The sequence below is a fragment of the Aricia agestis genome, chromosome 2, assembly GCF_905147365.1.
Source record: "Aricia agestis chromosome 2, ilAriAges1.1, whole genome shotgun sequence".
Lineage (NCBI taxonomy): Eukaryota > Metazoa > Arthropoda > Insecta > Lepidoptera > Lycaenidae > Aricia > Aricia agestis.
The window spans coordinates 5,950,376-6,014,395 of NC_056407.1; the positions used below are offsets into that span (position 1 = coordinate 5,950,376).

General features: G+C 34.3%; 2 protein-coding genes across 2 annotated transcripts; both read left to right on the forward strand.

Moving 5' to 3' along the window:
* Positions 1–812: 812 nt before the first annotated feature.
* Positions 813–20,363, forward strand: LOC121736445. Its single transcript, XM_042127643.1, has 10 exons — positions 813–869; positions 1,068–1,142; positions 1,460–1,544; positions 1,611–1,721; positions 2,147–2,193; positions 2,550–2,747; positions 5,160–5,215; positions 5,322–5,353; positions 19,584–19,671; positions 19,837–20,363. The coding sequence occupies exons 1-10, from the start codon at positions 850–852 to the stop codon at positions 20,361–20,363; spliced, it is 1,239 nt and encodes a 412-aa protein (XP_041983577.1). The 5' UTR covers positions 813–849.
* A 303-nt stretch (positions 20,364–20,666) lies between these two features.
* On the forward strand, positions 20,667–25,217 carry LOC121736454. The gene is made up of 11 exons (XM_042127653.1): positions 20,667–20,671; positions 20,755–20,870; positions 20,998–21,358; positions 21,519–21,585; positions 22,398–22,503; positions 22,693–22,797; positions 22,940–23,068; positions 23,894–24,036; positions 24,208–24,288; positions 24,702–24,870; positions 25,108–25,217. Exons 2-11 carry the CDS (start codon positions 20,831–20,833, stop codon positions 25,215–25,217), a joined length of 1,311 nt encoding a protein of 436 aa, XP_041983587.1. The 5' UTR covers positions 20,667–20,671; positions 20,755–20,830.
* The last annotated feature ends 38,803 nt before the right edge of the window (positions 25,218–64,020 follow it).

The window sequence follows — 64,020 nt, forward strand, 5'->3', positions numbered from 1 at the left end:
CATGCCTCACGTTCGCTGTTGATTGCGCTATAACGCATGCCCTTGACGAACAGAAAAAGGCACAGTATGGACAAAGCTATTCAGTACTCGTAACAACCTAATCATTGCGTCAGGTATTGGGTAAATTTTGAGCATTATAACGAGTACAATAAAAGGCTTAATTTTAAGTAAGCAGAAAGAATATACTTTGCTACTTCATTCAATGTTAAAATACATATTATTATTTACAATTTGTTAATACTATACAGAACCACATGCTGGCTGATATGATATTATTCTTTATCGACATGCATTTTCTTGTATGTCGGTTATAAACATGTTATAAACGATTAATTTCAGTAACTTAGACGTGCTTATGCTGAAGTAATATGGCCGGCACTTTCACGGTATTTACCCACCTTAAAAACCATCTTAAAGGGGCTACCTTAAAATTATAATGCTTTAGGGCCGGGACACAAAAACACGATACGACGTCGTGTCGTACCACGACGCGGCGTCTTTACACGACGCGACGTCGTGTCGTGGGAATCCACGACGAGCATCATAAAAAACTACGGCACGACGTCGCGTCGTAGAAATTCACGTAGAAATTCATCGTGAGTTTCTACGACGCGACGTCGTATCGTGTTTTTGTGTCCCGGCTCTGAGTACTTTCGGTGTACAATATTGTGTTGAAAGTAAATTATGTCGATTAGTTAGGTAGGAGCAAAAAGGAAGTCAATAGCTGTATATTTTTTTAAATTAAAAATAATAATCTTTCAATTATGACAGTTAATGAAAGAAACGTTTTGATCTACTCTTTGCGTTTTCCGCAAGATTTTAAGAAATGATTTATTTTTGTAATAGATTATGGGATTGAGTCGTGACAGGTTAGTAAAACAAATATTTAAAATACGTATACCTAATTGAGAACCATCCCTATATTTCTGAACAATAATTTTTAAATAGAGTTCAGAAAAGTATCATATTTTAAGATATACTTTTGTTTCGTTGCAGAACGTTTTTGTTAACAAAATATATAAATTAGAGGTCAACTAAATCATATTATTGTTTTATATAAGTTGCAGTGATAACGGAAAGTCTAACAAAGTCACACAGTGTCCGAAACTGAAGGTGTTCAAAATGATGGAGCAGAAAGATCTGTAAGTTCCACTTTAATTACTAAACGCACGCAGTTTTAAGATATGGCATAGCTTTTATCGCGAGATTTAAGCGCGGCGACCGAATCAAAAAGTTCCGTAACGAAAGAAACCTTACACCCCCTCCGCACGCGGCACAGCGGTGCTGCGCGTTGTCGGACTTCGGCACCATGCCGATAATTACTATAATTGCATAAGTTGATAAAAATGTTATGCAATATTGATAATAGCTTTACCGCGCAGTCCCCGAGAGCCACACGTATTTTTTTTTACTTTTGTTCTCTTTGTCAACCTCGTCCCATTATTGAATAATTTTTCAGCGATCCTGAAAAAATTAGGCTTCTGAAACAGAAGCAAAAAGAGAAGAAGAAGAAATATTCCGAATCCAGATCCAAAATTGCTCAGGTGAGTTTTTTTTAATGAAAACGGGCCAGGAGCATTTATGATAAAAAATTAAGTTTCTTGTTTTAGGATCTCTATGAATCTAGCAGTACAGAGAGATTTCAACAGCCGAAACGAAAGTCGAGCACTGCAGTTCAGGATAAGGAAAGATTTGACTATGGGCGTCAAGATGTTTTTGAGGTAGGTATCTATACTAAGATCACGACGATTTGGGTGACCCCCCCGATATTCTTGAATTTAAAAAATTAATATTTACGGAACATACATAATATTATAAGCAATATAGTATTACTGTGGATATTAATAAAAAAAAAATTGGCAATTTTGAGTAATTTCAGACTTACGAGGGAGAAACTAAAAATGGCTGGCCTTTTTAAAACTTACGTATCACTTAATTATTATTCTTATTTATTTTATTCTAATCGTTACTGTTAATAGTTGAATGTTCAAAATTAACATTATTACGATATTTAAACAATTTTAACGCATTTTTTTTAGTATTGTATAATATAAATAAATGTAATTTATGTAAAATTTACAAAGTAATAAAAAATAAAGGCAATAATCAAATTAAGATTACTTTAAGTACCGTATAAATGTTGCAGGATCGACAAGATAAACTCAAAGAGTCGCCTTCACGTGTATCTTGTGCGTAAGTTTTTTTTTGCAAAATCAAGCAATCAATCAATCACTCAATCAATCGATCAGTATAATTTACTTATATCATTTTCAAATTTGAAGCTCAGATTAGCTTTGACTAATGACTATGGAGAACTACATTTTCTTACTGTCCCTGTCTACCTGTGGAATTATTCTATGCGCGCAAAAAGTTACGCGTAGTAAAATAACTCTGCAAGGTTTTTAAATGAAAATTCAGGATTCTACCTATCTTTGTATCGTCATAATTAAATCATCACACCCATCCTAATTTTGTTATTATTATAGAAATTATATAGGAATAAATTAACTGCCTTGCTGGACTCTAGATAATAAGAAAAATTTTTTCAGATTAAAGAAGCTTCTCGGCTCAGAATACGCTTGTGCCGGGTGTTTTGCCCTCATCTTCCTGGTGACTATAGTGGCTGGTCTGCTGCTGGTGTTCAAAGTGATGTCATCGACTAGTGACATGACAGGAGACGATAGCGTGAAGGTGCATAGTGCCAAAGGGAAGAGGCAGAGCGATGATTACGACATCTTTGGAGGAAGGTAAGTTATAAATGACTAGATGACGCCATATATATATATATATATATATATATATATATATATGGCGCCCGCAACTTCGTCCGCGTGAATGTATGTTATTAAAATCGAGATTTAGAAAATTGAACACCCATCTACGACTATTTTATTTGGATATCGTATGCGACATCAGATTTACACTGTAGGTTGTCTAGCATTGTAGATGATTGTAGTTCTTTCGTCTTGGCAGAAAAAACTCTGCCAGAGAACATGATGAGAGGTTTATTCAAACATACTGCCTTCGGTCGTACATATTCTACCATTTCTACCTATGTGCTCGACCGATGCTAGTAATTTAGATCCGTAAAGTTTGACTTTAAAATGTCCATGGCCGGTAACGAATTGAGATACGCAGTGGTCAATATCCATCCAGTGTTTGGATAATCGTTTACGAATATTAGGAAAAGTTTTAAAGATCGACCTTTGTTAGAATTGGTAATCATTTTGGTTGTTATCGTTGTAAATTTCGAGGAGTTTCTTCAATTCCATTACTTATCAAGTCACTGTTTTTAGGGTTCCGTGCCCAAAGGGTAAAAACGGGAAACTATTACTAAGACTTCGTTGTCTGTCCGTCTGTCTGTCTCCAGGCTGTATCTCAAGAACCGTTATAGCTAGAATTCCGATTTTTCTTCAGATTGTGTATATCTGTTTCCGCTATAACAACAAACACTGAAAACAAAATAAAATCAATATTTAAGGGGTGCTCCCATACAAAAACATGATTTTTTTGGGCTTTTTTGCTCGATATCAATAATGACAACAGGCAGGCGCTTGAAATTTTCACAGAATCCTTAATTATATTTGGACTGTAATAATTAATAATAAAATTAGAATATAATTAAAATTTAAGGGGGGCTCCCATACAAAAACACAACTTTTGGCCTATTTTTTTCTGTATAACGGTACGGAACCCTTCGTGCGCAAGTCCGACTCGCACTTGGCCGATTTTATTGTAAACATGGTATCAAATTTGGGCAATCTATACAACAAAAAAAGAATTTTGAAAATCTGACCACAAACAGCAAAGTAAACATTAACTCCTCCTTTTTTGAAAGTCGGTTAAAAAAAAGTATCTGAGATGTTGACCAGGGATGTAAGATATCATCATGCCAAATTTCACTGAAATCAGTCGAGCGGATTCAGAGATTAGCCTGTACAAACAGACAAACAGACAGAGAAACCAAAATTTAAAAAACAGTTAAAATGTATTCTACTACTCTTCTAATATGCCCCTGACTTGTTTTTTCAAGCTTATTTTCAATGTACAAAAATTTTACCTCTACGATTTTATTATAAGTATAGATATAGATATAGATATTGATAGATTTTATATTTCGTATTGATTATTTTTTATTTTATTTAACGAATTATTTATTATGTTATTATTGACTTATAAGTAATAATATTCTAATTTAAAAGATAACTGAATTGATGCTGATAAAATAAAATTAATGTATAATTAATAAGTTTCACACACCATTTTAATGGTAGAATGAAAGCATCACATAAATAAGATAACACCGTTGTAAATGTACAGCATTCTGTGAATAAATGATTTGAATTGAATTTATAATATTAAGTATGAATGATGAAACTGACATTACCCGCAAGTCGCAACTTCGCACCGCAATGATTTTTCTCCGAACCTCCGTACCGAATCCCATCTAAATCGGCACAGCAGCTTAATCGTAAATAGGTAACACACAGACTAATGTAAATTCATTTTCACCTTATTAAATTTAAAACTAATTGCGAACGAGTATAATTATAGTTTTATATAGAAATAGTGACTGTCATTATTACAGATTTACTTAAGATTTCTTAAACATCGCAGTGTAACGTTTAAGAGGAGTCCACACCGCCCTTTTTTCCATACAAACGTTGTCCCCTGTTTCCTCCCTGGATAATGCTAGTAGAGTTATAATTTTTTTCCTGAATATCTACGGCCACTAATACAATGTCCCTATGTTTTCTTTTTTTCATAATTTTATTATTAAATAAGATATGAACGTTCAAAAACCCAAAAAAATGGGCCAGATTTTCCCCTGTGTTTAAGCATCCAGAAAACAGACTTGTCTAGATTATACAAAAAAATAAAACATAGGAACACAGCTCAAGCCTTTCTTTAATCTTTGATGCAAAAAGTACTTAAATCAGTTAAGTTTTGGAGAAGGAATCAGGGGACAACGAATCGTTGATTTTCTGGATTTTCTGCAGTTGTCTCTATCGCGTTCTGCGGTATAGGCTTGAGGTAAGGGAGACAGCTATAGATATTACACGTACTTTTTTTTCATTTCTCTAGTCCCTAGTGTATCCTCTTAAGAAATCATAAGTAAAATAAGAAAGCCTGATAAATAACAATATCTTGGATTGCAGGAGATACAGAAGAAAAATCTTAGATGATGGCTATCAATTTCCCATTTATTCTGCAGGTATGGATCAAACACATAATACATAGTAATTCTACGATTATAGCATAATATAATTAATAGATTTTGAAGCACATTTTTATTAATACATTTTTCCACTTTATTTCAGCTACGGATAAAAATGAATTTGGTTACACGTCGGTAAGTATTTTTTTTCAATTTCTTTTTATTTTTCTTAGTTTTATCATTTGTATAGTGGATAAGCTACTCTATGCTGCTGTCATTATCAAGTGCGTTGGAAAAAATAATTAGGTATTATTTCACAGACAAAATATGTACGGCAACATTTAAAAACTAATCCTTGCAAATATTTTATTAGTAAAGTGGTTACTATTTTATTATAGTACTTTCATACAATTTATATAATAACATCATCATTGCAACAGCTACAAAAACCGGAAGAATATAAATCATTGGGCGGCCATATTGGTTTTTATGACAGTCGAACGTCTGGGGAGAAATATTTCCCGGCATGTCACGCGCCGACCTGAAACATCGCCCCCGATAGATTTCCGACTAAACAAGATATGTTATTTTGTCACTAAGACGTAAACCCTTTGATTCAGTGTTCGGGGACTTATTTTTATCAATCAAACGCCCCCGACCACTACCATTGGTTCGAGCGAACCTGAATAAATTGAGTAGATTTTCAGTCGAGTTAGGAGTGACTTCATGTCGAGTGTTTATTATCTTGTAAATATTCTATTATATAGCTATTCTTTTACACAGGATGTAAAAAACTAAGTGAAAATACTTTCCGGTGACTATGGGTCCCCCATATAGAGTTCACTGTAAAAGTAGCAGCGCTGAAAGAGCAACTTTTTTAAAATTTTGTATGAGAAAACTCGTCGCACTGAGAAGTTTGTCTATACAAATCTCAAAAATTTTACAGTCTTTCAGCGCTGCTATTTTCACAGTGAACTCTATACAGGGAACCCATACACACCCTAAAGTATTATCACTTAGTTTTGTTACACCTTGTATATTAAAATATAATATAAATATAAATATTAAATAGTATTAGATTCTATTATATAGATATAGTATGCTCATTTGTGGATCATGTGGTAAAAGTTCTTGTAGACAGCTACGATTACTCACAAGTGACAACGTATCGAAGGAATGTGAAACCTATGAGAGCTCTCAAAACTTTGGGAAATCGTGCAGTTACTTCACAGTTGGGTTAATGCAAAATGTGCTCGTACTGAATATAATAATTTTATTTACTACTTGTTTCTAAGTAAAGGCATCTAAGACATCGCTTTTTATGAAAGCAATGAATATCGTTGCACGCTGTTAAACTATTGCAATATTATATGAAAAAAATATTATGTAGCATATGACGAAATTGTTCGAGGTCTTCCAATGTACCAGACAAAGACAGGTAAATCTTTCATCATTATTCGTTGTTGAAAAGGGATACTAATTAGCCCTTTCCAAAAGGTTACTTATTTAATGTTGTGTCGTAAATTTATTAAATTATAGATATCGTTTGAATTTTAAATGAAATACATTCGAGTTTCAATGGTATGTTCATTCCGTCCCTTCTGTTGGAGAGCACTCGAAATCGAGCTTTGCGTACGGTCACTGACAAAAGTATAATTTTAAAATATTTTATAAATTCTTATTTACACATATTTTTATATTAACTGGTACCTTGATAAAATACACTCCTCAACATAGTCTAGGGATATTGTTTTTTTTTATATAAAATATCTAAAAACCTATAGTTTCTATTCAGACGTGTAAATGAAACAGTAGCTCAGGAGTACACATTTTTGTCGTGCGGTGAAAAAGGAGTTGATATTACTTCCTGTCCTAGGTCGCATGTCGATCTTCTCAACCTTCGTTATACGAATTTTAGATCAGGTAGCGTGTTGTGACGCGGGTTTTAAATTTTTTACTAATCCCAAAAAGAATACGACGCAGCTGAAGAAGTTTTCACTTTTTTCGTCATTTATTGAATTTCAATAAAGAATATTCTTCGTCGTGTTCTTATATTACAAACATACAAGATACGCGCTAAACACATAACCCTCCTGGCAGTCGTGTAAAAAGTTGTGTTCGCGAGTGTACGCGCGGTTCCCAGACGACAGTCGCATAACCTATTATTTTTTTCTCTTTATCCCGCGGTATTGTTCTCTCCGTCCCTCCCTCCTCGCCGCTACGCTGATGTATTAGGCGGCTAAATTACGGAGGCAGGACTCGTAAACGAATATTTGTTGCCCGAGTATTGTTGCCCACCAAAGATTTGCTGGCCACAGAAAAGTGTTCAAGTTAGAATTTTATTTTACAAAAAGGTGATTCGATTAAAAGGTATTAAACCAAACGAAGTATAGTTAGTATTAAGATTTATGGACTACGAGCTTTTGCCCGCGGCTTCGCTCGCGTTAAGAAGTATTATTATATACAAATTACAAACTTTCATCCGCTATTTTAACCCCTTGGAGGTGGAATTTATCAAAATCCCTTCTTAGCGGATGCCTACGTCATAACATCTACCTGCATGCCAAATTTCAGCCCGATCCGATGGTTTGGGCTGTGCGTTGATAGATCACTATGTCAATCAGTCAGTCACCTTTGAATTTTATATATATAGATTAGATGACGCCCGCAACTCCGTTGCGCCAAAATTTGTATATCTCGCGGGAACCGTACATTTTTCCGGGATTAAAAGTATCCTATGTCCTTTCCCGAGACTCAAAGTATCTCCATACCAAATTTTAGCGAAATCGGCTCAGTGGTTTGGGCGTGACGAGAAGACAGACACACTTTCGCATTTATAATATTAGTATTGATAGAATTGAACTAGAATCTAGATCATACGAGATCATATTATATTTTTAATAATCATAACTGTATATCAAAATATGTAAAGACTAGCTGTGCCCCGCGGTTTAAGTGAAATATCATAAAATACTATGAAAAGTACCAATAACAGGGTCAAAACGGGACGACACATGGTTCTATAACGGTTTATGGTAGTAATGATAATTAAGATGAAGGTAATTTGCGTTTGTCGGTTAAAATTGTAGCCTATGTGTTATTCTGATGTATAAGCTATATTATGGTCAAGTTTCATTAAAATCCGTTGAGTAGTTTTTGCGTGAAAGAGTAACAAACATCCATACATCCATACATCCACACATCCAAACAAACTTTCGCCTTTATAATATTAGTAGGATGCAGGAATAGATTCCAATAAGACACGGCCTATAAATAGTCGACCCCAGTAAACCACAAATATTAATAAAACATGTTTATAAGCTTTTTCTAAGCTTTTAAGTGGTAGTTGAGTACGCGATATCCAGTTTGCTACATTGAACCTTAAGGCGATAGTGTTAAGGAATGTTGTTTTAATAGGATGCGAATTATTTTCTACCCTCGAAACAATAAATATTAATATACGTTCAAAGGTGTAATGGAAGTCAATTGGCGGATACGCTCTGCATACAGGGTGTTTCTACAAATATGTTTCTGTTATTTTTGGATAGAAATAACAGCGATAAGAATATCGCTGGAAAGATTTTTCTGTTTCTTGATTTTTAGGTTTACATTTTATAGGTGTAGACTTTTGAAAGCGTTAGAAGAATATTATTTTCAAAATTAAGAACTGAATAATCACTTGTACACATAAATGCTAAGTTTCTATTTCGATTACCATAATTTCATTTTTATTTTGAAGGACAATGGCCAGAGAATAAAGTACCATGCACAACTTTTTTCACCTTCTTTTATAAAATTACTAGAAGATGCAATGATTACACATTGCATTTTTTGTTTCATAATCATAGGCTTTCGGGCACCTAAACGATCAATTTTATTGTGCAATATCACGTATTGTGCGATATTATTGACCGTTAATATTGGACATGCCGCGCCTTTGAATCTGTCAAATAAATTGTACAATAAAATATTGTTTAATATTATTGTAGGTTTAGGGGCTGCCGTAGGTACAGTTAGTCTGTGTGTCTAAACACCCTGTAGAGTGTAAGACGCGACACAAATCATCTTCCGGTCTTAAGGCAGTATTATATCCCTGGCAGCCTTCCGTGATTTGTGGGCCCGGCGCGGGATACAGACTACGGACAACTCTTTTTCTCCTGTCATTTTATACACCTCTTTCATGCTGTATTGTTTTTCTATAATAGGGTTTTGACTGCAAATTTTATACTAGACTAGATGACCCCGGCGATCTTCGTATAAGTTTCCTCCTTATACATATAAATCTTCCCTAGCTAGGTAAACAGCATCAAATAGACCGGTAAATTGAGTTCCTACCACTGACCTCCATTATACAAGTACGCTGGACTGATGATACCCTTTGAAATGACAGCTATTTTTTGTGCCTATTTGAAGCGGAATCAGCTCCCCCATTATTAGGGATAGGAACTAAATTTGACGTAAAAATGACGTTTGAAAGTCGCCATCATGTCGCCATATTGGCGCTGATAGCAGTAGTGGGAGTATTTGGAACTAATACTAGTGATGTACACTCTGTACTCTTTTCTATTATCGATGAAATGTTTCCAGATTCAGATAATGTCGACCATTAGGACAAAAATATTAAATTGAATAATACAAACGCTACATATTTGTATTAAAGATTACAGACTTCCTCTCCGTAATTTAGATAGGCGTAATAAATTAACAACGATTTCATACGTGGATAACGTGAAGTAGCAGTACCTATCTATAATCCATTTATTTTTACCAGTTAGCACTACGAAAAACTAAAAACAAAACTGAAGATAGAACATAAGCTTCTAACGAAAACTTTGTTGTATTGTATTTTCTAATTTCATTTCTAATATTATCAAAGTAGTGCTACAGTGTATCCTATTAAAGCTGAACAAAGCTGAATAAGTGTTCTGTGTGATTGGACCCTAACTAATCTCATCATATAGCGGAAAAGTTTGTTTGTTTGAACGCTCTAATATCAGGAACTGCTGGTCCAATTTGAACAATTATTTCAGTGTTAGACAGCCTATATTATATATTTTATCACGCTGAGACTAATAGGAGCTAAGAAATAGAGGAAAATGTGGAAAAAGCGGGGGAATGTATAACGTGAAGGATTATATAGGCTATTTTTTGTGGACCAATTTGTCTGTGTAATTAGATATTTACGTGGGAGAAGCCGCGCGGAAAGTCTAGTAATAATATAAAAGTTCCTTATTTATTTATGGATCTAGCAAGCCAATTTTTATCGATTTACTTTATCTCATTTGATTTTCGCCATTTTGGCGCTGATTGCAGAAGTGCGAGGGAAATTAACTAATTGGATAATGCGATCCATAAATAAATATGGAACGTTAGAATACATTTTTATTGGGGTGGAGTAGGTAAGGTATTTATAAATAATAAAAATATATGTGGGATACTTTAACATTATATTTTATTAGTTACCGTTACACAGTTACAGTCTGTCAAGAAAGAGTAGACGCTGAAATAAATTTTCCAAACATAATCACGATCAGATGGTAGTTTTGCGCCTTGTATTTTCACAGAGAACGTTTGTACACTTCAAATAGTAACGGCAAGCGGTAGTAGCAATTTTCGGACGCCAACCAGGCTTTTTAATTTTTTTCAATCATAATTCCAGTCTTCCTTCGTCAGACGAAAACCTGTCAATTATTTTAAGAGCATAATATGTATTTGATAATAAAAATCGGTTATCGGAGATTTCAATACAATTATTATAGATATCGATAAGTTTTATCGACAGAAAACTCCAGCACTATTGAATTTTATTGTTTATCAAAAATCGGTAAAACAAAGGTAAATATGTGGTGAATACGGTATAATAAGATTAGTGCCACATTTATAAGTGTCTATATTATCAATAAAAGTTTAAAATATCGTAGAAATGAGCTGTTAAAATCACTTACTTGTGAAATGTAACCCCACATCCCTTTTTGTACCGTGTTTTACATAACATACACCCTTTCATAGTTTAACTATGAACTACCGCCACTTATATATATATATATATATATATATATATATATATATATTACTTAATCGCGTAAAACCTTTTAAAACACTTTAAAAACACGAAAACAATTCGAACGATTAAGCCATAGAGAATTAAAATAAATACATGGTTACCAATGGTAACGTCAAATTTAGTTCTCTGTTCTAATAATGGGGGCGCTTATTCCGCTTCAAATGACACAAAAAAAAGTGGGTATCATAGATCCAGCGTACTTGTATAATGGAGATCAGTGGTTCCTACTGTAATGTTATATTGTAAATTATTGTATGGACTGTACACTGTTGACAGATATTGTGTATCCGGGAAAGCAGGAAAAGTTTTCTTGTACCCGTGACGGATATCGACGTTTACGGTGTAATCAAAGCCATGCCATCTATCCGTGTAATCCCATCCCGTAAGACAAAAAAACCCACAATATGGGATATATTGTGGGTTTTTTTGTCTTATGGTTTGCTACAACAAAGAGCGGTCCAGCACAATGAGAGCCCGCGGGCGATTTCAGATTAAAAATGCGCATCAACAAATGAGAAAAATACTTGCCTTTTTACGAACACACAGACATTTTTAGTTATCCTTTAGTTTGGAAAAAAGGCGGGTGATTTTTTTATTATTCCTTTTTGTGGCGTAAACTGCAGCTGTGAAATGCTGTTAATGGCCAACTGAAATGATTTCGCAGTTCCATCACTGAGTGGTTTTTTATTCAAGTACTTGGTATGAAGATTACAAGCCACGGGAGTCATAGTTATAAGACTTTGTTGTACAAAATTCATAATTTGCCTACTTTTTATTTAATTTTGGCTTGGCGGGTGCCTTAATTAGAATTGGCTTGTCTTTACCGTGATATAGATTATGGGTAATATCAGCGTCTACAGTAAAAACAAAATATTAGATATATGTCAAACTCAATAAATAATATAAAATACAACATCTCTTCGTAAAAAAATACATTATAAATATAAAACAATATTCACTCCTCTCATTCAATTTGCTCATGTATGAGACACATAAACGTGAGTTGGAGTCGTTTGTTGTTTTCGTGATTTCTTATATTTTAAAAACTCTAGACTGTCATTACAATACAGTATACACAAAAGGGTTGGCGGAGTATAAAAAAATGTTAGTCCATTCATCGCAGACCTCAGACGGGGCACAACAGGACAATCTTTCATTATGCTCTAAGAGCTGGTGCATTTTATGCGGCAGTCTTGTTGTGTTCCCCTATCGGATTTGTTATCGAGACCCTAATGGACTGTTACGTCATATTTTTATGTATCCTAATGAACCTTAGCTTTTACAATAATATATATTATACTATACTACCCTTACTTATTCCGAAGAAGCATTTTAAAGAAATTGTAACTCATTAGAACAATAACATAAATTAATTATTACACTTACAAAAAACAAACAACTAGTCCATGAATACGAATTTAGAATATTACAAGACAAAATTATTATTTTTTAATTCATATATTTGTGTTTTTGTATCACATATTATAATAATGGCATAATTTGTTTTCGATAGCAATAATAATAATAATTATACATTTTTTAAATATACTTTGTATCTTATATCATCAACATTCTATTTTTCAGTGTAGGTACTCGTACCTATTTCTTTTTAGGGTTTCGTAGTCAACAAGGAACCCTTATAGTTTCGGTCTGTCCGTCCGTCTGTCTATCCGCGGTTTTACTCAGAGACTAGCCTACAAAGCTCGAATTCGGCATAAATGCAGATATTTATGATGCCGACAAAATAGTATATATTATGTTAAAAAAAATATTTTTTTTTATGGTACCTCCCCTACACATCAAGTGGGGATGATTTTTTCTCGCGTCCACCACACATTGTGGGGTGTCGTTGGATAGATATAAAAAAAAATATATTATGAGTATTCATAATATATCATTTTCTGATTTAGGGATCCATTTGTGAAATATGAAGTTTCAAAGCGGAAAAATTGTCAGAGTCCAGTGTCCCCCCTTTCTAACAGCTAAACGGTTGCTTCTGGAAATCTGAAAAAAATCACGAGAGTAGGAAATATGCTGAATTTAAAAGGAAAATTATCACGGCTAAGAAGACTTCATTAGTTATTGAGTAATAGTCGATCAACTAAAAAAAATATATTCGGTGAAGTATAAAGGAACTTTTCGTTCAAATTCCTTTGAACGTAACTGAGATGATGTTGTTAGTAGTGTAAAACACGTTATAAATGTATATTCATTGACTGTACAAAATTTATTTAAAACTAGCGGTACTACGAATTACGGAATAATTATTGCGCGTGGCCCGACACGCACTTGGCCGGTTTAATTTAAATAACCATTCTCTTTCCAAGTCAGTAAGTTCTAAAAGGTACTCGCATGGTTCTTTCTTTTAGTTTCAATAACTTTTTTTTAATCAGATAATTTCAGTAAGCAATCTATAACTTTTTTAATGTCTTTTTATTTTGAAAGACGAATACTAAATATGTGACGGTATAAAATAAACAAACCTTTCCATTCTTTTTAAGTATAAAATCTTATCATTTATATCATTTAAAAAAACACACTTTTATTTTAAGTACATTATGCAAACTTAAAAACATCTCCGCCTCTTGCACTACAACATTACGAAGGAATAAAAAAAACTACATTTTCGGACGCTCCAGACAAAATATTGTAGACAAATATACCTGTTGATAGTCGTAAAGTATTCTTTTTAGTGCTACCGTTTTGTGAATATTAAAAATGTATTAGAAAAAGTCGTCCTGGCTCCTGCTGATACGAGCGTAATGACTCCACTGCGGTATTTACTCGTTACAACTGGTATTCAAATGTAATACAAGATATTGTTAAAAATATATTTTATTGAAGTTGTATGAAATAATTTATTCACTTTTGGGCCAAAACTGAAGTCATATTGCAACGTTGCGATACATAATTTCAATAAATGTTTAAAATATCTCAATACAGCGAGCAACAAGTCTGTCAATTTAATGTGCATCTTTCTGCCGCCTTAGTAAGTTATTTTATCCCGTTTTCCGAGTAAACGTACATTATAATATGAAATGTGAGGACGCAGTGCGTTTTGAAGCCTGAAAAACGCGAACTAGTAGACGGTAGATCGCTAGTGTTAATAAGTCCCTGATTGTAAAATTCGTCTGATGCGGCTTCTTTGTGCTGTGTGATGGATCACCGACCAATACATGCACTTACGAACGTATACCTTTGTCAATGATCGTTGATTGTACCAGTTATCCAGCATGGCCCAAATTTAACAGGGGCCTTTTCTTTACGTGTGGCAAACGCCACGTTTCGCGTCGTCTAGTAATTTAAACGTTACAATTACGCATATCGAGTTATTTACCGCGTTAGTTAGTTGAAGCAATTAGTTCTCTCGACGTAACTCGGCCCGTACCGGGGGTGCGAATGCCGATATTATAGAGTAAGTATAGTGTAAATACACATGGTTTTAACGCAAATGCGTTAAAACCATAGAATGTTAAAACATCAGTGATATGGCAAAATTAACTCAGTATTCGTACCGTCCGTTGCAAGGCTAATTACATTTTTTGAGTTGGAACCGTCAGGTCAAAGATACGTCTGAACTCTGAACACACCAAAGTATTCTCGTGGAACATAATATAGGCACGTATATAATATTCACGTACATAATATAGGCACGTATTTATTTATTATCTACTAATACTACATTGAAAGCAAAATAGGTAGGTACTGTGTAAATCATGAAATGAGCACGGCTAGCGTCATTAGTCATTGCACTGATGAATGATGATGCACTCTCGTTTTTATTGCGACTAATAGAAAATTATGACTATGTGTATATTATGACTATGACTATGATAAATTTTCTGTAAATGGATAGTTTTGTCAGTCTGCAATGAAGTGACAGAGGAACTCGTCAAACAGGACCTAATATTATGATAGAGTCATGTGTAAGTTAGTCTTGTTAGTCTTTGTTGTTTTGCAATGATGTGAAAAGGAAAATAATAATATAGGTAGTTGTGAATAGTTTGAGTCGAAATTTTAAAATAAACTATTGTGTAAGCTAAGCCAACGTTGTGAACAGCCCTAATATTGAGTATCAACTAGAAGCCTGAAGCAGGTGGTTTGGTAACAACGCTCTTAAACGATTCATTATAAATTAATAATTTATGATTGAAAAACACTAAGCCTTCCCCAATTTCCCGTGTCGGAGTTTATTCGGAAAATGATTATATTATATTTTTCTAGTTTTTACACTTGCGGATATAATATTATACTAAGGGTGGGTTGCACCAACTTACTTTAACTTTAACTATAACTACAATGCAAAATGTGAAATCTTTGGTTAAGTAAAAAATTGATGCCATATTCAAACATAACCATATAGCTCGACAAGGCTTTAAATGCCCGTGGCGAAAAAGGGAACTAACGCTGCTATCATACAAAAACGCCATTTTGACAGCTCCCCTTTACCAGCAGCGCCCCCGCCCACGTTCATTTAAAGCCTCATCGGACCAGAAATTTCATCTGTCAAATTCTGTGGTTAAAGTTAAGGATAAAGTTTGACCATAACCTGTAACTATAACCACGCCTCTGGTGCAACCCACCCTAAGAGTTTTCCACATTTTTTTTGTAGTAGGTGCATAATCTCAATCTCAAAATAAAGATAAATTATTCTATATGCAGTATTTGAATAACAATATTATGTAGTGCTTTGTCATTATCCATAAAGTCCAATCTTGGATGGAGATAATATCGGCCATAGACCAATACCAGCTACAGCTAGCCTCTTTCACGCGTGCAATATTCGTATCCGGTTCAGAAAAAACAATTAATAAAGAGTACTAGCTATTTGACCAAGCTTTGCTCGGTATTCGATAAAACACGAATTAAATGACATTTTCTAAAAATGATTCTTAGCTAAATCGATTTATCACCCCCGAAACCCCCTATAAACAAAATTTCATGAAAATCGTTGGAGCCAATTCCGAGATTCCAATTATATATAGTTATACAAGAATTGCTCGTTTAAAGATATAAGATTTGTATAAATGCTTTCGATTTTTCTTAATTAAATATCCTACAAGGAAAATTCATAAAGTTTTCAAGTTTTTTCATTGCAGGATATATCGGTTTAATTTTATTGCTAAAGTTGGTCGCGGGGCGCATGTGTTTCCAAATGAGAGGCGTTTTATTTTATAGAATAAAGTCGTTTTATGTAGATTTTGTTGTAAATACTAATTATGGTAGCATAAAATTTACTTTCAAACACAATAAAAACGATTTATTGTATTTAAAGGACGGAATATATTATACATGCAAACAGTGTTTTTTTAAATATATTTAGCAAGTGTATTTATCTACTATTTAGTTTGTGTTATACAAGTTAGTACGTGCATGTTGTTAAAATTTAATTGAAAGGATATATTATTTCCAACTGTAAACCTAAAGATAAATTATATTTATTTTGATTGTAACTCAGTGTTAAATAATTACACAAATAAAGTTGTTAGGTGTCGCATTAGAGCAGCTATCTCGCTCTAACGTTATTGATGTGAACGGGAGGGGGAGTGATTGAAGCTGACGCGTTCTTCGTCACATGTTAATAACGATTGCTTAATTTCTACTCACTTAAGGCCAAGTCGCTTCGAGAATATATTTAAATAGAATAGTAAGAGAGTCTCTCGGATATATTAATTGGGGATTAAAAGTAGTATACAGTGTGTTGTGATCCATTGTCTACAAAACTATCATACAAAATTTATTTTAAATCCGTTCCGTAGTTTTAAACATGATCTGCACTCACAAACTAACCCGTTTAATATAACATTAGTATAATTAATAATGTGTTTATTACAAAAATGTTGTAACGCTAAGTATAATATATTTTTAAACTACATAAAGTGTTCATAATTGAGCTAATAACTGAACAGCGAAAATGGAATCAAGTTTGCATACGGTACCAGTAACTTATTGCAAACTATAATATAAGTTACTACCATAACTGACACCTTTTTTGGATCGTTATAGTAGTAATTAGATGCTAAGTTTGATTAGTTGAATTCTAAAAAATATTTTAAAGCTATTTCAAGGTCGTCTCGAATTCGAAACAGTGTGCTCCCCCTTAACGCGTCGTAATATCCGAATGTTCATATATTTTAAGACTCAAGTTTCGGGACTAAATAATTGTTTAATTTAATATCGTCGTATCGATTTACAATTCGTTTATAATTTATTGTGGGTTTAGTAATTTATGTGGTTTTCATATTAAATTATACGCAATCGTAGTACGCTTTCTTAGCGCGTAAGCGTAGCGCCATATGTGCTCGTTATTCGAACTTTCTTAGCGAAATATTGTTTTAATCAAATCTATTCGAAAAGATTTGTCGGTCGACTTCCAGTTAAGTGTTGAAGTTCAGTTCCTTATGTGTATTTTCATATTATTTAGCCTGATAGGTTATGGCCTGAAAATTGTGATATAGCACGGTTTGTCTGAATGTGAAAAGAGCAAACATTTACATAAAAAGTTATGTGCCTAATTTAGTATAGCATATTTTAGAAAAAAAAGCTATAATTCGTCTTTGCAAATTTTTTAAACGTTCCTAAAAATTCAGACACTGAAACGTGAAATAATGACAGACAAGTAGAGAAACCTGGGCATTTTTTTCATTCATAATATTACTATGAATTTTTATATGAAGATAAAAATCTGCCAAGTGCGAGTTGGACTCGCGCACGAAGGGTTCCATATCACAATAGGGCAAAAATAGGCAAAAAATTGTGTTTTTTGTATGGGAGCCCCCCGTAATTATTATTTGATTTATTTAAATATTATAAATTATTAAATTACAAATAAAACTGAGCGTTCGTGAATATTTCAAGTGCCTATGTATTGCCGTTATTGATATCGAGCAAAAAAATGCAAAAATATCACGTTTAATGTAGTATGGGAATTGGGAGCCCCCCTTAAATATTTAATTTATTTTGTTTTAGTATTTGTTGTTATAGCGGCATGGCAACAGATATACGCAATCTGTCAAAATTTCAGAAGTCTAGCTATAGCGGATCTTGAGTTACAGCCTGGAGACACACAATATACAGATGGACAGACGGACGGACAGACATAGAAATGTTAGTAATAGGGTCTCGTTTTTACCCTTTGGGTACGGAACCCTAAAAAGTAGAATGTAAATAAGTTACTTCTTCAAATCGTTTAATATCAATAAAGAGTCCCTTGATAATAATAGGTACCTATTCATTTCGTACATGATAAAAGAGGTTTCATAATAACCTTTACAGTTACACACCTATGACAATGCATTTCCCTCGTTAGGTGAGGCAAGTCTTGGCAAGGTTACGAATATCAACTCGTGGTGAGAAATGATCAATAGTGGGTATCTTTGTATTTACCTACAATAATATGGGACAAAATAAAAGCGATATTGTAGCCTGTAGGTATATAATTCTTGTCTAATATCATTTGAAAGATATTTTAATATTTAAATATTGAAATGTTTGGTACATCTATAACTACAGTAAATTAGGTGGAAAGGATCAAAAGCTTTTTAGGGCCTTCGGGAAAATCTCGAGTTTTCTCCACTTTTTCATGAAGACCATAGAAAGAGCAAGTTTACAGGCGCGGTCCGAAGGGGGGGGGGGGTCACAGGGGATATGACCCACCCCAAAATCTAAGCTCAAATTGAAAAATCTCAAAATGTTGCCAAATTAATAAAAGGAAATTTCTAGCTATGGTATATTAACTTTATGGTCCGACCTGAGACAGCTGTCAATTCAGAACCGCCCGAGGGCGCAGATAAAAAAATATATATTAGTGTAAGTGAGTGACCCCCCCCCCCCTCCCCATTTCAGGCTGCGATCGCACCTGCAAGTTTATGCATAAAAACGAATTGGAGAAAATTATGACATTCTAAAATGGCTCAGAATACACAATAACGTTAAGTATTAAACGGCTTCTTAACGACGCCAGAATGTTCTATTAATATTAGGGTCTTAAGTAGCTATAACTTAAGGTCCTAGGGGTTCATATTGTATAACCCTTCACTATAAATATGTCCAGGGTTATTTAAAAGTGAGCAGGTGGGCACTAGGTGCAGAATTATTACATGCCCCTAATGGGCTGCCTTAATTTTCTTTCTAGCTTTTATTTCTGAGTAAATTGTTTTTAAGCGGTGTTTTTGTTCTTTACGGTTTTGGAGGTTAATAAAGATATTTTATGCTTATTCAAATTCTGCAAGCTTTTGGTAATAAGACGCTCCATCCAACTGCTATTTGCACCTGGTAATTATAAATTGCAAATGAAACTAAATTATTTAATAAAATATGTTATTGATAAACATTCCGTTATTTTATTAATTATGCTTTTAGGACTTATCCGAACAGTCTTCTTATGATGACATAACCAATATAATGAATGGCGCTGAAATTATGGATTCTGATAATGAAAAACTTCGAGGTAATTACGGAATAATATTTTAAGTAAAATCGTATTGATTGACATAATATCTAGTTACTTGTAAATGAATTGCGATATTTTCCTAAGAAATTAATATTTTAAATATGTCTCATAATAGATAATTTCTATTTGTATTAACGAATCACTTCTACTAATAATTTTCAGATTTTTATAAAAAACTAATTGAAACAGATGCGGAGATTAAAAGAGTTAAACAAAATCTTCAAATAAATATCAGAAAATATGATAAACAGGAATTAGAGCGAATTAAACGGTCCTTAAAGAAAACACAATCTGGTCCTATGAAACAAAGACATCAGGGAAATAAACGTTTAAATATAAGAAGTAACAGGCAAAGTAATAGTACTGATGACGGTTATGGTATTGTAATTCAAGAACAAGAAGTTATTGTATACGGACCCAAAAAATCTGGAAAAAATAACCACAGAAAGTTTTATAAAAAGCATTACAAGCACTCGGTTTGTAATCATAAACAAAAGATTGCCAGACAAAATAACATGTCCAAAAACAACTTTAAAATCTTAAAAGAAGAGAAAAATCACTTTAATAATACAGAGATAATTACTACCAAATATGATAGAGATAATATTGTAAATGCTGTACAAAAAGACGTAGATATGATTTATTTACCTTCTTTTGAAAGCTTGCATATTCTTTCAAACATCACGTAAGACTACTTTGTGAGTTATAGTATGAGGTGTCTTAAATTTTATAACTGCCGGTAATTAATTGCTATTATTTTTAACAGATCAAATAAAGGTGAAAATATTTCACAAAATTCTAAAAATCTTAACCATCTTAGAAAAAATATTTATACTGGAATTGATAAATATGAGGACAAACTACCAAAAGAACTATCGAGAAAAGGAAGATCCTTGATGTTTTTCCAAGAAGAAGATTACTTTACGAAGACGGATAGTGCTGAAGTTCATAAAAATCATTATAATCATACAAATAAAACTGATTATCTTGAACACAAGTAAGCTATTCCAAGAAAAGCTTAACATGTAAATACAACAAAAAAAAACACAGTAAACTAATAGTCATGAACTTTTTTGATAGATCCAGATCAAAAAGGGGATTTCAATATTATGCGACTGGTAGTAATTCTGTCACAACATCGAACTTGAATACTGTGATGAATTTAACTCTATCTGACAAATCTTCTGCTACACTTGGTAAATTTTAATATTATGCATACTTAATTGAATGTTTACAAAGTGATGATTTATTAGTTTCACCACAAACATTTAAAAAATAATAAGTGTATCTTTTTAAACTTCATTATTCTTAACCAATTATCAGGTATATCGACAGTAGACAATTTCAAAGAAAACTCAAAAAAGGAAATGGTCAACAACACTAATAAAATTAGCAGATATATTGGAGGTCATAGTACTAACTTTACAACTAAATCCCTAACAAATAGAGCAGAAGTAAAACGTGAAGCTGATAATAAATTAGTTTTCTGGGATAGAGTTTACGACGATAAAAATAGTGCAAAAAACTCTTTGGACGGCAAAAAAACAAGCGGTGGATGCATCAAAAAAAGAAAGATGCAGAAATCTAAAGATTGGTTTAAAGCGCAAATACATAATCTCATAGGGAGAAGAAAGAAGCCTAACAAAATAAAGAAGAATTATTCCAATAACGGCTTAAGTACAAAGTTCGTCACTAATAAATAGTGTTCCTTAAAAGTTCGTTAAAATAAATAATGTAAGCGAACTCTATGTTACATTTCATTGGTCGTGGTCGTTTGAGGGTATCAATTTTACTTCTGCATGTCTGATTATTTTCTTTTAATTATAAAAAGCCTACTTTTTCAGAGTAATAAATTTGGAAGAATCTCTTCAAAACATACCTAACTGGCGCAAAATAAGGACGCTTAAACATGTAAGAGTTATAAGGTTTATCATAAGACCTAATTAATGTTACACACAAATATAAGCTAAATAAATGAATTTGAATTTATAGCCTCACCCGTTTAGTCAAATTTAATTACAAATTGAAGAAAAACTAAATTTATACTAATATTATAAATCCGAAAGTGTGTCGGTCTGTCTGTTTGTCTATCTATCTGTCTATCAGTCTATCTGTTACTTCTTCACGCCTAACCACTGAACCAATTTTGCTGTTTGGCATGGACATACTTTTAGTCCCGTGAAAGGACATAGGTAGGGTACTTTTTATTCCGGAAAAACGTACGGTTCCCGCTCAATAAACGATATTGACACAACGGAGTTGCGGGCATCATCTAGTATTTAATTATTTATTTTTTTTAAATAAGGGGGCAAACGAGCAAACGGGTCACCTGATGGAAAGCAACTTCCGTCGCCCATGGACACTCGCAGCATCAGAAGAGCTGCAGGTGCGTTGCCGGCCTTTTTAAGAGAGAATAGGGTAATAGGGGAGGGTAGGGATGGGAAGGGAAGGGAAGGGAATAGGTGAGGGTAGGGAAGGGAATAGGGTAGGGGATTGGGCCTCCGGTAAACTCACTCACTAGGCGAAACACAGCGTAAGCGCTGTTTCACGCCGGTTTTCTGTGGGAACGTGGTATTTCTCCGGTCGAGCCGGCCCATTCGTGCCGAAGTATGGCTCTCCCACGTATATTCCACATATATATTATATGAAATAATTAAGTATATAAAATTATATTTTTATTTACGAAGCTTCATTCCTAATATCTTTATTGCTTTCTTTTGTAGGACAACGATAAAGACATGGACAATATTTTCAAAAAACTGAATGCCAAAATGGAAACGGTATGTAGAGAAGCAGCATACGCTATTCAAAACACAAAGAACATAAAAGGTATGTAAAAGCTTTGCAGTTAAAACATACAGTTGAATCATGATAAAAAATTGAATTGAGGTGAGAGAGTGTTTGAAACGGAATGTAATACCACGCAAGAAATTCCTATTACTAAGCAATGAATCTTCATGGTACAAAGCAAAGAATTCTCATAATATCACCAAGCGACGAATCTGTATTGTTTTTCAGTTCGAGAGAGTAAAGCTGATATTGCTACATCGACTTTGATGCAACGTCTCGTCAGGATGATGAGAGACTTAGTTGATATGCAAGTCCAAGAAAAAACTTGTGTCGGTTAGTTTACAAATAATAAAAATAATAAAGAAGTAAAAAAACCTTTATAATATAAGAAGAAGAAAAATTGGTATAATAATAATTAAAGCAAAAGTGTGAAAATAATTAATTATATGAAATTGTGGAGATTGTGATTTTCTAGAACTGCCACCTGATCTGCGCCAGTTCCTGGAATGGTTGGTTCCACCAGTAGAGGCAAACCCTCAAGCTGATGATTTGAACCCTGACATATCTGACTATGTTGCTATAAAGAAGGAATTCGATGGATTTGGTAAGGGCATTAGCCGCATTACATAATTTATCCATACTAATGTAATGTTATAAATACGAAAGTGTGTCTATCTGTCGGCCCGTCTGTCTGTCTGTCTGTTACCTCTTCACGCCCAAACCGTTGAACCAATTCTGCTGCAATTTGGTATGTACTTACTTTGAGTTCCGGGATACTCTTTATCCCAGAAAAATTTACGGTTTTTGCGCGATATATTTTGGTGCAATGGAGTTGCGGGCTTCATCTAATTGATCTAGTGAAAAATATAACAAAGTTCTTTATTAAGCTATCATGCGCTAAAATCATTAGAATTTATATAATAAATATGTAGGGCGGGTTATTTGAAATTCACGTTTCTAGAATAAGTAATTTTTAAAGAAAGCGTCATTAAAAAAAAAACTGAAAAATATATTATTAACTATACATGTATAGAACATACATCTTTTGGGTCTTTCGCTGATTCACACCACTGTATATTAACTAGTGACTTTTTTAGTTAGAAACACAATACAGATAATTTTATTCGATAAAAAAAATCAGAAACAACGTTGATTTGAAAAATATTTTGAGTTTTATATGACATACAGGGACCCAATCAAAAAATAATTTTGACAGTTGGTTTACTGTTAAAATTTTATAGGTTACCTATTCATTGGATACATGTTTACTTATAATATTTTTCGGTTCAATATTAACGAGAAATACGGTATGCGCGCACAACGCCTGGCGCCACGTCGCATCAGTGTCCATCATACAGCGCTAAACACTTGCACGGCGGGATAACAGACTTCTTACAAGATAATTTGTCATGCATTATGTTATGTTCAGATAAGTCAGACGATGTCACAGACCAACCCCTGTCGTTTGCGGAAGATACTGAGGCAGAAGTGGATAAGATCCAGTGTATGGAAACAATACGCGCCGTGCAAGACTTGGTAGATCAGTATGAAGGGTTGTCTAGTGACGACAAGGTATACCTATCTAAATAATTGTTATCTTTTTTAAAAGGAGAAGCATTATTCCAAATTCAAAGCGTTATGATATTTGGTTAATTTTACTTATCCGCATATTCTTTTGGCTTGTTTCACGAAGTGTTTAATATTAGCTAATGTTTTTATTAATTGTGTGAAATTTTGTTTAAGTATAAACTTTCTGGAGTAAAAGATTATCTTCAACGCCAACTACAATACTTGAACAAGCTGGTTGGTGATATCGGTACGGAGGTAAATGATGTTTTTAAAGTTCCATTGCTCATTATAATAGTAGTCCACTGCAGCTGTCAATCATCCATGGTTATCCCCTAAGTAATGACAGTATTTATTGCCGCACTCAGAGACACGTATTAATTAATTAACTATAATTAAATTAAGATTTTGACATAAGCCCCATATATCATCTGTCAAACTCTTCATTAAAATTGAAGCTTAATCATCATTCATCATCAGCCTCTGAGCGCAGCCTTTAGAGATACTATTTTTGTCTGTACGTTGAAAAAATTACTTGACAGATAAAATATAGCAACTGCATAAGGTGTATGCTGAGAATTTTTTTAAATACTTACTTTTATTAGTAAAGGAATGTAATATTATTTACCAGTAACGATATTATTTGTATAATTTTCTTATATCTATTTCAGATTAACTATCAGGAGGCCGATGATCGTGTTAAAAGGGAAACATATAAAAACATCAGAAAGTTGGACAAAATAACGAGCAATAGCAGACTTGGCTACTTCATGCAAAGACTAAAAATAAAACATAATAAAGCTACTACGCAAGCAATAAACAATAATGTAACAGTAAAAGGTACTTTCGATAGTAATTTATCAATACGCTTACTGCTATTATTACTTAGCGCAATATTTAGATATTTTCGTAATGTCATAATCAATTATTTGTATGTCAAGTAACAAGTTAAATAATTCTAAATTAAATGAACCCTTGAGATCTACAGCTGAGGTCGAGCCGCCCGTCCTTTGAGTTGATGGACTCTCCCACATTTAAAATGTAGTGCTAGAATTTAACATTTTTATATTTTCGCAGATAAAGAAATAATTAGTTACACAGGCCATAAACTAAAGAATATAAATGATGTCTACAACAGAGCACTAGGTGAGGCTAAAAAGCTGACTACAGAAAACGTCTATAAATAATAACATAAGGAAAGGAAAACACATATTTATTTAGAAACATTTTATTTACTAATAAAAGTGATTATAATGATTAGTATTTAGTCTATAGCCCGGTAGTCAAATACGTTGAAATTGAGACAATAAGCATATCTGTATTTGTCTCTTTTATTTCCAAGCGAATGTATTTCTATCTGGTTTTTATCAAGTACCATTTACATCGAGATACCTAAATAATATGTTTTGTGCGTGAGTAGGCGTATCGAAAGTAGTAATACTATTGGCGTAATTTGTTCGTATTCGGTGACCGGGCTATAGTGTTTATTATTCGTTTCTGCTGTCTGTAAATAAAGTACACGGTACAATATTTTAAAGCATGATATTTAATAAATGTTAATTTTTACGAAAAGTATGTTTAATTTTACGAAAAGTTTTTTCACTCTGGTAAAATGTAACAATTTGGGGCAAAGCGTTGCAGACTTATAATAAATGATAAACGAAGATTAACTGCTACACTAAGCGACGAATATTAATTACTTAACTGTAATAATTAAATGAAAATTTTGACATAAGCCCCATACATTATCTGTCAAACTCTTCATTAAATTGATCTTTATATGTCTCTGAGTGCGACCGTTAGATAGAACTTAATAGTTCAAGCTGCTGTGTGTCTAAAGGTGGATTTCGGATCTTTGCCGCAAGCGACCGCGACCGAGAATTTTCAAACAAAATGCCACTTTATGATATAGGTATAGATTTCATTTTACTACGCCACTAGCTTTTACGCCGCCGCGCCGCCGGCGGCAGCATGGGTCGCCACAAAATGTCAGTAGAAAATGATACCTTTAGTGTATGTCATAGAGTAGCATTTTATTTGAATTTTTATCGGTCCCGATCGCTCGAGGCAAAGATCCGAAAGTCACCTTTAAGGTGACTTTCGGATCTTTGCCGCGCCATTTAACAAAATATATAAGTAACAATTACATGACGTATTACTTATTAGTTATTTCGTTTTTATTATTCGTAGGTTATTATACTACGCATTCACAGAATAGAACTTCGCCTACAAGTCAGCAAAACTAACCATTCTCAGCTCTACGAGAATTCAGCGCACGTAAACTTCTCGCGGAAGGGAAATAGCTATTCTTTATTATTCAGAAATCTTTTACGGTTCAGCTGGCCGCTTATTTCAGTTGCAGAAACATGTTTAATTAACAAACAATATCAAAAATGAACAAGCCAGACAGAAGTTATTAGTTGCGAGTGCATTTTATGATCGGAATTACAGACGCTTGCTCGTTTGTAGCTTGTAGCATTAAACTCAACAACTGTATTGTTATTTCGGTCAAGATCAAGTTTTTGTCATGATCTTGAATGGGGTTATTTCTTATTGCATGTTATTCACGACCTCTACGAAAGAAATGAGGAAATTTTGAGATCTGCAAATATTAAAATACTATATTACTCAGCTTAGTATAATATAATATTATACTTTAAATGATTATTTTTTGACCTATCGGTTTATACATACTAGGTTTTTTGAGTTCATTATATTATATTCAACAGTGTTGTTGATTGCTTAACTGTAGAATGTTATCCAAATTAGAGGAACTAGTGCAGATAAACAGTAAAAAAAAAACATCGTAGTGGAGGTAAAATATGTATTTTAAATCTTTTTCACTAATCACTGAGATAATCATTTCTATGTACGACTAACCCATAGAAATTCATAATATAAATTTTAAGAAAAAAACTTTTTTTTATTATTTTCCCAGAATTTCCTCCCTTTCGCTTAAAATGTATGTATTATTAATGTTAGCAGTTTCGGCCGGAGTGCCTGCGCCATCGTAAGCGTACGTGCACGCTCATTACTGTATACAGAGTGATGCCTTTTCATTATATTCGTTTTGATTTCTATATTTATCTAGATCTAATCAAAGCTGAGTATGGGTGAAATTCAAAAGGTCTCTTTCACTACTCAATAACAAAATGGCTCTTAGTTTTTGGTCAGGTTTCAATGTTGTGACTACAGTAAGGTAAAAATTAAATGTCGTAGATAGTCGCTAATTACAAATATTTTCAGTGAAAATACATTTTTCATCTTTTTAAGTAAGACGTATAATATTATTGTTTATTTATTTTCTTTGAAACGTTTACGAAACGCGAAAAGCGGTTATAATATATAAATTATTTGTTGTAGGCACTTATATCAAAAATAATTATTTCTGGATTAAAGGAATTTTGCATGATATAAGTATTCATAAATTATTATTTTTCCTTAGTACAGTTATGATGGTAAAATACAAATTAATTAAAATTATATAGAAAAATATTAAATGATAAACGTGCTTAATTTTATGCGATAAAAATAAAGCGATTTGTGAGCTGACTACAGTTTAAAATGAAAGCTCATTTCAAGAACACTCTGTACAAAGGGCCAGACGACGCGGTATCGAAAGTAAACTGCGACCAGTCAACAAAACACAGCTACAGTAGAGTGCTGTGTTTTGTATAAAGATATTTAACTGGAGAAAAAAAAAACAAGAAAAACGGCAATAATATGGTCCATTTTAAAGTGAAATATGCTTTAGCGGCGTTGTGCACTTTTTTGGTGAAAATGTTAATCCGCCAGGGCCCGTACCACGAAAGCATTTTGAAACTCAAACAATCGTACGAGAATGCCGCGTCCGCCAGAAGGACACGCCATCGCCACGAGAAGGACGCGGCATTCTCGTCCGATTATTTGAGTCTCAAAACGGTTTCGTAGTAGGTCTACAGAACACGTGAATTGATAGAAAATTCGTAAGATGAAGGAAGATTATGCTTCCTCCGCCGGTGCGGTATAGAAGACAATGTAATATCCTCCTCTCTTATTCTGCGCAGTGAAAATATAGTCTGTCAAGAAAGTGAAGAAATTAAAAAGTGGCAACATCGTAGTGTCATCCCTTTTTTCTTAGATTGATTTGAAAGGGATGACACTACGATGTTGCCACTTTTTAATTTCTTCACTTTCTTGACAGACTGTACATGCCTGTTTCTGCGGTTTCGTACTTAACTTCTGTAACACTTCTGCTGGTAGCTCTACAGAGTGCTCCAGTGGAACTTGATGTTTATGTTCTATTCTTTCTGTCCAAATTATCTATAAGCATAATTTTTAGTTTTTTTTTTCTTACTAGCATAAGAAAACTGTTGCTGCTAGAAAATTAAAACCAAAAACCGTTTACCAAACCTCTTACTCCTAAAAAACTAGAGAGTGAAAAACAAAACATAGTAAATATTGTGTTTGCACTCAGGCACGGCGCACCACTAATAGTCCCGGCAGAGTGCAGTCTCGACGCCATAATTTCGATAATGTACAACACTAATTATCGCTTGGCTTTCTATCGATAACGACAGCGGATGCGACTCACTTAAGTACAAAAATATTTTTCGCTTGTATTAACCTAAATTATTTAACTTTTGGTTGTTATAAAAAAATACTGCTTGAAAATGGAGCTTGCAAATAGGGTTAAGTGTCAAGGCAACAAAAATGTTCCATCCTTCTGAGTGCTTCTGATTATTTCTTTAATTTGTTTATGCGGATATAACAAGAGACTTAAACGGAATTATCTATAGTTTTTAGTTTCTTATTTCAAATATAGTTTAAAATCAAATACAAACATCGGAAAACATAACTATACTGGCACACTCGGGAAATTACAGAAGAAATGGTTAAGGCGAACGACAGAAGTAAACTATAATTTTATTAGCAATTACTGGCCTATAAAAATATGTCAGGATATGAACCCAGTACGCTAGGCCCAGGGGATGGACTATCAATTGCAGCCAGGGTCATTCCCGGGCAGGGCTAGGGAAGTTTATGTTACGGCGGAATGGTCGCCTATGAATTATTAAGTATCTATTGACCTGGCGATAGTGAATTAAAGAAGTGTTGACGTTGTTGCCCAAGTCTGTTTGTTTGGATATAATTAAAGGACTGATATTCGGTCTGTCTGTTACATACTTCGACACGAGAAACGGCTATGAATTTCGGGTGAATATACCTACTTTAGGTCCCAGGAAAGGACATAAGACAATTTTATCAAATAAACTGAATAAGTGGCAGCCATATCTGGGTTCTATAGTATCTTGTATTGCAGTTAAACATTATAAAGTTTCTACATTTAATAAAAATCGGTCGCAAGACACACTTTACCCATCTTATATTTTGTATACAATGTTCCATCTTCAGATATTTCTATTATTCAGTCGGGTTTATGTATTTTTATTAATAGATTTCATAACTGCTTTATTTACTACGGGCTACTAATAATGTAGAGTTATCAGAATATAATTGTTATGGAGCTTACGACAAAATCTTCATTAAATTAGTTATTACTGTTAAGGCAAGGCTGTCCCTGAATAAGCAGGTCGATGTCTGTCAGTACGAATATCGACGTTAAGGACATTAAAATAACATTCATTTCAGCGCGCCTTGTATAGGGCGGTTACGACGCTCGCGGCGTTGTTGATAGGGCGAAATAGGAGAAAATTATACATTTTATTTTATTTTTTGAATGACCGAATCATTTATCAAAAATCTATTCGGTTATTTTGCTAGAACCATAAAAAAGCTATCCTTTTTGTAAAAAATCATATCATTGTCATTGAAAATTACGAGATGTTCGAATTTGAAGTGTATTTTTATGGTGATATTCAAGATATTTTTACAGAATTACCATGCCATTTTTCAATATTCTGTTCGGTTATTTTGTTACTTTGTTTCTTTTTGTGTCTACATGAATTTTGATGTAAGAAAATTCCTCATAATTTCTTCAGATTGGAAGTTTCAAAATCAGTATTTTCGAACTGGCCTCACCTTAAGTTGTCATTTAATTAATAAAATTTATAATTATATTGGGTGTAGGCATTTTTATCAGTACTAGTTAGATAACAAAACATAAAGGGAATAACATAATAATTTAGTTGGATACTTATCTAAATTAGGAAGCTTACGATTATAATTTTTATACATTATTGGAGTCATTAATTTATACTATACAATATAATTAACATTTTGAAGATATTATACTTATTTTTAGGAAAAAATTCACGCAGTTATCTATATATTTTTTAAGCTATTGCTTAGCTTTGAGCACGGCGACCGAATCAAGAAATTCCGTAACGAAAAAACCTAACACCCCCCACTCTGACCGGCGCGGCGTAGCGGTGCGGCGTTACCGTGCATCGTCTTTTACTTAGACTAGACATAATTTGCGAATCAATTTTGCATAATTTTGGGAAAAATGCTATGCGATAGCTTTACCGCGGCATTCTCTGAATGCTTCACGGATTTTTTATCTTTAAAGGTGTTTTAGGAACTCGCGTAAGCAACTGAGAAGAGGCTGTAAAGTTTATCTCAAACATTGTAAGTACCAATAAACAAGCCATGACAATGAGACAGTTTTATAAGAAGTAATACGTGCCACGAATTTTAATGTATTTTACCCAAATAATGTCATATACCTACATAGTAGGTACATATTGTAGTATTAAGTGTCCCTTTAGATATCCCATAATTAATTTATACTTAATATTATAAATGTGAAAGGTGTCTGTCTATCTGTCCGTCTGTCTGTTACCTCTTCACGTCCGCCGCTGAACCGATTTTGCTGAAATTTGGTATAGAGATACTTTGAGTCCCGGGAAAGGACATAGGGATACTTTTTATCCCGGAAAAATCTACGGTTCCTGCGCGATATACGAATTTCGGCACAACGGAGTTGCAGGCGGCATCTAGTAGTGTAGGTACTTATAATAATTGTGAGAGAAAAATAAGGTTTAGATTATTATATTATGTAGGTAAATATTATTTATTATTCTTATATTATAATAATAATCTTACAACCTTAACGACTTTATACAACGTGAAATATAAAGGAATATATATTTTATTGCACTTCTAGGATATAATAATATATCCTAGAAGTGCAATAAAATATATATCTATCTATATATTATATATATAAAACTCAAAGGTGACTGACTGATTGACATAGTGATCTATCAATGCACAGCCCAAACCACTGGACCGATCGGGCTGAAATTTGGCATGCAGGTAGATGTTATGACGTAGGCATCCGCTAAGAAAGGATTTTGATAAATTCCAACCCCAAGGGGTTCAAATAGGGGATGAAAGTCTGTATATTATAATACTTCTTAACGCGAGCGAAGCCGCGGGCAAAAGCTCGTCCCTTATAATATTATAGTGACTGTGGTGTAGCTGAAAGAGATATTTTGATGATAGATGAATATGAAGAAATATTATGATTTTGTCCGTATAGTAATAAAAATGTTATTCTTATAGCGCTGCTAGTTTTACTGTGAAGTTTTATACATACCTATTATTATTATTATCGCTTTTTTATGAAATAAGGGGGCAAAGGAGCAAACGGGTCACCTGATGGAAAGCAACTTCCGTCGCCCATGGACACTAGCAACATCAGAAGAGCTGCAGGCGCCTTGCCGGCCTTTTAAGAGGGAATAGGTGTAAGGTGAGGGTAAGGAAGGGAATAAGGAAGGGTAGGGAAGGGAATAGGGTAGGGGATTGGGCCTGCAGTAAACTCACTCACTCGGCGAAACACAGCGCAAGCGCTGTTTCACGCCGGTTTTCTATGAGCTCGTGGTATTTCTCCGGTCGAGCCGGCCCATTCGTGCTGAAGCATGGCTCTACCACGTTTTAAATATCGCTTATATATTATTATGTTACACCCTGTATTACTTAACGCTCCAACCATCATTTATTCTTGTATAGCGCTCTGTAAACTTTACACTTTACAGACAGATAAACATAGCTTTTAATAATAATATTATTATAGTGTAGGTTCGATAATGCAGGCTTTAATTGATTACGTCTCACTTTACATCTTTTAACCCATCAATCCCTAAGCGGCAGCCGGCTGCCGCATAACAATTCAAAATCTATTGTGTCTGAGATACCCACGATAGAGGTGTTAAAATAGCAAAACACAGTAGTGTTTATCACGCCTCCGTAATCCAGTGGTTTAGATTTAGAGCGCGGCTCTTGTATCGGAGGTCGTGGGTTCGATTCTCACGTTGTCGTGTCAAGTCGTTCCTGCGCCTGATCTCTCGCCAGCCGTGTCGGTCTTCCGTCCCACTGGGTTATGAGAGTAAAAGGAATAGAGAGTGCTCTTGTGTTCTGCGGACACACTTGGGCACTATAAAATTACTCCTGCGTAACTGGCCTGGTTTCAATGAAACCGGCCACCGTCACCGAAATCGGTGTGGGGAGTTCTATTTAATGTTTATACTTCATAGTAATATATAACCATCTAGATAAGTACTAGATAATAATATCTAATGAAACAGTTTACAGTACCTTTGAAAGCATCACGTTAGACAGTAACTATAATAGTACTAAGTAGTTTTAAACTTCCCATATACTTCCTCACATGGTACATAAGTATATACATAGGATGCACACGTTCTGTCCCCGCCCACTGCAGAGGGCGTGGCCTACGGTGGGCGTGTTTGACGCAGGAGCTACGAAATGGTGGTGAATAGGAAAAATATTCCAGCATTTTTGTTTTAATCGATATATTTATGTCGAAGGATTAATTGGAAATATGCTGGTGTCTTTATATCTTTGTCTATAAGCTGTAGTAATATCTCTCTATCTCTACTATTATCATAGGCTCTAAAATTACCCTGATTTTGATTAAATTTTGCACATTATATTAAGAGGTCACTTGATAAATAAGAACGGTCCTAACTGTGACTAAAAATATGTAACTATTTATTTAAGCGTCCAAGGGGTCTTGGCCATAACAACTGAATCTTCAAACGGCTTACAAAAGCTTCTTAATTTGCTGTCATAAGTCTTAAAAAGTTTAATTACAAGTTCAAACTTGTAAACATGCCATGGGTTTCCTTGGTTGCTTGGATGTGGATGGATTTCTTGATGGTATTTGAAACTTAGCAGCCCTGGTTTCAGCTGGTGGGCACTTAACACCAATGTTACACGCATTACTTGTAACATTGGTGTCAGAGGTCCGGGGGAGACTCCGGAACGAAGCGGGTCACGTCGCCGGCAATACGTCTTGACAGTGTTAGTTTTTTAAGTATATATAAAACGAGCTTTTGCCCTCGGCTTCGCTCGCGTTAAGAAGTATTACTATAGACAAACTTTCATCCCCTATTTTAACCCCTTGGGGTTGGAATTTATCAAAATCCTTTCTTAGCGGATGGCTACGTCATAACACACATACGACATGGTGATCTATCAACGCACAGCCCAAACCACTGGACGGATCGGGCTGAAATTTGGCATGCAGGTAGATGTTATGACGTAGCCATCCGCTAAGAAAGGATTTTGATAAATTCCAACCCCAAGGGGTTAAAATAGGGGATGAAAGTTTGTATATAATAATACTTCTTAACGCGAGCGAAGCCGCGGGCAAAAGCTCGTTTATTATATAATTAATATGTATGTAGATTTAAGATATTTGTTTTATGGGCCTCTAATGCCCGAAGTAAATAATTTGATTTGATTGAACGTTGGCTGTGGAGTGTGGACGTAGACGTTATTTCAGAATCCACCAACCTCGATTTTCTGTGTGGCCGTATAGATCTAGTTGGACCAGTCTATTCAAGGTTTTTTTTACAAAAGCCCATAGGCGACTCTTTATAAAGAGTCGCCTATGGGCTTTTCGCCTTTACCCTTCATTTCGTCTCTTTTGTAACATTATAATATCATTTGAACCAAGAAATTAAATCTAGGTTTAGTCCATTGAGCCTTAGGAGTTTCTTTTTATTGCTATTTTTGCTCTTCTATGTTTAAATTGTAATTACGTTGAACCAATTAATGAAAAGCTCCAGTCAATATTGACCCAAACACAAGAATGCCTCATCCTTTTGATGTAACTCGGTGGTTTTATCCAAGTGGGCGTAAACCGAAAGCCGGTTGAGGCGTTATGGGAAAATCAATATCGTGCAGACCTCAGACTCTTTATGAATATTTCACAAACTGCATACGAGTTTTATTTAATGCCTAGATTCTTGGGAATGTTTCTCAAATTGAACAGGTTCCTGCAACGAACTCCGTGCATGAGATGTTACTTGGTATGCATCGACTGTGTGTAAAGGCTGCAGGGGAATATTTAAGTAATGGCTTTAAAAAGTCTACAGTTTTTGTCTGTCTGAATGTAATATATTTTCAAATGTATCAAACAAAGACTTTGCATATGTAGCGACACTGTCTATCGACATTGTCCTACTGTATGTTACCTTATATTGTCTATATATTATTGTACTATGTTATATTTTAAATGTTATATTTTGTGCTGTTGGCTGACCAGTCACGTACTAACAATTGATTGCAATAAACGTCTCATGCACTCCACCGTACTTTAATTCCAGTCACCCCGCTCAGTATTTACACATAGTAAATAGTAATTATCGACTTATTTGACTTATTTTACTTTACACCAATGCAACAGTACCACCATAAACATGTTTATAAATTAGTTATTAATTCTGTAGTCGCCATATTATATTTATAGTCATGTGATATTTCAGATTTTTATTATCTATGTTTTTTGGTAACGTGAAAGCGACCTAAATGACAAAAACTTCTTAGCAAAGCTACTTAAATCGTTTCTATATAGTAATAATTTGCTATATAAAGTGTGCCCAATTTGGTCATATAGAGCTTGAGTAGAAGCTTATATATCAATTTTTCATAGCAAATGGCGATGTAAAAAACGTGCCCACAGACGCTACTCAGCTATTTTGTGCTACCTGGGAATGAACGACTACGACTATAAATATAAGAGAAATAATCGTCGTAATATTCGAACAAATATCTTTCTTCATACGGTGAGTTTGTCCGCTTTGAGCGGAGAGTCACCCACATCTGAGTTTTTTTACTTGAACTACCGAAAATGTCTGTTATAGTTGATTAGTAATATACTTTATAATAGTATTATGTCTGACTATAATTATCAATGGTTATTATTAAAAATATAGCCATTATAATATTCAGCGCCCTCATTTTCTGTAGTTATTTTTAAAGCGGACCAGGCCGATATCATTATGGTCCTTCAATCTTTGTAGATAATTTATACAGTATTCTTCAAGCAAAGCAAGCACTCTCCAAATACGTAATTCCTGGACGCAGTATAGATTTAAAAAGATAATCGATGACTTAAAATATCCGTAAAGGTTGTCCAAAAACGTGCGACACACAACATAGTTGGCTTTGTCCAGAGAAGGAACAGATACACTAAAGAGTTAACTACAGTATTTACATAATATTACTGTTATTTATATACTCTACACTTTATACTATCGTCTACATTCACTATAAAAGACTCGAGGATCTTTATTCAAATTGTGTTTTTTCAACAGTTATATCTATTAGCTATGTTATAGTATCAAGGTTAAAGCCACATAAAGCGCGATTTGGTGGCTACACCGCGACATTACAAGGAAATTTAAAATGACAACGCGACCGCGCTGCTATTTAAATAAATCGTTATATACTATTGCTTGTAATCTCGTGGTATAGCGGCCAAACCGCTCGTACATATAAATCCAGATCCTTCTGATGTTGCGAGTGTCCATGGGCGACGGTAGTTGTTTTCCATCAAGTGACCCATTTGCTCGTTTGCCCCCTTATTTCATAATAAATATACGGTTCAGGTGGGATTTCACTTTGGTCGTACATAGTCGCGAAGAACAAGGTAAGTATAGTCTGTCAAAAAAGTGAAGAAATTAAAAAGTGACAACATCGTAGTCTCATCCCTTTTAAATCAATCTAAGCAAAAAGGGATGACACTACGATGTTGCCACTTTTTAATTTCTTCATTTTTTTGACTGACTATACAACATAAAAATTCGAGACGTAGAAAAACATTACAAAAAATCCCAAACTAACAGAACAAACAGTAGTGAAACCATTAAAATTTACTGACGATTTACTAAGCAATTCAACCGTAACAGAGCCAGGGTGGGCAAAAATCTAAAAAATAATCACGTTGCGATCCCACTTCATTTGTATGCTAACTGGACGCGCTGTAAAAATATTTAAACCATTTCAATTTGGCGTAGCAGTAGTTTTACGATGTTTACAATATTAATGGCCCCAGCAAGGCCCCAGTAAACTTTTCCAGATGAGGTTTGTCTTATTTATTTTTGCATCTCAGACGGACGAATGTATTACTGGAAAACGGGATTGTTATTAAAGTGTTTACGAGTGATTCCCTCGCATTTGTCTTGTTCTAGACAATAGACTGCGAGTTAAATACTTTATTTTTGTTCGTAGACTGTAAATTAAAACTGCAGCTTCTGATGAAGTTTTAAATGTTAACAAGTTTCTAGTCGCTTTTAAGTTGATTTATAGAATTGGTTTTGTAGTTATTTAGGATCATTTCACATTGCGACGTCGCAAATCGTAATGCGTTGCGACGTTGCAATGTTATTGCAAATTTTAATGTCCTATTAAACTTCGCCTCGCCTAATTATAATAGGTATTATAATTAGGCGCTTTAAAAATTTTAAAAAATTTAAAAGCTAACAAAAAACTGTTTTTCAGCACTAACGAAACGAATCAATTAAGAACAAGCTCGTAGATAGTGTATTTTAGATGACATATATCCAGTTTGTGAGTTTTTGAGTTTATCTATTAATTCACTAGCGCTTTAAAAAAATGGCCATTGCGGTTCTTGAAATACAGCCTGGAGACAGACAGACGGACAGACGGACAGACATCGAAGTCTTATTAATAGAGTCCTGTTTTTACCCTTTGGGCATGGAACCCTGAAAATCACGTTTGTTGTATGGGATCCCCCCTTAAATATATTTTGTTTTTGGTATTTATTGTTATGGCGGCGACAGACATTATACGCAATCTGTGATAATTTCAAATGTCTAGCTATAGCGTTTCTTAAGATGCAGACTGGAGACAGACAGACGGACAAACATCGAAGTCTTAATAATAGCAGAATAGGGTCCCGATTTTACCCTTTGGGCACGAAACCCTAAAAATTATCTAGCGTCAACAACGCTGTTGAGTCAATAAAATTCTGTCTAAAAGCCGGACGTTTAATCATTTTACTATTGATTAAAATAAACGATGCCCAGAAGAGTCTTTAAAAGTGCATGCACGTTGCGGGGCGACAGGCACAATACAAAATATAGACAGTAGTGTAATCAGTCGTGTTCTTGAAATGAAATTCATCTAACACGGAAACTAGTATTAACTACGTTAGCCATGATACTGCATAGTTCTGCGTGATTTTAAGTAATTTATTATGAACGGAAACGTATTTTCATCTTTGAAGTTCAAGAATAATTATACACTTTTGCTGCACTTATTCCACCTTATTATATATTTTCTCACAATATTTTATTTTACGCGGTCGGTTTTGATACAACCATATTATAATATGTAAAATAATAATATTGTAAAAAATATAATAATACAGTAGAATAAGTGCAAGAAAAGTATATAATTATTTGAATTGAACATGAATTTCCACTTAGAAATTATATTCAATATAATACCATATATTTGAAGAAGAGATCTGTGGAATATTATCATTGTACTTTGTTATTGATCTTAAATCACGCTTATATGTGTTTGTACTCTGGCAGCCTACTGTATATAATTTATACTGTGCACGGGGCCGCCGCGCCGCTGCCAAACGCAACAAGTGCCGCAACATCTGCGTCTGTTTGTCTGTGTGTTATCCGTTATCCTCATTTGAATAACTGCCCCATGTAACGATTAGAGAGGATACACTATTATTTTAAAATCAATTTGAATCTTTGAATGTTTGAATATGCGGCCATATTAGGAGAGTAAAAAAATGTTTTTGCATAGTACTTATTCAAGGCGAGCGAATTGAGCCCTAGTATATCTCACAATCCTTACATTTTGTGGTACACTTTACGGAAAAACTATCACGCCTATTTATTTGTGCTTTAACATAGTAATTTTTATATTATGTAAATGTGTTATCATCAGTCAGCCAATGTGTGACAACGCGAGCCCTCACAAAGCTCGGCTTTTAGATAGTATTATAATATAATAGATATCCCGGGCGGCTTCGCCCGCGTAAGTTAGGAATTTTACGGAAACCGTACATTTTCCCATAAAAAATAGCTATGTATACTCCCTTCACGTGGTCTACTCTATATCTGTGCCAAATATTGCTATAAAAATTGCTCCAGTAGTTCTTGAGATAAACCCTAACCCTAAAAAATTTTCCTGAGTTTCTTCGGTCGTATTAGTCTTAGCGTGATAATATATAGCCTATAGCCTTAATCGCCTCGATAAATGACCTATCTAACACTGAAATAAGTTTTTAAATCGGACCTGTAGTTCCTGAGATTAGAGCGTTCAAGCAAACATACTCTTCAGGTTTATAACATTAAGTATAGATTTTTTTAAATTATCGCTTGACAAACTAGAGTCTCTATCTAAAAGACTATGAAAAGTACCAATAACAGGGTCTTAATAGGCTCGTAATCATGAGACTATGCATGGTATAATATGGTAGTGATGATGATGACGATTAATGTAATTTGCATAGTAATTATGCTTTCCGTTCTTAAAATAACGACGAAACTCCCAAACTTGTATCTATAAAGAATCAGGAGTTCTCTCAGCACCCTCCGAACCACGGTATACCAGGTATACCTCGGTGCAAAGTCTTACTTGTTTGTAGCATAATGTGCTTAGAATACTTCTTATGAAACCGAAGTCACCACATGTTTCCCTATAAAATTTGAGGAGTTCCATCGATTACTTATGGATCCCATCACATCATATCACCACTTTTGTGAATATAATACCAAATTGGGATGATACCCTATATACCAAAAGAAAAATTTTGAAAATCGGTTCGGTCGGCGGCGGAGTAATAGTTGAACATAAAAAAATGAACATAACACCTCCCCCAATTTGAAAGTTGGTTAAAATTGTAGCCTATGTGTTATTCTGATGTATAATCTATATTATCGTAAAGTTTCATTAAAATTTTTGCGTAAAAGAGTAACAAATATCCATACATCTATACATCCATAAATCCAAACAAACTTTCGCCTTTATAATATTAGTAGGATTAGTAGGATGCAGTGTCCCTTTTTTTTTTATTTAATGAGGGGGCAAACGAGCAAACGGGTCACATGATGGTAAGCAACTACCGTCGCCCATGGACACTCGCAACATCAGAAGAGCTGCAGGTGCGTTGCCGGCCTTTTAACAGGGCATACGCTCTTTTCTTGAAGGTTTGCAGGTAGTATAGGTTCGGAAATACTGCTAATGACAGTTCGTTCCAGAGTTTTACAGTGCGCGGCAGGAAGTTACGCGAAAAACGCACTGTGGAAGACTGCCACTCATCAAGGTGATGAGGATGGTATGTTTTTCGCGTGGGACGATAGCGAAAAGTTGCAGGTGGTATGATTCCGAACAATTCCTCAGAGCACTCCCCGTGATACAACCGATAGAGGATGCAGAGTGAAGCTACATCTCGGCTTAATTCCAAGGGGTCCAAGCTGTTTGAAACACTATGGCAGTCAACGATTCGTTACCTCTGCACACATGTGGGAATATGCGTGGAGGCCGCAAAGAAATATCTTTGATATGCTCGGTCAGGGCGCAGCCAACGAGATTGATTTTAGGTATATCTTCATGATCATATCGCATATTATGTATGTGTAGCGAAAAAATAGCTCACATCGCGTTTTGGTCACAGTAAAACACCCACAACGCGAAATTCGTGTTGTGGCTCTAATGTAAACGGCCACGACGTGTTGTGACAAACACAGAACGACCAAAAAGCGAAATTCGTGTCGTGGCTGACATGCTTTTCGATCTCCGACGCGTTGTGGTACTGAAGAAAAGCCACAACACACAGTTTGCAGCATAGTTCTAATAAAAATCAATGGAAGGCAATCCGAGAATGCCGGCAGAAGTAAAACGAAACCACAAGAGGCGGTCAATTCCTATCCTACGCCTGTCCCCTCTTTCTCCGTCTTACGAATTTTTGACCACGTCACGTGTCTATTTTAAACATTTTTACCCAGCCCAAAAAAGAGCCCAAAGCCGCCGAAAAGTTTTCACTCCAAATAATAGACAACAGACGCATCCACACTCTTCCATCGCGCGGGCGCCAAGAAAATCTGTATAAAATACAAATTATTTATTTTCTTGTAAGAATTTACCATCGGCTTAGTTTATTTGTATGCAAATATTATCTGTCCCTCCATGTTCATGATATTCATCTTTGTGTATTTTAATATGGAATTATGTTAAACTTGAAATTTTTTGTAAACGAATGTTCCGATTAAAATTATTGACATTGAAACGAATTTATTGTGTCAACTTTGGTTTTGGATGTGTTAAAAATTATTGGTATAATTATTTTAAAAACAGGAAAAGTTTTGAGTAAATTAAATCTGTAAAAAATCAATGACAGATCTTTTATGTATTACATATTATGATCTACTGCTTACATAAGTAATACGACTTATAGTACGTTTAAACAAAAAAAAATTGTTAGAAAAAAAAAACGTGAAAAAAAAAACCTTTAGGTACATACGTGATATGGACGAGCTAGTGTTAATATCGATGAGTAAAATTTTGTTCACGCACCAATTGGATTAAAATATTATCATGTCATAAGGGTAGGTATAGTTAAATTATTTACTTATACATTTTAATATTGGAACTCTACTGGACTACTCGGTACTTATAAAAATGTTTATAAACCGTTTTTAAGATATTTTTTTCTTATTTAATCCCATTAAGCTTTCCCTGGCACTTCTTAAGCCAATAACTAGGGGATCAACTTGAATTGTCAGTAAATTGTTGGCAAAATATCACAAAACCGAGATTACTTGTTAACTCCAATTAGTTATAATTAAATTAGACTGTTTAGTATTAAGCTACCGGAACTCGTAAGTTATTTTGTTAACTATGAGTTTGTTTCATTAACTTGGCTTTTATATTTCTTTTTAAGTTTAAAAATCACAGGCGAAAAATGACCTGGCTTGCTGAGTGCAAGAGTAATGAATTAATATAATGTTACATGGCTTCGTAAGACATTGCATACGGAACATATTTTAGGCGTTAGGGCTTGTTTCACTACTTCCTGATAAGTGCCGGATAGGCTATCTACAACTTATCTGGAATTGGCGAAACAGCCCCTTAATGACAACTGAAGTAACGATATGTAAAATCGAAAAAAAATATCCACAGCCGAACATATAACCTCCTCCTTTTTGGAAGTCGGTTAAAAATGTATAGATTTTATATCAAAACCTTTTTGAAAATTAAACGAGTGTGTGTGTGTGTAAGCTTCCCGCACCAAATAAAAAACGCTATCTTTTATAGTGTTAGGTAACCAATAATACAATTAGTATATAGTTATGTAAGAAACATCATAAGATAAAAGTCTTAAGTTTTATTTAAATGAATATAATTCCTTGCTTTCTGCTTTAAATATGACGTAAGCAAGCAGCTTACATCATATTTGAAGCTATTTAACTACATAGGACATCATAGGAATGACTATCTGATTAAAAGGACTCCAGGCGCCAGGAATATTGCAAACGCAGGTAGATAAGACGTCCATAAATTGGCAGTGATCCAGAACCGAACCTGTTACAGACGTTTCAATTTCAACCATACACTTCATTTTCCACTCAGATGACTGGCGAGATAGAACTTGATAACTTGATTGTAGGTACTGTATCCATACCGATATTTTAAATGCAAAAGTGTGTCTGTCTATCTGTTACCTCTTCACGCCCAAAATGCTGAACCCATTTTGCTCAAATTTGGTACGGAGATACTTTGTCTCCCGGGAAAGGACATAGGATACTTTTTACTCCGGAAAAATGTACGGTTCCCGCACGATAAATAAATTTTGGGATAAACGAATTTTGCCGCACCGGAGTAATCGCGGGCGTCATATACATACGTACATAATATAAGTAATGGCAGACACATGTTCTATCAAAAAATTCATTAAGTAAAGTTAGGTCATCGTTAATGTTATTTTCTCCGAGTACGGTTGTTTAGTTACACTGAGTCAACTACCAAAATAATAATAACTAATTATCTATCTATCTCTTTACATTTTGGGTGTAAAAGAGACGCGAAACCTTGTTACCTGTTACAGATAACACGCGTGGGGCTAAAAACAAACGCGTCGGATGTGGCGTGGCGGCGTGTGGTGTTGTGCCGTGCCGCCGTGTCAGCCGCTCAATGGAGATACGGGAACAAAGCGCCTCCTCACAATACTGGGGAAATTGAATTTTCACGTTTTACTCCGCGCTGCGACTACGTACACTGTGAAGTTGCTCATTTGATGGTTCAATTATAAGTATTTTAGGAATTATAATTTATTTACAATGGTTTGTTTTAAATCATGTTTTTTACTCCTTTTTATTTTTTTAAAGACTACAAGTTTACACTCCGTATCTTTAACATTAAATCCGCTAAATCATAAGTGATTACTGATTAGTCTGATAATGGAACAAGAAGGAATAACGAGAAGGAATTAATTAACTAACATGAAAACAGAATAATAATGGCTTAAATCTTTGAATAAATACTTTATTTAAAAATAAATAATTATATGACGTTTTATGATAATTTACAATATTATATTTTAAGCTTTAATGATATTTTCCAATAGTTTAGTTAAACACTTAAAATGACATTTAAATTGAGCGATGTCATTTTTAATTAGGTATTACAAAAATCAAGAAACAAATATCCAAGTCCACAGTTTACGCAGCCGAGCAACAAGTAAGAGATATGATTGAATTTTAAACAATAAACAAAACTTATTGAAGTTGTACCTCCATTGAACAATGCGCTAAACTGCGGCGAATTTAACTTCGGCTTGTATACCTGTGAGCCAAACCATTGTTTGTTGATAAAATTACATGTTACAATAACGGCCATCTCACACGTCTCAGTCTGATAATGTAATAAGTAATTACTAATAAGTATCTTTTTTATTATTAAACCATCCCTCTAAACAGTTAGGGCTTCTTTTTTGCTCTTTTTTTATTTCGCTGTTTTATTGTAATTCTTTCTTATAAAAAGTATCGTGAGAACACAAAACTCATAAACGTACAAATCCGTTAGAATAGCGGCATTATGACTTTTTGGGCAGAGTAAAAAAAATCTCAAATCGCGTCAGAATATGTAAACGAAAATTGGTAAGACGGAGAGTAGACTGCGGGCGCGAAGAAAAGGAATTAGTATGGGGAATACTATCTCTTACTCGCAAATGTATGCCTGCACTGCTGTTTCGTGTACAACGCTGGCACTCCGGGAGTGTCAGGTCCTGAGTCCTGAGTCGAATTCAAATTTTTACCATATCCCACAAAAATGCACAGTAATTATTCTAAAGAAGTTTGCATTTCAGAAACAATAAGATATGTAAAATTCGTAGCAGCCGCTACGTAGACTCGTAGCATCTCGTAGCGTCGCGTAGCACGTCGTAGCACGACGTAGAACTGTTACGTTGCAAAATATTGAGACCTTTATTATGTTCTCAGTGTCAGAAGGCTATTTTGTTTTTCAAACGGAAGCCCTAGTCTTTAATATATTTAAGGATCATAATGAATAATGATGATTTGTTCAAAACTGAATGACGCCTGCAACCCCGTTGCGCCAAAATTCGTGAATCGCGCAGGGAACCGTACATTTTCCGGCATAAAAAGTAACCTAATTTGGTATGGATGATGGAAATTTAGTATGGAGACTCTTTGAGTCCTTTCCTAGGATACAAAGTATCTCCATACCAAATTTCAGTAAAATCGATTCATTTGAGCGTGAAGAAGTCCAAGAGGTCCTAACAGATAGACGACAGACAGACATACAAACTTTCGCATTTATAATAATTAATAATAAATAAGTATGGAATATGGATATAAGAGGTTAAGTTCATAGAAATGAAGCACCGATTCATACTCATATTTATTTTTTACCTTTTTAGTATTCAAAGAAGAGAAAAATAAACAGACGATACATAAAGATTTGCTTTTATTATAGTAAAGTTTTAATTTCGCAAAATAAATTAACTAAATCTATACAAAATATAAATAACCTCCTCTATACAAAATATAAATAAATATGGATTTTCAATTTTGTTAGTTCTGTTATAACTCGAGAACTGCAGAATCGATTGGGCTAATTTAAGTCTTAAGATATTTGTGGAAGCCCTGGGCAGGATTATATTACGCGGATAGTGACACTAAGTTTACCAGGTCATCTAGATTTTTGCAGTTAAACAAGATAGGTCTGGGACTGTTAAGCCCGGCCGCACATTGTCCGAAATTTCTGATCAGAAACAGTTGAACGTCCGCGCTGTCTCATACATTTTGTACTAAGCCGAGTGAGCTCGAACTCGCCGGAAGGATATTTCGGATAGTGTGCGGGGTGAATGGCGGTCCGGCGAAACTCAACTGTTTCTGATCAGAATTTGGACAATGTGCGGCCGGGCTAATATTATTGTTACTATAGATTGTAGAGAAACAATAACATTATAGTGAAGTTCCAACTGTGTTGTCACTTGTCAGTGTTGACGCGGGTAAGTTGCGATGTATCTGATAACGAGAAGAAGATCTTCCCTCACCACTTTGTTATGATGAGTATGCTTAAGGGTTATGGTTATCTATAAAGAATAATATAATTAAACATAGGTGTTCTATGTCAGGTGCATTTTATTTCTTCTATCCAAACTTTTTTAAATAAATTATTTTATCCAAAATATAGTCTGTCAAAAAAGTGAAGAAATTAAAAAGTGGCAACATCGTAGTCCCTTCCCCCTTTTTTCTTAGATTGATTTGAAAGGGATGACCCCTTTCAAATCAATCTAAGAAAAAAGGGATGACACTACGACGTTGCCACTTTTTAATTTATTCACTTTTTTGACATACTATAATTTATTTTTTGGTAGTAATATGATGTGTACCTACAAACTAAATGGCTTGAATTATTATTTGTATGACTTACAAACATATGCTACTAACTAACAGTACTCTGTACTGCTATATTCGCTGTAGGATTAATTTCCGAGCACGTACACACCGCACGGGGCGCTGGCAGCGACTGCGCTATCTGTTCGAAATTCAAATTTAACGGCTGGCCGGAGATACGACGTCGGACACTTCCGCTTCCGGTTCGGCGTTTAGGAGTTTGCTCCGCGCTCCAGGTGGATGTTTTTATCTATGGATCTCCAAACTTCGCTTTGCACTGACATTGTTTTGAGATTTCTAGTTAAAATGAAATTGTGTTAGATTATTATAAATTAACGCGGTATATATTATTACTGGCAAAAATATTTAATAGATATTAATAATTAATATAATACTAGTTATTTGACCGAGCTTTGCTCGGTATTCGATGAAAATGACATTTTCTAAAAATGATTACTAGCTAGATCGATTTATCGCCCCCGAAACCCCCTATATACTAAATTTCATGAAAATCGTTGGAGCCAATTCCGAGATTCCAATTTTATATATTATATTATTGCTCGTTTAAAGATATAATCCGGGCAAGGGTGTGAAGACGACATTTTTTTTTAGTTCCCACCATTGTTCTCATCGTTAAACATGCTAGGAAGGAACAACAACATCCGCTAGTATGGGTCCCGGGCCACAGCAACGTCCCCGGCAATGAAACCGCTGACGAACTGGCTAGGCTTGGGGCCGAGAGTCTCATATATTATGGTCCAGAACCAGTCTGTGGTATAACTCCCAGTACCACAAAGCAAGTGCTCAAGGAATGGGGTCACAGACTATGCAGGAAGCAATGGGCTGACACCCCTGGCCTTGAACACTCCAAGGCACTAATTCCTGACTTCAACAAGAAACAATCAGAATTAGTGCTCACCTTGGGTAGGAACCAATTAAGAATCCTTACCAGAAGCCTAACTGGGCACTGCAAGCTCAACAAACACCTAAACAGAATGGGTATTCGTAGCATAACGACTTGCAGATTCTGTGAGGAGGAGGATGAAACACCTATTCACCTTCTCCTCGACTGCCCTGCTCTACTACAGAGCAGGAACAGGCACCTTGGTCGCCACGAATACTCGTCCACAGAGGAAATTCGTGGCACCAACCCCAACCATATCGTTCAATTTATGAGCAGTATTGGGTTGGGGATGATACTCTAGTGCGAAGGAGTCACAATAGATCCTCATGGGTCGCAGTGACGTCAGGGCTACAGTGACCTGCCTTCTTTAAAAAAAAAATGTTCTCATAGGAAAAGTTGTTCATTTTGACGGGCTCATTTGATGGTTTTAAGGATAACGGTGTTAAACCTAACACCCTGTATAATTATGATTAAATAATAATATGACAAATTTACTGATTTTGTTTTATAAAGTGTATTGACAGCGGCGGCCATGTTTGTTTTGTCTCGCGCGGTGACAGATGACAGCAGTTAGCGCGGGAAACGAGGCGCGGTGATGGCGGACGCGTGCTTTATCCTGCTATCAGCGAGCGGGCACATTGTCACCGGACTATATTTAGCGACATTATCATCGACGACGACACTACTGGGTCAAAGCTAGGGCTAAAGGAGAGTAAGCTACTTAAGACATAGACTGGGCTCCTAGGAGCTATTAAATCTTAAGACTTCTAGTAGCCTAGCAGTCAAAACATAAAATAAAGGAACTATAGGAACTAATTTTTCGATAGCAAGTTTTAGAATTCTTGTAGAAAGATAATGATTTTTTTCGTACATAAATATTATGTTTTCACTCGCTACAGTATGTTACTATATTGACGTAAACAATGGACACAGCTGCATGTTATTTTGAGCTTGTTTGAGGTAATTTTTACGTTATTTTTTCCTGTCCTATATCCTTCATGACGCATGCCATTTCCTGATTTTGAAAATCTTTAAGTAAATATAATGTGATGACTGGATGAATGTGAAAATATAACATTTTTCAACGATTAAACGGCTTGAACAATGGAAACAGTTCCCGTAGCGTGTCAATCGCGATAAGTAACAATTTAATTTTTACATTACCAATGTCCACACCTGGGCGGCCGTTACGCCGTCTTTATGTGAAAATAAAAAATTGAATTACGAAAAGATATTCCGTTAATGATTTTAAGTGAAAACGATTATAAAGTGTTTTAAAGAAAAGATGGTTTCGATATAATTGAAAAATAGATAATATACTTACGAAATGTATGGAATTAGACAAAAGCATAATATAGGTCATGAACACTATTATACTCAAATAAAATTTATTTTAAATTTAAACAGTTATTTCTCTATTCAATTTGCAGTTTAAGCCCGGGCGCGCACTAGCGGCCAGGCTGCAGCGGCCATCAAAAGTATGATGTGGCCGCTTGACAGCGTGCGGCCAGGTGCGCGTGGTCTATGGTGGTTTCATACTAAAGTATCTATCTAAATGGCGGCGGCCAAACCGCGGCGGCCTGGCCGCCGCGGCTTGGCCGCTAGTGCGCGCCCGGGCTTACTGCCGCACTCCGAGACATTTAGCCCGGGCGCGCACTAGCGGCCAGGCTGCTTGACAGCGTGCGGCCAGGTGCGCGTGGTCTATGGCGGTTTCCTACTAAGGTATCTATCTCGATGGCCGCAGCGGCCAGGCCACTGCGGCCAACGAGATACGGGAGTTTGTATGAAAACGCCATTGACCACGCGCACCTGACCGCAACGCGACCAGCGACCACACCATACTTTCGATGGCCGCCGCGACCTGGCCGCTGCGGCTTGGCCGCTAGTGCGTGCCCGGACTTAATGATTGATAAGAGTTTGACAGATAATATGGTGCTTATGTCAAAATACTCATTTAATTACAGTTATTGCAATTAATATTCGTCTTTGAGAGCGGGTTAGACTTTTAAAAAACCTTTATGTAACTGGTTTTAACTGGTCACTTTCAGTGATATGGCCTCTATCTACGTTTGCAATAAGACGGTGGATGTATATATGGTCGCTGTTAAGCATTAGTGTCCTAACCCACAATTTTTTGGGTCGTTAAATTTTGAATGCAGTCTTGTTCTAAATCATCTAAAGAAGATAACTGCATTCATAACTCAATACACAATTTTTATGAGGGTTAGTACACGAATGCTTAACAGCGTCCATATATAGATTTAGTCTGTTTGTACGTCGGACCGTAATAAAGGCGACATGTTGACCGCAAACACCGACCCTCTAGTATTGAGATCCTATTTACATATTGAGGTGTTGCGGCTGAGGCAGATTTGTTATACTATGACATACTTACTTCTTTAAAATAAAGTTTATATAAAAAATCAATATAATATTGCTTCTACAAAAATATATCCAATGCCGAATATAATAAGCGCCTCCTTTTTAGAAACAACAGCAAAAATTATGTTATGAAGTCGGAAAAGTCTTAGCTTTCTTTTTTTAGCTTCTTGTAAGACGGAATATTAAAAGGTTTAAAGAATTTATTATCATAAAAGGTACAATAATATCCACTTACATGAGAACAAGATATCAGTTACACACACACAGTATGAGAACAATGCTGGACACTCAAAAAGATCCGTCTTCATACCCATACAAATTGACGATCCGGGCATCCGTATGGGTATGAAGACGGCATTTTTTTCGAGTTCCCAGCATTGTTCTCATAGAAAAAGTTGTTCATTTTGACGGTCTCATTTGATGTTGTCAAGGATAACGGTGTTTACACAAACACACTGTATATCAGTACAGTTTGAACTTAAAGTATTAGTAAGTACATTTTTTTTAAGAAAAAAAAAACAAAATTAACTATTTTAATTACATTACTAAGGAAACAATAAAAAGATAGCAGCACAAAATATTTAGTTTAAACATTTTTTTATTTAATAGTGTTCAATGACATACTTTGGCAACTGATGTTTAAAATGAATTTATCGTTTTGATGTGGTCAGGTAAACTATTGTAATATTATAGCTGTGCTCCCTCAAAAGTAATACTTCTTTTGGCATAGTTAGTACGTATTTTAGGTAACTAATAAATTCTGCTAAAAATAATAAGAGTAGATTTCCTTAAAAAAATAATTAATATTATCCTCTTGTAATTTTTAACATAAAAGTTTATGCAAGAAAATATTGTGTATTTAAATTGTAAAGCCGATAGCGAATGACTTATTAGACAAAATCAATAACAATGCTGGCAGCATTTTAGCGCGAGTAATTTTAAACTTTGCGTAACGGAAATGAAGGGCCGCTGTCAAACTAATTACGCGCCATTTCGTGACTGACGGACGCCATTTTAATTTTTCCGATTCTGACATTTAAACATTGCGCGTAAAATAATGAAATTGTTTAGCAAATCGCAGTCAGACAAATGAGCTGCAATATTTAGCACAGGGGAACGGGAAAATGGCAGTAACTTTTCTCTTCTTCCTTCATTAACTTTTTTGTACATTAAACGAAAAATCTTTGAAATAAGAGGTAAGTAAGTGATTGGTTTACCTTAACGTATAACAGTTAAAAAGTTTGCTACATGACATTTTATTGAAACTGTAAATTTTGGATCTCTAAGATGCTGTTTACAATTATTTCAGTCTTTGATATTATGATTATTATTAGAACGCTAAGTAAATCTCGGCCTCCCAAGTATTGATTGTAATACGAATTACGAACAAGTCATGTCAACTATAAACCGTAACAAAAAAAGAAGAAAATGCCACGAGGCATGTGTAATATCTCCGGGACTCAAAGTATCCCCATACCGATTTTCAGTAAAATCGGCTCAACGGATTGGGCGTGAAGGCTGAAGAGGTAGCAGACAGAAAGACACACTTTAGAATTTATAATATTAATGCGTGTATTGTGTGCCCTGATCGTACGACACTTTTAATTGAAACGTATAATACACATTCTCGTGTAGGTGTGCGTGGAGGTATTCGTAAAAATGTTCATTAACGAAGTCCGAGGTAGAGTCAGGAGCAAAACGATAACAACGCGAGTACAGTCAGCGACACAGGCTATACAACTGGAAGGCCTTGTGTTGGACTTAGAACACATAAGTTTAGAGTTGTATGTATCTTATGTTGTACTTATAGTTTTAAAATTATTAAAACAATTACTAATGAGATAAGGAATTAAAACTGACATATTATATTGAAGTCAGAGCGCTTACAGACGAACGGCACGTGTCGGCGGCACGCGTCGGCAGCAGTCGACGGCAGGCGACGGCACGTGTCGGCGGCAGTCGACGGTAGCCGTCGACAGTTTATCCTCGTTAGGGCACACCTTTAACCATCTCCCCTAGCATTGAAATATGTACTTGGCGTTAACATATCAAGTAATTTTAAGTGAAAGTACGCGTACGTATAAACCATTACATATGAAGCTGCTTCGCCGTCCGTACTCGCTCACGTTAATTGCTTTTTTAAACACATATCCTATCCAAGTTTTTTAATAACGACTTTTTCAAAAATGCGTAAACAGTATGCTGGAACGGATTGCTCGTGGAATGCGCGGGCTCTCCGACTATTAACTCCACTGTTCTAGTACTCTTTCGCTTTTTGTATTCTTATGACTAAAGTTCTTTAATAAAATATATGTGTGGTAATGCCAGGTTTAAAAAAGATAGTCATTATAAAGATAAATGAAAAACATGAACTTATGATTTAGTATAAAAAGCAAAGTAACTCAGACTAGGTTAAGAGGCATTTTTTTTCTGTTAAAGTGCGTTTGGATTTTTCACCTCTGCATTTTTTTACCATTAAAATTCTGGTTTTAAAAAGAAAAGTGTAGTAGAAAAATACGAACTAGCATCGTAATTAGTACTTCGTCAATAATTATAATTGATATATAATTTTTTAAATGTTACATCTTCCACTAAAAATTGGTTTGTAGAGCAACCTTAATAAATATTGTTTTTGTGCTTTGTCCAATGACTGGTAGGTCCAATCACTAGTCATTTGCCCTACATTATATTGAGATTTATAATTTAAATAACAATTTGCAAATCATTGTGAAATATAACATTTTTATTTTATTTTTTGTTACTGCCAAGAAATTTTTTATGGCGACATCTTTTGCCGAGTAGCAGTACTACCTGTAGCTCTTAAGGCTCAGTTTAACGACTAAAGTACTGAATACCCGTACTATTAATATAACTAACATAATTTTAATACAATTTTTTGACGTAAAATATTGAACTAATAATAGTTTTTGATTTAATATTTCTGATTTTTTTAAATTAAAAAAATATTCTACCACTGCACCCCATAAAACCCTGACATCTGTTGAATGAATTTAGAAATGAAGGGACCTCATAAAATATGTACGCGGGCAAATAGTTACTATGTAACATAAAATTAGCCCGACAAGCAAATAACAACCAAAACAGGGTGGGATAAAGTTGAAAATTAAAATCATGAATTGGCCAAGGTATAACATTACTAAATAATTTAACACGGTCTGAAACGAGAAATAGGTGTATGCTTTTCTTCCAAGAAGCTAAAGTATTTTATTTGCCTTCATAGAGTATTGGCTGAATTTACTAAAATATTATTACAGCTTTCCAAAATAAATAAGATTTAAAATTATAATTAAACTACCATTGTATTTTGAACTACAATGATTAAAAGAATTATAGCTCTCAGACTATCATATATTTTATACTTTTTATACTGTAGATAAAAAAAGTGACGTAAATTGAAAATCAAACATCATTTTAATATTATACAAAGTTATCAGTTTGGCATTTATGGTTTTATCAGTTTCTGAAACACAGTCTTTTTATTTTCAGAAAAATTAGAGTCCTATCGATTTCTGAAGTAGAGTTGTTGAATTTTGATCAAAGAAACGACTTTGTATTAAACAACGCCATCTATATTAGCTAAAAGGAAACAATAATCGTTTGTGTGTGCGTAGAGCGAGTCTGTGTGAACTGGAGGGTTAAAACGTAAGAGTAGGGCCAGCAACGAAATTGCAATTTAAGATTTAAGAAAAAGTTTTTTTAAGTTGTAAAACATCAACCGATTTTAGCAAAGAATCGTAATATTATGATTGTTCAAAGTTAGTATTATAATGGACACTAACAACGTTTGCTTTATTTGAACACCAAAATAATTTATAATATTATGGGATATTTCCCACATTAAAAGTTACAAATAAACACGTCATTGTTATTAACAAACTAGCTGTTAGACGTTGAGAATAGACGTTGTCCTTTCTTAACGATGATTATTTAATTCGAATTGGTATAATTAAGAAAAAAATAGATTAAAATAAGTATCTATCTCCATGCCAAATATAATCAAAATACAAAGATTGAATAGTTTAGACGAAAATCATAAAAGTTTATTGTGCGGGAACCGTATATTTTCCGGGACCAAAAGTATCCCTTGTCCTTTTCCGAGACTCAAAGTTCCTCCATACCAAAATTAATCAAAATCTATTGAATAGTTTACGCGCAAATTATAAAAGTATATTGTGCAGTAACAGTACATTTTCCGGGATAAAATGTATCCTATGTCCTTCTCCGGGACTCAAATTATCTCGATACCAAATTTCAGCAAAATCGGTCCAGCCATTTACGCGTGATGTCGAGACCAAGGGATATTTGGATTCATTTTTATTTATATAGATGCATAGATATAGAGTCACAACCTTCAGTAGAATTTGGGGCAGATTTTAAAATGAACAAATTTTTGTTACGACAGCTTAAAAATATTTAGAAAGAAAAATTTAATAAATGTTATTGCTGTATACAAAAATTAATATTATTTAGACGTTTAAGATTTTCATTAATTGAAAATTATGACGGCGTTTAATTTTCTTAACCTCTCTGCTAACTGTACAACTAATCTCCGCCACCCTCCCGTAATAGGCCATCTCCTCGTTTCCATGGCAACCGATCAAAATGGCCGCCTGCCCCCGCCCCTCCCCAGGTGAGTATATAAGGGCGGCCCAGGCACCGTACCACCAGAGCGCCAGTACCGTTTTTCGCGACTGCACGTCGCTTGTGTTTTTGCGTTCCATATATTTTCGACATTTCCTTTTTTTAACCCATTTAATTTTTTAACACCGGGCTAGGCTTCGTATTTATTTAATAAAATTTATTTTCTATCGATTTACATTTGTTTCATTTTATTTTTTTATTTCGGTGTGGTGTCCAGATTTCTCATAAGGTAAGTCGTTGTAATTAAAAAAACGCGGCAAAACATTTTTCGCGATTTGATTTTGACGGCTCTTTAATGAATTTAACACGTGTATCAGAGTATCGATTGGTGCAGATGCGGGGTGGGCAAAAATAAACTCCTCTTAATATTGTTCAGCGAAAACGGACTCTACCGCGAAGTGCATAAAGGGTAAAACGGTTAACGGCTTCTACTACTTACGTTACCTTACGGCGTGAAGTAAAATAATTAATGTAGGCTGTATCGGATAGATTTTTGCGGGTTTATGGCATATTAAACACAATTTATCATATCACTGGTGATTTTACAAAAAAAGTTTTGTAATTTCAGTTACGTTATTAAATGCCTAAGCTATAATATACGCGATGTAGGAGCTTCGTGAAAAATATTACCGAATCCATTTTTTTTACAATGATATGTAATGATTACGGTGCATTAAGTTTAAGTAGATCTATTACGTTATTTTTCTTGTCCACCTAATTTAAATCATTGTGTTTGGGCCCTAGTTGCAACGGAGTTTAATTTGTCCCTTTTGTGGTGCGAAATATTGAGAATGACCGTAAGTGGTAACGCGGCCATTAACACGATTTATGGAAATTGCGCAGACGCTTTGCTGCTACATGTTTTTTTTTTTAGAATATAAATAAAACATTATCGTGAATAATATGACGTCTGTTCTTACCTTAGGTAGGTACGAGTACAAATATCTTACTGTCATATCAGACACTACGACGAAAAGTTGAGGAAATAATAACACCATTCGACGAAATCTAGAGGTTAAATAGAATTTAATAATAAGACTTTATATTATACTTTCAACACTTAAAACTAATTTTATAGATAAAATTATATTTTTACCGCCTTTTTTCAATTTTCAATAATACTGAAACGCAAAAAAGTAGGTAAGTTTGTACTAAAAATATGCATTTTTTTGTATTTTTTTTATTCACTGCAATGTTCTAAACATAAGATCCAAGGGACAAAATAAAAGCGTAGGAGTATGGTAGTCTAAAATTACCTTATTTGTTCGTAAAATAAATAAAAAACTTTAAAACGTTCAAAAATGTTTAGATTTCGGAATCTAGAAAATATTTAAATTAATATTTATAATATTATTACAATATTATATACCTAATAATAATTTCAAATTCTAGTAAATTTACTACTGGAACCTAATTAGGCCACAGCCGATGTCCTGGGATATAGTAAAGTAACTATATTAGGTCTCTGAGCCTCTTGAGAGTTGTATGTGGGAGTATTAGGTTCGCCCCTCAGCCTTCAGGCGCTTGTAATTGATACGAAATATAACATTCCGATTTCTCCTTTGATGGTTGATTTTTGGTCACTCCTCGTTAAAGTTATAATAATATTATGTATAAAATATTGAATAGAGGCAACTAAAATTTGAAAGAACAGTTATTTTATTTTAAATACAAAAAAAAATCAAATTCTTTCGCATTAAAAGTAAGACCGCATTCACATATATAAATGCAACGTACGATACGACGGCTAAATTAATTTATTTATTCTATATATTCTTCGTAGCGCGCGGAGTGCGTGCTAAGCCGCACTACGCGATTCCGCGCGCAGCTACGCAACAGCAAACGCCAGTTCGGGTCAATTCAGACCGCAACGCAACGAGGCGAGGCGAGGCGCGGTGCGGCATAAATTTGTGTGGATTTGACAGATTTCAATTGCGTGAGACGTCTTGCGAATCTGTCAAATCCATATAAATTTAGAAATGCATCTACGCGTCGCTTTGCGGTCTGAATCAACCCTAGGGTCAATTCAGATTACAACGCGGCGCGTAGATGCATTTCTTATTGAATTGACAGACTTGCATGTCTCACGCAATTGAAGTCTGTCAATTCAATACAAATTTAGAAATGCGTTTTGTTGCGGTCTGATTTGACCCTAAGGGACGTATAGTGTCACGTCGTCGCTCCGCTGCAGCGTAGTGTCGCCTAGTGCTGTCTCGTCTTAATCTCCAATATTAAAATATTTATTCGACCAACAACTACACAAGATTTTCTTGTCTTTGTCTGACATATCACAAGACGGATAAAGATAGCGAACATAATATTTTAATAGTTATACGTTGCATAAATATTTTTATTAGGGGTGTAATGTGTATGTATTTTGTATGAACTGTATATTTTATTTTATCGCTATTGTTATTCTATAGCAACCAGCAATGCCAACCTACTAATAATAAATAATTAATAACAGTAACTTATAATATATCAAATTACTTATAATACTTATAAAATATCTTATAATTACTTATAAAATATCAAATAACTATTAAAGATTTCCATAATAACACAAATAAAACTCAACGCAATAGTAATTTTTCCTTCTCTGCTTCAATTCCTCCGGGGTTCCAGGAAAATGGATTTCCAAAATTATTTTTTCCAATCACGTCAACATTTGGGAATTACAACAATAAGGAGCATCTGGTACGAAACAAACGCACCTTTAATTATAATTAAATAATATTTTAGTATGGACTGGTCACCGATTAAGTAGAAATTCCGTCGCTGATCTATCGCTGTCTTGATTCTTTAGTTCATATCTGAAAATAACGTTAATGTGTATAGCTTGTATATGAGACAGCTTTAAAGTACTCTATTCCCGCGTTCCATTTGATGTTAAAAACAATCAAAACGCTCAAAATGCCTCCCATTTTGATCGTTTTTAACATCAAATGGAACGCGGGGTATTAGGCAAGAAACGAGTACCTAATAGAATTATTAGGAGATCAATTATAGTTATTGCAAACTAAACGGTTACATATTACTAGCTGTCCCGGCAAATTAATATTTTATTGAAGTGACTAAATAAAATTAAATATGGCACCATGGCAACGTCCATCCCGTCCCGTCCCGTATCCCGTCGCACAAACAATGGTCGCCGACTCGCCGTCTTGACTTGAGACACAAGTTGTAATAATTTACTATTATTTATTCAAGAAATGCACTTATCAATACAAGAAGTGAGTGTTGTCCGATTCTCCACCCTAGCCGATATGCTCGCTAAGATTGACGAAATTCGATCGAGCCGTTTCAGAGCAGTTCAACCACGCACACCGTGACATGAGAATTTTATATAAGGTACAGTCGCCATATGTCGTCCTCTTTTTTTAAAAACGTTCTAAAAAAATAAAATAAAAATACTAAAGTTATAAATCAAACATCAAACTTTAGCTTCACAATTCCTTTATTCTTAAAAATAATCAAAAATGCGTTAACGTTTTCAGGAAAAGTTTAAAAGTAAATTTAACAAAAATACTCATATTTTCAAAATTTATTTTTGGGCTCCTAATTCCGTCCCTTTCATATAAATATATTAAAGGGATAAATATATTATATTTATTTTTAGTATTTGTTGTTGTAGCGGCAACAGAATATATATTATGTTACACAATTCCTGAAAATTTCAGAAGTATAGCGCTTCTTGAGATAGAGCCTGGACGGCAGACGGACAGACAACGAAGTTTCAGTAATAGGGTCCCATTTTTACCCTTTGGGTACGGAACCCAAAAAAAACCTATTTTTCTACAGTTTCAAGCAAAAAGAAGTGATATTATGAACGTTCGAGATCCAGTCTCTGTTTGAGATCCTAATACCGTCTTGGGGACGATATTATTAGGTTCATGTAAGGGTAATATTAGGTTTTTTTTTTTTGGTTCATCTATTTAAACAAAAAACGTTTTATAATCTCAAAATCTTACTAATCAATTAACATCTGAGATAATAATAATTAGTTTTACAAACAAATTGTATCAATAAGTCAGGCGTCTCAATACTCTATGGTATCCAAGAATATTTAAATGAAAAACTGACTTTGAAAACTTTTTTTGATTTTCCAATTCCTGCCGGTACGAAAGGCGTGACGATCTTCTTCACAATGACCGACTGATGCAACTAGCTCCTAGCTCGTGCCACTTATGATACTCGTAGATGGCAGTTTTTAAATAAGTAGATATCGAAGGGGACGGATTTAGATTCGGGGACGAAATTTGGCGACTGTACCCCTACTTATTAGAAATTAATTATTATTCTAAAATCGTTTGTTTTATTTTCAGGCTTAATCAATTAAATAAGAAACATTTTCAGTTGTAGATATTTTTTTGAAACAAAATCCCCAAAAGGGACAAAACCGCAAGAAGTGGATCATCTATTTAACGGATACAACTACAAAACAGAATTTTGCGGTCACTCACCACATTTTATCGGAGTATTATTTCGTTAAATTAATACATTTAATATTGTTTAAATTAATAACTATTACTAATGTGTAGAATTATTAGAATAAAAATTATTGTAGAATAAAGCAAAGTAGCTTTCTGCTATTTACCCCTAAATATATCTAGGTACATAATATCTTTTGAACTAAGCAAATTTTACATTATAATACGAAATAATTTTTTACTCTTACAATTAATTTTTTAACAAAAATATTTTATTTTAATGAAAGGTGTTATACGTAGGTACATTAAATAGAAGAAAAATATTTTAGTTTTAAAGATTTTGGGTGGGTTCCCGGAAGGTTAAGGGCGGTTCGCAATAGTAAATAAATCGCAATAGTAAGCTTCAAATATCTTAACCATTGGTAACAGTAATTAGTCTGGGTTTGGATTGATTGACAATACCTTAATTGAAAATAAAAGTAAAAATTCTTATGGCTGTTTTTACCCCCGTCAAAAAAAAATTCAACATTAAGTATATAAATATTAATTTTTTTAGACACAGTAAGTTGCTAATAATAGAATCATAAGTATATTATTATGGTGTAAAAAACTGACAACCATTCTTTTTACAAAAGTATTCTTCTTATACTTTTGTGATAAGCATCCCAACTCCACCCCTACCAACACGTCTTATATCGTTTGTTATTATGCAAAGTAAATTTCTCTATTCAATATTATTTGAGAATATTGTTTTTTTGTTTTCTTTCATCGAATAACTTAAAGGAAGAATTTATAAAAAAATTTGAAATTAAGTTTCATGTACAATCGCAACAAATATTATTACCGTGAACGTAAGTTCGTTTATTACGTTTTCATGCAAAAACTATACTCATTTATTTTAATGAAACAACTTTTAAATATTGGAAGTAGGAACAGTAACGTAAAGACTTTACGGTTTTACTACAAAAGATTTAAAATGTAAAACACCTTTTGAACAGTTGATTAGAAAAAAAAATCAGTACAAATATGGTCTCAAAACAACTGTTTAAGAGCCCATATGACCCTAACTTGACTACACACTTTAACCTAGATCTCAAAATCTGTAAGGTCCAGAAAACTGATTTTTTGACACAAGTATCTTCAGTTCATAAAGATTAAATGCTCAAGACGAAAACACGATTACTCAAAAAATGCTCGATAGTTTCTTTTTTACAAAAAACCTTGTTTTAGACACATTTTTGCTTGGATATTCGAAGTTTGCTGTCTTTTCTTTAATATTTTTTAATATCTAAAAAGGTATTGATAAAACCTAAATTTGCTCAAAACACTTTTTTCATAATCATTATAGTTCGTCTTTTATTCGAGTAAAACTAACTCGGCGATGATTCCGCGCCGTCCTTTTTCACCTGGCATATGAAAGACGGGCGTGAGTGTGAAGAGAGAAGGACGATGTTTGATTTTTAGAGTCAGGTGAGCTCTTAATATACGTTTAAATCTGTTGTGGTAAGACCGTTAATATCTATTGAAAATTAACATATTTTGACGAAAAATGTTATCACAAAAACTATAAAAATACATACCCTAAGGCAACCATTTCAAATAAAGACTTTAAAATTACACTCCTAAGGGGGTATAATAGGGAAACGACGTTTTCTACTGGAGTGCTTGGACCGCAGCCATTTTATATGGAGGAATCGTATGGAAATATATACGTACTTCGATCACTACGTATCGTAAAAGGCATAAGCTTTCTAGTTCGTATGCAGAAGATGTCTTTGTCCTTTAAAATTCAGCAAAAGGCTAGACTCATCGACTGCATTAATGCAGTAACTATACAATTTTTTTACTTTACATATCGAGAAAAGTAAACACTTTGAACATTCAATACCTATCTTGTCACACAAACAGTTACCATACTCGTAATACACGCGCATGAAAATGCGAGGAGGCTTCATCGAAAAAAGATAAAATCACATAACATAAATGTATGAAAATTTAATAACGAGCACAGCGAGAGCTTTATGGGGAAGGAATTTTTATATACCACATTCACAGTTCGCTTTTCGTTATACTATACTACCTATAGTAGGGTATATTTTACAAGGTATAATATTTATAATATACTAGTTTTTAAACATTGGACGAGACAATCTTGTACTTATATTTATATGTAACTAGATGTCCCGCGCGGCTTCGCCCGCGTAAATTAGGAATTTTACAGAAACCGTACATTTTCCCATAAAAAATAGCTTATGTCCCTACTCCCTTCACGTGGTCTACTCTATATCTGTGCTTAATATTGCCATAAAAATTGCTCCAGTAGTTGGTAATTTCTTATATTTCCTCCGTTTTTCCCACATTTTCCTGAGTTTCTTCGGTCGTATTAGTCTTAGCGTGATAATATTTAGCCTATAGTCTTACTCGATAAATGAGCTATCTAACACTGAAATAAGTTTTTAAGTGGGACCTGTAGTTCCTGAGATTAACGCGTTCAAGCAAACATACTCTTCAGGTTTATAACATTAGGTAGGTATAGATTTTTTTTTAATTATCGCTTGACAAACTCGGGTCTCGATCTAAAAGACTATGAAAAGTACCAATAACAGGGTCATTATAGGCTCAAAAGTCATAACCATGGGACGATGCATGGTATAATATGGTAGTGATGATGATGATGAATGTAATTTGCATAGTAGCATATGCTTTCCGTTCTTAAAACAACGCCGAAACTCACAAACTTGTATCTATAAAGAATCAGGAGTTCTCTCGGCACCTTCCCAACCACGGTATACCAGGTATACCTCGGTGCAAAATCTTACTTGTTGGTAGCATATGCTTAGACTACTTCTCACGAAACCGAAGTCACCGCATATTTCCCCATAAATTTTGAGGAGTTCCCTCAATTACTTATGGATCCTTCATCAGATCACCACTTTTGTGAATATTATATCAAATTGGGATGATACCCTATATACCAAAAGAAAAAAATCGAAAATCGGTTAACAAACGGCGGAGTAATCGTTGAACATAAGAAAACGAACATAACACCTCTCCCATTTTGAAAGTCGGTTAAAATTGTAGCCTATGTGTTATTCTGACGTATAAGCTATATTATTGCAAAGTTTCATTAAAATCCGTTCAGTAGTTTTTGAGTGAAAGAGTAACAAACATCCATACATCCACACATCCATACATCCAAACAAACTTTCGCCTTTATAATATTAGTAGGATTACATTCTAGGCAACGGCTGCTTATAATGTAGGTTATTACTGACACTAAAAAAAAGTAAAAATTAGTCGTAAAGCGACCTAGCTAAATCTGGGTAACCGCACATTTTTGAGTCATTTACGATTTTCCATTTTTGATCTTTCAAGTAACTGCTTAAAATATTAGTTCTAACCAGAATTTTCTTAAATATACAGGGTGTAACAATAATAAGTGATAATACTTTAGGGTGCGTACGTGTTCCTTGTAGAGAGTTGACTGTGAAAGTGGCAGCGCTGAAAGACCAAAATTTTTTTTCACTTTTGTATGGGGAAACTCGTGACGCTCGGGCCCTTGCCCATACAAAAGTGAAAAAAAAATTCATCTTTCAGAGCTGCTACTTTCACAGTGAATTCTCTACAAGGAACACGTACAAACCCTAAAGTATTATCACTTATTTTTGTTACACCCTGTATAATATTATAAAAACATCATGATTATAAAATAAATGGTCGATGATAATAAAATAATCATTATCATAATTTAACTATAGGCTACCTTAAAAACTTTTTCTTTTGTCCCTATTTTACAACGATATTATTTTACCTACATTGCAAAATATTGGGTCTTTATTCTTTGCTAAAATATTGCTTCTTTATTATCTAAAGGTAGCGGAAAAAATGAACAATGCGCGTATTTTAATCAACCTGTGGCTACGATGCTCACCCCAGTATGAAGGCGTTCTAAAAATATGGCGGTCAATGGTTCGTCGGCCGTAATAGTTGAAGGTGTGCCCCGCGGATGCTGGATCAATATAGCTTGTCTGAGGTGCTAGGGATGTGCCGCGCTCCATCGACCATCCATCGATAAATATTGTTTTCAAGTGATTTTCGAGGAGTTAAAATAATGTTTTTGTTGTTTTATCTTAGAATTTGTGTTATACCATGTAAGTCCTTAAGAATTGCCATATAAAATTTTATATGAAATTATTCGAAATCATGAAAGTATGAAACGTACATATTTGTAGAAAATATTATAATAAATAGATCAAAATATAAAACTATTAATATAATATGCTTACTTTCCTAAAAAGAGCAACATAAAAAAGTATGAAAGTATAAAATGTTTATAAATATTTTAAGTCAACATTTAACGCGTAACAATTAGGAGCACCCTCAATTTTCAACCTATTAGCTAAGATGATGAATTTCCTGACGGTAAATTTTACCAAACAAGATTTTCTTGGACCGAACATCATGTTTTCAATCTAAACTTATGATCATGGACATTACGAATTTAAGCTCGATTAGCCTGCTCAATTAACAGGTAGATCTAGTTTAAGTTAGGCTATTGCGCATTTATTTTTAATTACTTTGGATATAACATTATTTTAATATTTAGTCTCTAAATACATAAAGTGAATTAAAATTGGGGGGTTGCAATGATATTTTTACTATATGGCTTATAACACCTAACTTTTCAAAAACTCTTTAATATAGGTAATATTAAGTTCAATATGACATTAGACAAAATAATTATTTCATAAATAATATTTCCATTCCCCGCGTAACTTCTTAGCCAAATTCCACCAATAATGATTAGGTACCTACCTCTTTGCAATAATATTCCACACGATAGAAAAATAATTCTCATATTATAAAAGGTGCTGAGATACTATAATATTTTTCATAAGCATATTTTCTAAATGTAACGAAGAATTATTACTATATAAAATTCTAGAAATAGACGAATGGCAGAAGTAACTCAAGCATGCAAGGAGCCATTACAACGGTAGAATTTACTCGGGTCTCAAGAATATTTTCCTGAAATCTTATATTCCTGAATTATAATATTTCATTCCGCCAATAGAAATGATATAAAGGTAGGTATTACATATTGGGCATTTCTATCTATTTCCCATCCTTGTTCTATTTCCCATCCTTTTACCAGCAGTGTTGACACAATAGGCTCCTAAAATGTATTATATCATCTGATTTGTCTACTAGTTTTTTAAATATTTGAGCTACTCATAATTTCTTTCACAAACTGTAATTCCCTCCATTATCACAGATGCAACATTTTTCTCATCCACTAATCTTTAACAAAATGAAAAAAAAAAAAATTTTTTTTAAACAATTTTAACCTTTTTTCTATGTGTTTTTAATTAATCTCCATTAAACCTAAATACTTAGATGATAATTTTACAGCGCACTTAACTGTAACATGACAGTTCGGGGCAGTAACGACAAGAATTTCGCGAGTTAAATTTGTAAGGACATTTCTTATCAGTCCATTAACAATTATTAGCGCGCCAAAGGACGCAGTTCCGGTGAGAAGGGTTGAGTAATGCAATTTGTTCGGCCGATGTCCGCCATTACTTCGTTTCAATTTAAAATTCATAATCACAGTTAAAACTTTTTCACTTTTGACTCCTTTAAAAACGGTCATTCTTTTACTAGAATGATGGTCTTTGAAATTTTGAATTAGGAATTAATTACAACTACTAAATTTTAATATACTTATAATATTATGTAAAGTATAACGATAGTATTATACCTTTGTCCTTTAATCGAATATTGTACTCGAAAATCTATATATTAATAACTAGCTGTTGCCCGCGACTTCGTCCGCGTGGACTTCAGTTTATAGCGCGCGGTGTCAATAAAATTGGTGTCAAAAGCTTTTTAAAACTCTGGTACCCCTTCAATCAAAATACCCAAAACAGCCGTGTAGTGTGCACATAATATGATTTTTTTAAAATTAAACTTTTTTACACCTTTTAAAGCTTATTTAGCTTTACACAACTTAGCTGCATAATGCATTACACAACTTTAGCTTTGCCCAATAGCCAATACCCATAGGCCATTAAACTATTTAAGGCGGATTCGACCAAACTGGAGTAAAATTTTACTCGAGTATAACTGTCTCCTAATCTAAGAGTAAGCTGGTTTTGCGTTTTTCCAACTTCTAATCCAAGAATGAGGTAACGGGAGTAAATAATTAAACGGGCTATTTTGGTGGAATAAATATTAAACTGAGAATAGTTGCTGAGAACTGAGAATAACAGGGTTAACCTGTCACGGTCGGTGTCATTGTGAACAGCTATAATTGAGATTTTATTTCATACTCTTTGAGTAACTTGGTAAAATGCAAACGATTATACCCTAGAGTAAATTAAAGGAGTAAAAATTATTCTCATGATAGTTATACTCGTGTAACTTCAAGTTTGGTCGAATCGAG

What these genes read in the sequence shown, in the direction of transcription:
- LOC121736454 (XM_042127653.1), top strand. Translation starts at nt 20,831, where the DNA reads ATGAATTTAACTCTATCTGACAAATCTTCTGCTACACTTG. An exon ending in AAATAAGGACGCTTAAACAT is followed by an intron (nt 21,586 to 22,397) that starts GTAAGAGTTATA and finishes TTTCTTTTGTAG; the next exon opens with GACAACGATAAAGACATGGA. An exon ending in AAACACAAAGAACATAAAAG is followed by an intron (nt 22,504 to 22,692) that starts GTATGTAAAAGC and finishes ATTGTTTTTCAG; the next exon opens with TTCGAGAGAGTAAAGCTGAT.
- LOC121736445 (XM_042127643.1), top strand. Translation starts at nt 850, where the DNA reads ATGGGATTGAGTCGTGACAG. An exon ending in CCAGATCCAAAATTGCTCAG is followed by an intron (nt 1,545 to 1,610) that starts GTGAGTTTTTTT and finishes TTCTTGTTTTAG; the next exon opens with GATCTCTATGAATCTAGCAG. An exon ending in TGATAATGAAAAACTTCGAG is followed by an intron (nt 19,672 to 19,836) that starts GTAATTACGGAA and finishes AATAATTTTCAG; the next exon opens with ATTTTTATAAAAAACTAATT.